Raw genomic sequence first — 72,089 nt, 5'->3', positions numbered from 1 at the left:
AAACAGGCACAACACAATCAATGACAAAATAAGCCTCCTACTGATTTTTCAGATTGTCTTCGCTAGCTGTAAAAAACTAAGTAGACATGGAGCCGAGAATCTCACTGGCCCATCAAGGTCCTCTCCTATCATTTGTGACAGTAGTGTCAATTTTGTTTCCAGGTTGAAAAAGCTGGAGAAAACTTTTCTTGCATATTGGCATATAAACACCTACTATGAACACCCAGCAATGACCCATCTGCCAAAACCATAATGAGAGCCTGGTCATGCCTGGCGTGTTCAATAAGCATATATTGTTTTTCTAGTGAAGATTTTTGTCAAGGATGATGACAGATCCCAGATAAAATATAGAACTGGAAAGATCCCATTCCAAATATTTTGGTATTTGCTACAAAGCAATTGGCATTCTTCTTTGGTCTCCAGTAGCAGCTAGCATCAATGTCTCCACTGAAAATTACAGCACGTACAAAAATAGATAATTACACAAACTAATGTCTTTGAGAGACGCTTATTTCTAAACCAGGCAAGCAGGAAGTTGCTTCAGGGCCTAAATCAGGAACACTATTATTCTTTAGAAAGTCATCCCCTGAGTAATACAACAGTGGGTATTTTTATTATTCTGAGATATGACTAATTCCTTTCTGTATTCTTCTTTGCCTCAGTCTTGTTGAGGTCAGCAAATATACAAATTTTGCCTTTTATCAGTCTGACATTTATTACTTTTTTTATTTCCTCGGGTATCTCCTTGTTCTTCTATTACAAGTTGATAGAGCAGAAAAAGGAGCTCATGACCTGTATGGAATCATTCAAAACTTTGAAGGCTCCTATCTTCATGGCGGCAAGGACAAATAAATACCTATTTAAAAATATTTATTTTTCATTGTTATGAAGGTAAAAATCACCCAGACTTAATATAGATATTACACAGAACAGTGATTCTGGTGAAAAGTGGGTATCAGCTAGAAACAGCTCAGTGGGTTTCTTGCTCAGTTAGTTTACATGAATACTTCCTGCAAGACCCTTATGTCACTTCTCTGAACAAGGCCTGTTTTGCTTGCGCTTCATTTTAGAGAAGTAGGAATGCGATCTCCTTTGGTTCCTGTCCAGCCATGCATTTCACACATTGTCAGATGCTTTCTTCTGGAAGTACTTTTTCAAAAGACACACCTCAGCCATTCCATTTGCCCCTTTCTCTGAAGTATGACACCCTTAGAAGAAATCTAAGATAGCTTCAGGAATGTTTGGGGATTCTTTTTTGAAAAAGTTAGTAAAGGCATATTCTGCAGAGATAATATATCCCTTCATGGGGGCACAGATTGATCCTTGTAAAGCTACCTATTTTCTGTCTAAGTTTGGATTTAGAATTTCTCTCAGCTTTGTTGAGAACCATTTACTCATCTGTCTCACACACACACACAAAGAAAAACCCATACATTTGGTGCCTAACAATGCAAATGACTTTTAGAAGCAGACGTCTTGTGAGTGCAATGAAATATTCACTAGATATCTCAAGCTCCTCTCCAAATATAAATATCTGTCTGTAAATCGTTTCCAGAGGCAGATGAGGCACAAATCAAAATTTATCTTATTTAAAAGAAAAAAAAAAAAAAATCTCTTCGTAGGCCTATAACAAAAGGCATTTGAATGACTTACGTAATAGATCAGGGGAGTTATTTCTTCTCAGAAAGTACCCTGTACTGTGACATCTCAGTTTTACTGGGGGGAGCTGAAATGAGAAGATTGGACAAGGAGAAAAGGGTGGGACCAGGGTGCTTTGCAGTGGGAAATGAGCTTTGTGGTGGTGGACTGGGAAGATAGGAGAGCTCATGTTATCAAGTTTAAGATGGTGAAAATTTTTTTCAAAATTTTGGTGAAAAATGCATTTGTTTTTCTAAGGAAATCAAAGCTGTGTATATGGGTTTATACATTGCATTTAGGGGAACATTCTGCCTTGTCCCATCACTATCTACCTGTGTAAAAAGTTGATTTGATAGTTAAAATGTTTACCCATGTAAAAAGTTGATTATAGTAGGTGCTATCCAGTGTGTAAGGAAAAAAATCTATCCGGCATTTTCTTGCTTTAATTTTGAGAGAGAATTCTAAGAATGTGTCCTCAGTTAATTATACTCTTCACTTTCTCAAAGAATCATGGAATCACCAAGGTTGGAAAAGACGTCCAAGATCATCTAGTCCAACTGTCTGCCTTCTACCAGTATTCCCTCTCTAATCCGTGCTCATTAGTACAATATCTAAACATTTCCCGAACACCTCCAGGGACTGTGACTCCACCACTTCCCTGGGCACTCTGTTTCAATGTATCACTCATTCATAGAAGAAATTTTTCCTAATATCCAACTTGAACCTCCCCTTGTGCAATTCAACACCATTCTCTTTCATGCTCTTGCTAGTTGCGCTGGAGAAGAGGACAACCTCCACTTCACCACAACTTCTTGCAGAGAGCTCTAAGGTCTCCTCTGAGCCTCCTCCACAGTAAACAATCCCAGTACTCTTAGCTGCTGGTCCCCACAAGACTCGTGCTCCAGATCCCTCACCTGCTTCATTGCCCTTCTTGGCATGCTCCAGAGCCTCGTTGTCTTTCTTGTAGTGAGGGACCCAAAACTGAGCACAGTACTCAAGGTGTTGCCTCACCAGAGATGAGTACAGGGGGACAATCACCTCCCTGCTCCTGCTGGCAACACAATTACTTACACAAGCCAGGATGCCAATGGCCTTCTTGGCCACCTGGATACACTTCTGGCTCATGTTCAGCTAACTGTTGGCCAATAACCCCAGATTGATTTATTCCATACAGTCTTCTAGCCACTCTGCCTATAGTGTTGCATGGGGTGGTTGTGGCCAAAGCGTAGGACTTGATGCATAGTCTTAGAATCATAGAATTGCTCAGTTTGGAAAAGTCCTTAAAGATCATCAAGTCCAATTGCAACAACTGCAACCGTCTTGAACTTCATCCCACTGGCCTCAGTCCCACAGTCCACCATGTCCAGATCTCTCTGAAGGGCCTTTCTACCGTCAAGCAGATTGATGCTTCCTCTCAGCTTGGTGCACTCTTCTGCAGGTGCACTCAATCCACTCATCAATGTCACTAGTAAAGACATTAAAGTGGACAGGCCTCAGTACTGACATGGGAAATACCATTCATGAGCAGTCGCCAGTTCTTTACCCAGCAAAGAGTGTACTTGTCCAAGCCATGAGCTGCCAGCTTCTCTAGAATACTGTGGGAGACAGGCTTTGCTTAAGTCTAAGTAGATTACACCAGCAGCCTTTCCATCGTCCACAAGTTGGGTCACTTGATCATAGAAGGAGAACAGGTTGGTCAAGCAGGATCTGCCTTTCATAAACTCATGATGGCTGAGTCTGATCCCCTGGTTGTCCCGCACATCATGCGTGATCTCACTGAAGATAATCTGTTCCATAACCTTTACTGGCACTAAGGTCAGTTCCCCAGATCCTCCTAACTGTGCTTCTTGTAAATGAGAGTTAAATTGACAGCTCTTCAATCCTCTGGGACCTCTCTGATTACCAGAACCACTGATAAAAGGTGGAGAATGGTTTGGCAGTCACTTCCACCAGCACTCTTAGCACCCTCGGGTTTCTATCTGGCCCCATGGACTTGTGGCAGTCCAGGTGGAGTAATAACTATTTCCACCTAAATAGTGGGGGTTTATTCTGCTCCCTATCCCGGAATCAAGAGGCAGACTACCCAGAGGAAAACTGGTCTAACTTTTAATGATGATGTAAAGAGGGCACTGCAAGAACTTCTCCAGTAAAGACTGAAGATTCTCCTTAGCCCTCCCTCCTCTTACTGTTAATATATTTGTAAAAATGTTTTTTGTTCATTTTTACCACTGTGGACAAGTGTAGTTCAAGCTTGGCTTTTCCCTTTCTAATTTCCTCCCCTCATATCCTAACAGCTTCTTTGAACTCTCCCTATGTTGTCTGTCCCTTCTTTCACAGGAGGTAGATTCTTTTTCACCTGGAGCCTCAGAAAAAATTCCCTCTTCACCCATGCCAGACTTCTTCCCTGCCAGCTCATCTTACGGCACAAGGAACAGCCTGCTACTGTGCCTTTAAGACTTCCTTCTTGAAAAGTGTCCAGCCTTCTGGGACCCCTTTGCCCTTCAGAAATGAATCCCAAGGGATCTCTGTTTCCTTCCTTTTGTAATGCAGACACGTTCAGTGCATATCTTTGAAGGCAGAATTATCTGGGCAGTGCTATAAGCGTGGTTCTTTCTGGTTCAAAACAAGAAAGCATCCTTACTTCTGAGTATCACAGTTGATGGATTTTTGCTGCAGTATGAGATAACTACTTTCTTGCCTTGGCCATTGAAATTGTTTGCACTGTTAAACTCTACTCAACTGTATAGCGTACAAAACAGAAGGTTCTTTACTCATATTGAAATAATCAGAAGCAAAGTTAAACTTCCTCAGCCTTGATGGTCCAGGTCTGACTCAATGGATGTGTCAAAGCTGAGAGACATGAAAGATCCCCTCAGCTCTTACCTACACTGTGCATCCTGGCTCCATCCTGCCAGTGTTTGTGTCAGCCGAGCGCACAACATGCATCTCTAATGTTCTGGTTTACTCTGGAGGGGAGCTTTGGTGTGTGGATGGTCAGAGAGCTGTGGTGCAGATATCTCACTGTCAGGTTGTCCAAAGAAGCCAGACTGCCATAGTGCTGTCAAACTAACTTGTCCTGTATACTCTCCTGTAGATACAGGGGCTGCACGTATAAATTTCAGTTCCTATTCACTGCTCCTCTGCCGATCTATCACAGAAAATGCATCCACAGGGATCAAGTGGGAAAAGATCATTGACATTTTGAATCAATTATGATGCCTCAGTCAGTATCAGCATCCATTACGCTAGGCATCTGTACATAAGGAAACCTTTCCATGTAGATTCTGAGTACACAGCAGGACTTTTCTTGTGGCACAGGAAGGTAGTTAAGGTTTCTGACTGCAGAGATAGGACAATTTTAAGCTCTAGCCTCTAGCCTCATCAAAAGACATCCTCCCACAGCTGACACATCTCTAGGTGGATGCCTGATTGCTTTAGAGGGTGAGTCAAAAGCAACTGGTTTTGATGACAAATTCTTTCTTTCTCAGCAGGCTAGAAAAGTTGAGTCAACCTATTCCAAAGGTTAAAACCAGTTCAGGTCAATGTTAAATAATTAGGAATCCAAATTCCACTGAAAAATCTCTAGAAGACAAAGATCTGCTTACTTTCCTCCTGGTCTTTACATTGATTACACTGGCCTTTGATTAAAGTTCCAAGTAAATTTTATGCGAACACTAAGTGAGTAAATACTTGCACAGCAGAAAGTTAAAAAGTTATGGTGAAGATTTTGTTTTTCTTTGTATGAAAAAGAAACACTAGCTTTTCCAAACAACACCTCTGACTTGAGCTCTGGTCTGGAGAGTCTGGCTGCAGAAGACGCAAACCCTCACAGGTTAAATTACTGTATCTCCTACCTACCCACAAGAAGCTGGTGGATTTTTTGTGTGTTCTTTTTCTTAGCCAGGTTAGTTTTAGCTATATCTCTGCATACAGGTGCTCACTGCAGCAGCAAATGCCAAGTAGCTTTCAACCTGTCTATTTTTGCTGCCAGTAATAGTAGCCTTGCTGATGGATACATCAGCTGGTGTGAATATCTTATCACCCTGGCTAGGCTTTTGCAGCCCATGTTAAACTCATTGTGCGAAACCTTCATTATTCTCAGTCAGCTCAGGCTAAATGTACACAAAAGTCAATATTACTGCCAGATGCAGTGTAGGTATATCCCAAGGTTTCTAAACATATGCCAACCTTTATTCTTTGTGCTTGTTCCTTGGCAGTATTTCACTGTAAAAGTGTAATGGTTCCATCCTCACCCCTCCCTTTTTATACAATCTTTTCTTCGGTCATACTAATCTCCAAAGATTTCTAAAGAGCAGCCGCATTGATTTACTACCTAGATCAAGATAGAGGGAAAAAAAAAAAAAAAAAAAGGATGGAAACAAATGTAGATTAGATTGAACAGCTATATGAAGGATTCATAAACAGTTAACATTAAAATGTGAAGAGCAAGTTAATGACATAATGTCAGAGTCAACTGGTGGTAGAGCTAGAAAGGTTAAAAATGAATACTCATTAGTATAGCCTGTTTCATGTTGGTCTTGCATGAGCCATGAAGATTACTTTTTGCAGAGATCTGAAAACCTCAACCATGCTCACAACCATTGCAAAGCACAACAGTAATATCTGAGCTGCAGAAGGGATCAGGTATCCCCAAAAGCTTTTCCTGCTCCTCTGATTATTTAGTACCTGCCAGCCACTTGCTTAAGCACTGGTGACTTTAGGATGGATAACCAGATATGGGCTGTTTATCTAGGGAGACAGAGAGAAAGCAGGAGGGATTTGCCTGCATACATTGCTCCTTGTTTTTCCACCATCTCAGCATTTGGGTTATATGGTATTTATAGACACTGCTTCAACCAAAGGGAATGATAAAAGGAAAATAAAAACATAATTCAAGAATCAGAGCTAGTGTACAACCAGCCAGCACAAACATTCATCAAGAGCTGTGTCTGAGGGAGAGAAGACCAACTCCTCAAGCAAAATGGGTCCTGTACCTTACACTAGTGATAGAAAGTAAAGGACAGACCAGGGATCCCCTAAATAGAAATGGTGCATGATTTATTATGCTTCAAAACAAGGTTTATTCAGGTTGATATTCACCTAGCCCTCAGTCTTTTCCAGCAGAAAGGTGCCCACAAATGCACACACACATACACATTTTGCTCCAAAAGTAATGCTCCTGTTTATTTCCACAGAAACCACAACAGACATAAAGAGCACAAAAACATTATTTGATAGAGAAAATTCTTGTCTTTCACACTGTTGTCACAACTTCTGAAACACACTACCTACCGCCTCTCAGTACTCACATCCACTGTTTGGTCTCCATAATCACTCAGCAAGTGTTGATGAATATCAACAGGTACCCTTTTTTCTGCATGAAAGCATTCAGTTCCACACCATTGCTTCTTATGCACTCCCATGTCAGATACCATTGTGTCAGATTGCCCCTCTTCTGCCATCTGTCACATGGCACCAAAATGAAAGAGAATATTGGTGGGAAGGTTCCACCTCTACTGCCATCCTACTAACATCTGCCACTGGGTGGACATAGTAATGTAAGAGGCATTAATTTTGGAGCAGACCTCATGTGTGTTTATATACATTTATAGACATATGTATATATAGATATGTATATACACACATATTTTCTTGGCTTTGAAAGGAATGATCGCAGCAGATTTCATCACAGTCCTTTTGAGGCTTTATTTGAAGCTGAGCAGATAAATACTGTTATCAAGGTCTTTGGGGGCTCTGTCTAAACTCTATAAACATATTTGTTCAAAATAAAAATGCGAGCTGGAAGCAAGCCAGGTTTTCCTCATCCTCCTCCACTTGCTTTCTGTCCTCCAAGAGATGCCATGGATATATACATGCTGCCACATGGGCTTGTCATCCCTGAATTTTGATCACCTCAGGAGCTGGACTGCTGATAGGGAGAGAGACTGGAACTTGAGCTAATGTCACAGTGGTTTTACTTTTTACAGCTACTTTATTTATTCAAACTTTTCCATCTCTTTCCTAATTGCATGGCAACATAAGCCCATATGTACCAGGAGGTGTGCGTACATTGCCTTCAGAGGCAATTTGCACAGCCTCTGTTTCCTGTCATTTGCCTTACCTGTACACTAGGTAGAAATTCCTGCTGCAGGTCTGCTCAATTACTGTTAAAGGGTCACTGAGAAGGTAGAGGGAGGAAAAGTAGGCCATCAATAAAAATAATAATAATACAGAAGAACTTTTGATGCTCTCCGCAAATCAGCGATATTGTTCTTTTGGATGTCAAATGAGTACATGTGACTGATTACAAGATAAGCTTAGAAAGCAGCTGAAAATCAAATAGAAATGTCTTAACTACCTCCTTGTCAGCGGAAAGCATCACCAAGCCTATTGTTACCAGCATAGCTAGTAAGCTTGCTGCATGCAAATAACACATGATTTATTTCACAGACTTTGAGATAAACCCAGTAATCATTTGAATTACTGTTAGTCTAAAGTATACCGTAGAACTAACAAGGGGAGTACTAAGGGGAAAAAAAAGGAAGGAAATATGTGTAAAATATAATCCTGTTACCATTTGCTGCACAGTGAATAGCATCGTCAGTACAGGAAATGAATAAGCTGTGGATCTGGATATCCTTTGGACCTAGGAGATGAGTTGTAGATGGTTTTTCATTGAGCTGACCTTGTAATATAGACATGTGTTCAAAATGTGTAGACACTGCTCTCTTTACTGTGGCAATACCGCTCACATTTTTTTTCCTTGCTTCATGTTTGTTATTATGTTTAATTGGCCAAAATGATTGACATATTTCTGCTTCAATACAAATTCTCCTGAGTCAAGGGTTGGGGCTTAGCAAGGGGATTAGAAATAGACTTGAGTTGATGTTAATGAATTCCTGTCTAGCACAAAGCAAGCAAGGTAGAGAACAATAATACTACATTTCTTCAATGGATTTGTTCATGTTTCCTCTCCCCAGCCCCTGAAATTAGTATGTTCTTTACGCTTCCATTTTCCATTTGGCATTAAATCATGAGTATTTAATGTTTGAAATGTGCAGTTTATAATCAGTCAGTTCATTATTTAATGGAGGACCTATTTCTTCTCATACCTGGGAAACCATTTTTACATTAAATGTTACTTTCTGAAGATGCAACTACCACAAGCACATGGGATATAAAACACAAAGCAGATGGGGTTGTTACCTGCAGAGAGATTGAGAACAAGTTTTATTTCCTTCAAGAAAGTCTCTGTCTGTGTGCCACTATCATGAAAACGTCCATTTTCTGACTCAAGCTTAAGCCAGAGGAGTCTGCTGCCAAGTGATTACCTGCCTGTTTTGGCATTCATTGCTTGCTTTTTGTCTCAGAGCCATACATTCCTGGAGATGGGACAGAAAGTTCACAGACTGGGATTATTTAGGTGTGGCTGACAAAATCAACATAGTAGTGGTTCCTCATATTTCCATTATTTCTTCCTAGCAATTAAAGGTGCACCGTGATCTGAACTCCTAAAGAAAAATGATGCCACTGGCACTACAGGATGTAATTGTAGCACTAAATGTAGAGATGGTAAAAGTCACCATTGAGCTCAGGGCAGATTAACTACCTAATTCTGTGGGGCCTGAAGTGTAGAAGTGAAAGAAATCAAAAGTACTATACCTGGTGCAATTATTAATAAAACCATTTACATAAAGTCACAGAATGATTTGAGTTGGAAGGGACCCTTAAAGTCACAGAATCATACAATCATAGAATCCTTAGACTTGGAAGGAACCCTTAAAGGTAATATATTGCAACTCTTCTGCAACGAACAGGGACATCCACAGCTCGATCACGTTGTCCGGAGCCTGATTCAGCCTCACACTCCATTGCCTCTCTGGGCAACCTGTTTCAATGCCTCACCACCAACAGTGTAAAAGACTTTTTCCTTATATCCAACCTAAATCTACCCTCTCTAAGCTTGAAAACATTTCCCCTTGTTCTGTCACAACAGACCCTGCTAAAGAATCTGTCCCCTTTTTTCTTTCAGACCCCCTTTAGATAGTGAAAGGCTGCTGTCAGGTCACCTCAGAGCCTTCTGTTCTCCAGGCTGAACAGCCCCAGCTCTTTCAGACTGTCCTTGTAGGAAAGGTGTTCCATCCCTTGGATCATTTTTGTGGCCCTCCTCTGGATGCACTCCAACAGGTTCATGTCTCTCCTGTACTGAGGACTCCACATCTGGATGCAGTACCCAGGTAAGGCCTTACCAGTGCAAAGAAGAGGGGAAGAATCACCTCCCTTGACCTGCTGGCTGTGCTTCTTTTGATGAAGCCCAGGATACGATTGTCTTTCTGAGCACATTGCTACCTTATGTCCTTCTGAGCACATTGCTAGTTTATGTCCAGCCTTCCATTCTCCAGTATCACCAGGTTTTTTTCAGAAGGACATTTAGCCACGGCAAGTCCATCTAGCCTAGTTCCCCTGCAATGAACAGGGACAGCTACAGCTACATCAGGTTGCTCAGAGCCCCCTCCAGCGTGACCTTGAATGCCTCCAGGGACAAGGCTTACATCACCTCTCTGGGCAACCTGTTCCAGTGCCTCACCACCGTCACTGTGAAAAACTTTTTCATTTTTCCAGGCATGTATAGGTGTAAGTGTATGGAATTGAAGATTTGCTATATTAAACGTGCCACAGATCTTCTGAAATCTTCTCACAATGTCTTCAAGCTATGCATTTTTCTTCAGCTTTGTGAATTCTCTCCTTGAGTCTCAACTTCAAGTGAAAATTCTTCTTGTTCATGTTGAGTCTGCACACATAATGTGCCAAGCAGTGAGGTGCTCAGGAAAGCTTGTACATGCACCACTAGTGCAGAGTCTTCAAATTACATAGAAAGGAGTCTGAGGACGCTAGCCCTCTTTTTCTGAGGTCTACAGAGATGAAGTCACCTATGTGCAAGGGCTCTTCCTATTGCCCTTTTCCCTTGGCCCATCTACCTCTGGCTGTCAGAGCTCTCAGGCAATAATCAGTCTCCAGCTACTTCACTCTGCAACCCAAACACCCAGCTATGGATAAGACCTTTAACCTTTGGATTCAGAGCCTGAGGTGGTTATGCACTAATAGTAGGTCTTTAAAGAAGGTAAACTATAGGTAGGCTAATCCCCGTTCACACTTGATGGGTGAGCTGCAGCCTGAGAGCTCTGTTATATCAACATCACCCCTGCACGTTACCTAAAGGAGGAATATCTGGCCAAAGAAATCCAGAGCATGCTCCCCTCTCGCTATAGATTTGTTCTGTGCTCATTTTTTTTTTTCTGTGTCATCATGAAAATCAATCATGCAGGCTGTCTTACAGAGACAGAACACTAGGGCAGCTGGACATTTAATCTGACGCAGGATGGCATATATTTGCTCTTTCTTCTTGTTTAAACTGCACTGCATTGCTTGTGATGAATAGCTCTAATGGCCCATTTTCAAATCTGCAGATCAACTATACTGCTGGCTTTTGGTGTTCTAGGAAGGTAGGATATGGATTACTAAAGCTTTAGAAAGTTAAAGAGGAGATTAAGTGTAGCCCACATTGAAGGTATAATAGAGAAAGAAGAAATAGCAACAACAAAAAGGTAATTTATTGAAAAAAAAAGTTTATGTTTAGGTTTTTTTTTTTTTTTTTTTTCACTTTGTGATGGGGGAGGGCTTTAAAAGAATGCACCTTAAGATTATAACTTTTACTTCTTACTGGCAGCAAGTCTAGAAACTCTCATGAAAGCTCTGTGACCTGAACTGTGCAAAATAACTGTTACTAAAAGTCCTCTCAGTTCTCAATCATTTTAAAATCTTTTTCTTGTGACTGAACCTTTGTGTTACTCGATACGTCACACCTGACTTGCATTTCCTTTTGCTGTGGTCTGTATATTAATGCTGAAACTGCAAGCAGAGGGAATATAGGGAGAGATGAATGTGAACCGCCAGGATTTTATGCTTTGAAATGACCCTCCCAAGAGTTTTAAGTGAAAACACATGTAGATCTTTCAAAAATGTAAATAAATCCTTCACAATTGTTCTAGAATTCTTACCCTTTTTGTTCAGCTTTGTTTCTAGCCAAGAAACTGTCTACATTCTTAGTCTAAACATATTCCTCTTGTCTTTACTTTTTCATAATTAAACACACTTTCCATAGTGTGTAATCCAACTGGGGCAGGCCTACATGATTGCCTTTCCATATTGTTATAAATCAGAGCCTCTCTGCAGAAAGAGGGACAAAATCTGTGAGTCTACCCAAGCAAAACATGAAATGAAACAATACCCAAAACAGATTTAAATATCTCCACAGTTTGCCTAGTCCTTCTTAGGCTCCACAGCACCTGGCAGTAACAATAAACAAGGATAGGCACTGTGGTTCTGCATGTGTCTGGAGAAGTGCATTTGAAGATCCTGAGTGGCCCCATGGTTTTCATACACAGCTCTCTATACTTAGACACAGGTGGTAATGCTTAAATATCTCCCCAAAGAGGAAAGTGATCTTCATATATAAATTCAGCACTTTCTATTGATATCAGCAATGATTTGGCTTTCTTTTACCTTTTATTGGCAGCCTGCACATGTCAGAATTTCATAGTAGTCTGTGACAGAGACATCCAAATTACCAAGACATTTCCTGTAATTCAGAAACAGAAGAAAAATGATCCTCCCAGGCTGAGGTTAAGGGGCAGTAGGATGAGATGTGTCCATTTGTCTACTGGAAAGAACTGGCTATGCTCATTGACCGCTGCTGTATTTGAATCTGAATAGAGTGCTGGATAAGGTTTGAAAAAATTGTACAGCAGAGATTCTTAAAATTTGCCAGTTGCCAAAGATAACTGGGCTTTGCAGTTAGATAACTTCAGTATTTGTAATATTTGAAGCACTTCCTGTAGTAAGCACAGAAAAGTACAGATGAATTCTAAAAATGCTGAGATAGCTGTATCTGCTTATCTTAGGTAAAAAGGAGAAACATTTAAAGGCCACTCATTGCTCTTTGTGCTTCTCTACTTCTGTTCAACTAAAGACAGAAGTATGAAAATAGAGATTGGCATTGAAAACAGAAAGGGAGGTTTGTGGCATTTCAGGTTTAGTTGAAAGTAGGATCACTTCTTTCGTAAAATTTCTCAGAGAAATTTCAGAGGTGAGTATTCATATTCATTTCAGAAGTCTCACTGGTTCAAAGAGGACTCTTATCTTGGATTTATTTATCTTCAGTTGAACAGAAGTTTAGTTTTGTATTTAGACTGTTTGGTAGTTAGCTCACTTTCTTTTAAACTTAATTTCTTTGCTAACATAAAGAAATGGTCTTGTGAGACAATGTGCAGGAAGAGATTTGGGACTCATTCCCTGTAGATACTCATTTCAGATGACCCTTCTTCGCTATCACTAGATGTTTCCCCAGGAAAAGTAAGGCCATTAAATGCTTAGACCAGAGGCTGCTAAGAAAACAATGGGTATGCTTTCAGGAGCACAGTACAAGAGGCTTTCTCAGGAACTGGGGTGATTTAGGAGGGGCAGATTCAGACCTATCCGAAGAATGTTACTTCATCTCTTTTACTTCCTCAGCAGAACCACAACAGCAGATCTTCATATACATGGGTTGCTCAAAAAGTAATGTCTCCTATTTATTTCCATGGAGGCTACAATAGACAAAGAGCACAAAAATACTCTTTGATAGAGCAAATTCTCAGCTACAAAACATTATTTTTCAACATATTCACCACCATTAGCTGTACATTTTCACCAGCAATGAACAAGAGCCTGCATGCCACACTCAAAATCTCCATGGCTGTCTGGAATGTGGCTTGTCTTCCGCATTGCTGTCACCACTGATGAAATGTATCACCATTGCTCATATCCACCGTTGGGTCTCCAATAGTGTTCAGCAAGTGTCGATGAATGTCAGTGGGTGACTTTTTTCTCACATGGAGGAATTCAGTTCCATTTTAGCTTCATCAGCTATCAGATGTCATTCTGTCAGACTGCCCCTCTGCTGCCATCTCTTGCATGGCAAAAATATGTAAGGGAATAGTGGTGGAAAGGTTCAGTCTCTACTGCCATTCCAATAGCATCTGCTTCTGATGTTGTGAGCCAAGATAATAAAATGAGAGGCATTACTTTTGGAGCAGCCTTCTTATATATGCTGCACGCTTCATAAGAGACTGCTGATCCCTGCTACATCTCTGAAGTACCCTGTGACCCCAGTTACAATCACTGAAGCATGTAAAACTTACACCACTGGCCTATTGAGATTGTTTTATTATTCATTTCTTTTATCGCTTTAACAGCTTGCACTGTCTTATCATATTTCCTTGCTTTGATTCTTGCGTTTACACCTGCAGTTTTACAGAGATGAATTTTTCTGCTGCCATTTCTGAGCTGTCTGTCCTATCTCACTGTAACCTTTCTGTGATTTAGGCTTTTTGTTTCTCTGCTTCCATGCAAGTCACAAGGCATACTGTTAAACAGCATATTTCTAATATTTACCGGGCATTTCTTCAAAGTGAAGGAATTTACCTTCTAAACTTCGGATTACTTGCTTTTGTTTCATATATTTTTTATTGTTTCCTCAGGGAAAGAAAAAGGCATGACATTCGTAATATATAGTTGAGTACACTGTGGATAAGTATCCAGTAAATGTAGAGATTAAATAATTCAACAGTTTAAGTTTAATTAAAAAGTACTTTCAACCTGAAAATTTGACGAGTCTTGATATCCCCACACAACTGAAGACGCTATGTTAGTTCTGTTAGCAACACTAACATCCAACAAGGTAGAGGTCATCACTCTCACACACTTTTCAGACAAAAGACCATATTTGAGATATAGCTTATATTTGATGTCCCTGTTTGCCTTGTGCTTTTAAAATTTTCAGTGCAAACAGAAGTTACAATAAGAGCCTTTCTCTGCACGCAGCTCCCCTTTTCACCCGAACAAGCTGCTAAGAAACCAAACAGCCACTCCTTGCTTCATGAAAGGCGAAAAGGCTGTTCAAGTAGCCAGTGGTTGTTTGAGAGCAAACAGAAATGACTCACCAGTTGGTGTGAGTGTACTGTAGGCGAGGGGATGTAATCCCATTTTGACATCATGTGGTAGATGTGAGACAGAAGACCTTTTGAGATCCCCAGGTCATCTTACAAACAAGCAGAGCAGTTTCCACCCCTGACTGTGCGAGCTAGGTGAGCACATAGGGGGCTTTTGCTTAGATCACAGTGCTGATTTAGTTTCCTTCCAACAGCAACAATTAAACTGAGCACAGTCTCCAACATGGGAAGTCCCCAGAATGCTAAATGACAGGAAGGGTACGCTAATGCCAAAGTAAGGAATGCTCTGTCTTGCTCTGCTTCCTGTGGTGTTAGATTAGGTGGGCCTATCATCAACAGGGATGTAGGGCAGGAGCCAGTATGCCATTCCTATAATCACTAATCAAAACTACATGGCCCAAGTGATTTGCTCTACCAGAATAGTACTTTTGGCCTCTGCAACTCTAGTCTTACCAGTATAAGAAGAAAGAGAGTGAAAAATCAGGACCCATGATCAATATTTAACTTGGTTTTCTGAGTGAAAATAGCAGTAAGGAAAAACACAGCTAATGAGAGGGTGGAGAACAAACAGAAATTGAGAACCAAGGGACATGAATAGAATATTGTCTAGTCCATCTTTCTCTTGGCTGGTGTTGGGTTTTCCTGGTTTCATTCTGATATACAATCAGAAAATTTACCACCTCCAGTTCCATGGTTTTCCATACTGTGCCCTGATCCCACAGAGGCTGAGCTGCTTCAGGACAGATCATGGCTCTCAGTGTACTGTTGGTGGGGACTACAGGTGGCTCCTCAGAGGAAAGCAGTGTCACAAAACCATTCTTATGAACATAGTGTTTAAGCTAGTACTATAGAGCCTTTAAAGAAAGACATGTGAAGTTGACATTCCAGAAACTGGTTGATGATGTTGATGGGCATTACTTGCCTTCCAGACCAGGAGGAAATGTAGAAAGGATTTAAAAAAACTGAAAGAAAAAAAAAAATCAGAGAAATATAGCAGAAGAATATGAGGAGAAAACCAAAGAGAAAAACAAACAAAAAGAATAGACAGGTTCTGAGATCTATGGAGGTCCATAAAAAAGAGAATAAGCTTCTAGATGTGATCTTGTTGAAAATGTAAACTATAATTCTATTTTATTGATAAGGGAAACTAATCCATCTCAAAGATTTTTTTTAAAACTCTTTCGTATTGGAAAAATGGCCTATAAATTCCAAAGGAATGACACAAGTTTTCCCTCCTTTTTGCTTCACTCACTAACCATAGCTTTCTTTATGCTTTCATTTACCTAAAACTTGGCTTTTCAAACCTAATTCACTGGATTAACCTTGTCATTCAGCTAGCAAGGTTTAACTCAAAGATAAGCTTCAGAAAGAGATTTCAGTGAAAAATAAGTCTTCTACCTCCTGAGCCTCCCCCAGCTTGGACTTAGCCATGGAGGCTCTATATCAGCTGACCTGAAGGACATACTGGCTTGGTGCCTGGATATATCTCAAGTATTTCTGAGCACTGGCCAAAGGAGGCTGACAGCAAGTAGAACATGTGGAAGACTTTTGCCTGTTCACTGGTGAGTCCTAAAACAAGAGTTATAGAATCATCATTGAATCATAGAATTGTTTGAGTTAGAAGGAACCCTTAAAGATCATCTAGACCAAATCCCCTGAAATGATTAGGGACACCTACAGGTAGATCAGGTTTCTCAGAGACCCATCAAGCCTCACCTTGAATGTCACTAGGGGCTATATTCATGTCACTATGACTAGGGTCATCCACCACCTCTCTGGGCAACCCAGTCCAGTGCCTCAGCATCCTCATTGTAAAAGACTTTTTCCTTATATTCAACCAAATCTACCCTCTTTAAGCTTGAAACCATTTCGCCTTATCCAATCACAACAGACTCTGCTAAAGTGTCTGTCCTCTTCTTTTTTACGTCTCTCTCCTTTAGACAGTGAAAGGCTGCTATCAAGTCTCCCCAGAGCCTTCTCTTCCCCAGGCTGAACAGCCCCAGCTTTTCATCCTGTCCTTGTGAGGGAGGTGTTCCATCCCTTGGATCATTTTTGTGACCCTCCTCTGGATGCACTTCAACAGGTCCATGTCTTTCCTGTACTGAGGACTCCACATGTGGACACCACTACTCAAGGTCCAGCAAACATCAGTACTGAGCATCTTCAGATCAAAGAGGAAGGTAAATAGATTTTTGTTATGTCTGAGAACTGCCAAGGTAGCAATAACAGAGATTAAACATCAGAAATTTTCTGCCCTGTAAAATCTTACTGGTATCAGGCTTGTTTGCCCAATCAAAAGGCCTTTCTGTGGAAACTCTTGTGTTTATTAGTGACTGTGAGCTAATTTGTGCTTTACTTGTTTAGAAACATGGAAGAGTTTTCACATGGTGAACTGCAGGGCTTTTGCCTCTATCTGTTGTAAATTTTGAGTGCCTGACAACCCAAAGCCATGGTACAAACCAAAGGAAAATAGAATGACCACTAAAGAAGTAGCTCTCACAAAGATCAGCAACAGGAACATATCATTATAGTGCAAATGAAATGCTTTTTTCAGCATGGAAATTTTATCTGGGCATCCTTGAGTAACAATATTGTATAGTCATGACACAGTATTTTACAGATGCTCGTCTCAGAGAACTGGTTCTATTGGTCTCTACTCCGGGTGCAGATGGTCTGATTAAGATGGTGCCGGTTTGAAATCACTAAATTTTGGAATGGGGAGGAGCAGCAAGGACCTGCAGTTCCATCCAAGTTTGGAATTCAGAAATACTGAATGACACTTTTCCTTCCTCACACTCTCTCCTTTCCTCAATCGATCACAGGATTGACTTAACACCATGAAAGCAGACAATTTAATTTTATAGTCTTTTTTATATGTCTTCTGGTTCTGGAGCATTTAGGACTTTCATTTCCAGGCACTGTGGGCTAGAAATGTACTCCTTTAAAAATAAAGTGCGTTTTTCAGGCAGTAATCTCTATGCAGCTGCCATTGCTTTAAAAAAATAAAAAAAAGTTCAGACTAAAACTGCAGTGCCTGTGACTGCCCATAAACCCTCTGTCTCCACTGGGCCTTATACAAAAGTGGTCCAGTCTGGCTGAATCCCAAGACATTCCTGAATTTTAAGTGATAATATGACAAAGATATAATGTAATGGACTTCTGCCTGGTTCAAAAAAATCTTGCATGAGCAGATATCTAGATAAAGAAGTCTGTGTCTAAAAACAACAGGAAAAGGCAGTGACTCCTGTATGTTAGCTGCTGACTGGCTCCTTTCTAGGCTCACTAACTTCACTGGTGAAGAACAGAACAATAAATGGGAAATATTTAATATTTTAATTTCTGCCAAAACCTGACCATGTGGGAGATATTCCATTTTCTTTCCGTGATATATTCCTTTTATGTGTGAGAGAAAGCTCTAGTTAGTGTTGGAATCTTTGCAAGATGAGTGTTCACTGGTGAGCAATTCATATTTGCAATATCTTCATAACATAAAAATACCATTAAAAATATACCTCCTTAAAAAGAGCAATCGCCAAATGCTATCTTCCACATTGCCTTTGGGCCCAGCAGCTTTATTTAGTTTTTGTAAATGTTATTTAGCATTTGGCCTGTGCTGCTGCTGCAATTCTATTTGGCTGTCACGGTCACTTTAGGTGATGCTAGCTCGAGTTGCCCCACTGCAGTTACTCTCTTGAAGATATAAGTCAGCCCACATTGCAAGGGAGAACAGAGCAGATAGACAGCTTATTGCAAATTAAGAATTAGCCCCAATACAGAAGCCAAGAAAAAGCTCCTAAAGGAAACATTTCCTAATGCCATCTGCAAAATAGTAGTAGCGCAAAGGCATTCTTGCCTTCCACAGTGGGGGAGAACCAAATCTTTGTTGCGTATAGAACCACTCTAGCCTATACAGCACTTTCTTTTAACTCTGAGCAGGTAAAACAGCATTTCAGGCTACATATGGATGCAAGAGTCTACTTCTAGTAAGGGTGTTAATAGCAGCAGCATCTAGCTGTAGGAAACAGAAAGTCAGTGGGCAGCAAAATGCTGACTGATTGATTGTTCTGCTTTTAGGCTATCATTTGTAAAATGATCAGCCTTGGTAAAAATTTTTCATCATCAAGATCTTGCTAACAAGGCCCAGAACCTAGTGGCCAACTAGCTTTCATTGGTACTTCCCAAGGGTACTTTGCAGTGCCTCCCAGTGACAATCAGTGAAAGAGTGGTGGGGAAAGAATAGAAAGAGACTTTTTTGGGATTGATGTAAAATTGATGTGCACTAGACATCAATATTGTTTCTCTTGATGATATGTCTAGAGTGTGTGTGCGTGTATCTGTATGTGTGTGTAGGAGGAATGGGACAATGATGTTACTCTGTCACTCTGTCATGTACGTTTGGATTGCATGAGATGCAAAGCACTAGTGGAAATGTTCAGCATCTTTTTTCTTGATTTGTAAGAAAAAGGCACAGTAGGGAAAGAGTGGAAACAAGTTCAGATAGGAAAATCCCTTTAACATCTTCATGCTTAATTTTGCTTTTGCATGTTGTTTTATTCCAAATGGGAGTGAAATCAAGCTGGCTGGAGAAAAGGGCAAACTGCAGCAGGAAAAAAAAATAAAAATAAAAATCACAGAATCACAGAATGGTTAAGACAGGAAAGGATTTCTGGGTCCTTCTGCTCCAACGCCAGCTCACACCAGGTCACCCAGAGAATAGTGCCCAGGTCTATGTCCACGGTCTTTTAAAGTCCCCTCAGGAGGAGACTCCACAACCTTTTTGGGCTGTCTGTGTTAGTGCTCAGTCACCCACAGAAGTGTACAGTACAGAAGTGCTTCCTGATGTTCAAAGGGAGCTGCCCATGTTCCTATTTGTGCCCACTGCCTCTTGTTCTGGCACTGGGCACCACTGAAAAGAGTGTCCCCATGCTCTTTGCACCCTCCCTGACATACATCAATAAGATGAGATTACCTCTGATCTTCCACTTCTCCAGGCTAAGCAGAACCAGTTTTCTCATAATAACCTCACAGGAAAGATGCTCCAAGCCCTTCATTATCTTTATTGCCCTTTGCTGTACTTTTTCTAGCAACCTCTCATCTCGGGAGCCCAGAACTTGACCCAGTGCTGCAGTTGAGGCCTTACCAGTGCTGAGTAGAGAGGAAGGATCACCTCTTTCCACCTGCTGGCAGCAGTCCTAGCGCAGCCCAGGACACTGTCAGCCTCCTTTGTTGCTATGGCTCATCGCTGTCTCATGTCCAACTTAGTGTCCACCGCCAGGTCCTTTTCTGCAATGCTAGAAACAGTTTGTCATTGTAGAAACGTCAGCCTGTGCTTAAAAGTGGGATTTCTGTGAGCAATAAATCTTTGAAATGTAAAGACAGAACCAACATTCTTTGCAGAGGGGTATTTAACCATAAGCTCTTCTCAGTTCTGTCTTTGTTTTGGTTTTCCAGTATAACCACTGGGATGAAATACATAGTGCAACTGCTACACAGGCTCTCAGAGGCTGGCGTTTAGCTGTTGATGCTGAGTCTTGCCTGGTTTTCTTCAGAACTACTGAACTGATAAAGAGAGTCTGAAAGGTCTTGCTGCCTATTCCAAGAGCGCACACATGTGCGAGTGTGAGCATGTATTTTATGGCCAGCAATTTTCTGCAGCATCTCTTGTTTACTTTTGTGATGGGCAGTAGGCCAGGAAGACTGTCTGCCTCCAGTCTAAATGAGCTTATAACTTTGTGGAACATTTTTCACTGACATTTTGGGGATGGGGGAAGTAGACCGACTATCTGCACAACTCTAGAGATGTCCAGAGAAGTGAAGACTCTGGCAGCTCTGAGTGCCTGAATTTTACTGTGTCATGTACCATATATGCAGGATTGACTATTCTTGACTATTCTCATTTTACTGCATTAAAGCAGTGTGACCAAGTTACCAGAATAGTTTCAGAACATTTGTGTGTTCCTTTGAAAAGAACCTGAAGCTATCCTATGGCCTATTGCACCAATTCCCTAAATGTATGTTTTAATTTATGATGTTGGTCACAGGCCCTTACAACAGGACTAGTAGACTGCATCACTAAATTAAAGTTATCCACCAGACAAACTGATGAGAAAAGGGCACAGAAAAGTACATATGAATCCAGCTGTCTACCTCTGCTATTTCTTCCATCACAGGTAGGTCTCCTCTACAGCAATTTTATTTCAACAAGGAATGCACTTCATCTTGAGTCTACACCTACCTCATTCACAATTATTTAAGCCTATCCAGAATGAATTCCTTTATCTTCTCATCTAATAAAGATGTATTTTTAAAAATGCTTTTAAAGTGATGTTAAAGGCCTGATTGAAGTAAAAAAAAAAAAAAAAAAAAAAGTGGAATCTGAAGGCGGTGAGATAAGTTTGTCCTTATTTTACCCAGAAAGTTGTACAGATCATTTATGGTATCAACTACTGCTGGGTAATGTCCTGCAATAAAAGAGAACGCAAGATTCATTGGGTAGTGGCAATAGATTGATTTAATCAAAAAGTCTGAGCATTTACTTGGAATTTCATTCCCTTTTGCAATTTATACGGGGAACACAGGGCCTCAAGCCAGCTTCCCTCTCTATGCGGTGTGTATGTAGTGATGGCTGTCTCTTGTGAATCACATCTTTTAAATCGCAGATGTCTGCCTACTTGCTCAGGACTGCCAAATGCAAGCAATACCAAATTGTTTGTGAGGTCTTGCTGCTCAGCCACATCCAGACATCAGGTTCACCAAGAAGTCAGGTAAAAATTCATAAAGGTTCTGAAATCATATACTCTTGTAACCTGCCTTCTGTCTCCAGCCAAGAGGGATAACCCTGTGCTGTACATATAGGCAGTTCAGAGAGACCCAAAGTACTTGTAATTTACTCGAAGGAAAAGGCAAAGAAATCTGAATTTCCCACACAGGTTGCCTGTTGCCCAAAGCCGGAGCCTAAGGAGAATTCCAAACATCACAGGAAGTCTGATAAGTTGTGCTGTGTGCCTTCGGATCTGCACTGCTGAAGGCAGCTCTGAGACTGGATTTCACGGCAGAAGCAAGAGGCATATATCTGTACAGACAGGTTCTTCTCTCTTTGCCCCCTGTTGAGCTCTCAGTTTTGTTCTTTCATCTGAAAAAAAAACAACAACAAACCACCCAGCAACATCAACAACAAAAACAATGAACAGGCAGATAAAGAGTATCTCCTGCTTTTTTGTATATTGAAAGTTTATCAGCAGGCAGAATTATTAGTGCCTGCAAAAAAATAATTTGACCAGATAAAAATCTCTCACGTGTTTGATGTGAAAAAGAACTTTGTTTGAAGAGAATTGTGTTTGAATGAGAAGTGAAGTGAGAGGAATAGGACGCTCCAGGTGCAAATGACTACCATGCTATTATGTTTGCAGCCTATTAAAAACAGTACACTTCCCATTTGCTCTACAAATCCAGAAGAAAGTGTGTTAATATAATGGCATTTTTTAACTTAGGGAGTGAAAAAATAGAGTCACATTTGATAAAAAGTTACATTTTCTAATTCTTAGCATATTTCTGTTAAATTGGAAGCGAGAAGGAGAAACTAACGTTTGACTTTGGTTGACAGATTTGCAGTCAGTACTATTTCCCTTCCTGCTACTGTTTTCTAACGTATATTTTCCCTGACAGACTTTCCATAGCACTATGCTAGCAATCACAGAACCCTAAAGAAGCAACCTGGGGGTTTGCAGGTGTATGGGAACTGCTAAGTCATGGCCTGAACCTCTGATTGATCACCTGAGGCGAGCCATGAGTCAGCCAGAGGAGCACAGGTGAAGGCAATTCTCCTGTGCTGCCGGAAGGGGTGGAAGCTGGCTCCACCTCTCCTAGACCTAATGAAGAGCTGGCTACCAGTGAGGAAGGATCTCTTCTGGAGATCACCTCTTTTGGTGTTTTGTGAGTGAGCCCAGGATAGGGGTAAGCCTTCTATTTATTCTCTTTTGTTATCGTAGTCTGCTTTGTCAAACTCTCTTGTTTGTTTCATAGTTATAACATCTTAATATTTATTGATTATACAGCAGGAAAGGCTCATTCTTGTTAGATGATGCTAGTTGCAGCCTGGCTGTTTAGATTTACAGGAGCTGTTTCCAAAACTCACATGCTGTCTGTTTGCACCTCAGGGAACATCCACTAGACAACATCCTCTTTCATAATGGAAGTCATTCAAGTAATTACATGTGAGGACTGTTTGTGGGGTCGCATCCTACAACACTTTCATGTGCACTTGAGGTCTTGTGGACTGTACGAATACGGTGTTTTAACCAGGACTACTCATTCTAAGAAGTGGCTTTCTAGGCTAACTGAAATAACAGGGTATAGATCACTGCATTAAATGATAACAAATAAATCTCCCCGGTATGATACAGAACCAGAACCTCAACATAACACTTTGGATTCATTTTCAAAACATCTGCCATTTTTCCTTTCCTGCTCCCTGAATCTGATTTTTTTTTTTTTTTTTTTTTTTTTTTTTTTTTTTTTTTTTTTTTTTAGTATCAGATCTGAATGGCTAAGTGCCACTGGTGCTGCTTTTAAGATGTATGCGTTGCAGCGTGTCTGTTAGGCTTTCAGTAAGACTGCAGCTCTCTGTCTGGGAATGAGCCACACTGATGCCCTTTGGGGTTTGCTTGGCTCGGAGATGCACATAATGCATCCTGGGGCTATTTCTAAAATTATTATGTATAATTTCCCTATCCATCTGGATACTATGATTGGACTGATGGTAGTAAGGTGCTTGACTTTTCAGGGAGGTACTTTAGAAGAAAAAGTCTATCAAGGTTTTTAGAATATGTTTTTAAATATTTTCTGTTTTGTTGCCCAGTTGCACAACACCAGTAAGGCAGAGGTTGACTGTATGACAGGAGGATTTTATCCTCATTTGGGAATGGAATTATTACTATTATTATTATAATACTTGCCAGGTACAACTAACAGACTGAATTTTATACAGATCTTTCCATATTCCTCAACACACACGTAAGGTCATTTTTTTTTTCTGCACATACAATAAGTTTGTGTAAGATTGACATTTGGCTTGATCTTCCTCCACATCTACCTGACATATCAAATCTAATTCAGGCACTGAGTGCGAAGATATACAGCTTCCCTTTCTGCTCCCCTTCCAGATGATTTCTGTTAACTTCTGAAAATGCACAAAATCACAGATATATAATTTTTCATCTCTTTATTTGAGTGAGAAAAGTATAAATCCATCCAGCAGTTGGGGGACCATCTAGCTTGGGCTCCCGGACATTGTACTGTGGTATGGTTTTTGTGTGATTATCCTTCTGAGATGCAAGAGCTATTTTCACTCAGAATCTTAGAGCTACCTCATCAGGCAGGACTGCCATGCTTCCTAACAGCTGTTGATGATCCCCTTGGTCACTGGGTTACTGTGGTGGTGAAGATCTAAATGCTGGAGATCTCATTTCACTGGGGTTCTTAATGAAGCTAGATCCCAGTGACAGGGCTTAAGTTAAGCCCTGAGGCAGTGCTGCTCTCCTCTCTTGTGCCAGTGCATGCTGGATGTGGAAGGGAAGTCTAATTCCATGGGTATTGGTAGAGAATGGCTACTTTGTACAAGAATCTAAAGCACGGCCAGAAATGCTCATCTGGAAGCCTCTGGTTCACCAGCTTGATTCCAGATCTCCTGGACAAGGAAAATGGCTGAGAAGCCATGATTTGCTACCTCTTAAAACTGTACATGTAATTTCAACAGCAAGGTGGCACAATGCACACACAGCATACTGCAACAAACCAAGGAGATGCTCCAGAAGTATACCAAAGGTGCTATATCTTCTGAAATCCACCTTTCTAGCATAGGATGGGAGTTGTTCAAGCCCACATAGCCCTGGGTACCAAGGCAATGTAGTGAAGACACCCCTGAGAGCCTCTACTAAATCTCTTATTATATATAGATTAGGCAGATTAGGTGTTTTGATTAGGCAACGTCTACTATCGGGATTCCTTATGATTTTGTAATTTAATGAGGTCAGGCTTAGGAGTGCATCTGAACTGCTGAAGCACTTAAAATCTGTAACCTTTCCTCCTCCTTCTCTGTGCCTCACCTTGTCTGTCTCTGACCAGCATACAACACAATAATTTGCCTTTGCAAATTTTGGCTCCAATTGCCCAGCATATGATAGGAGACAATAGTCTTTTGTCTCACAGTGTGGCTCTAAGGACTCAAAAGATTGTGAGGCATTCAGATAAGAGCATAATAGTAAGATAAATAACTGGAAATAAACATAAGCACTGCCAAATCTTCTTGATACACTGGAAACACACAGTTCCCTAGGTTCCTATTTTTCTGTGTGCAGGTTTGAGAAGCATCAAATGATAATTCTGCCACTAACTCAATACCAAATACTGTCTTCACTGAGCATCAATCAAAATTCTTCAGAGAGGAGGGAATCTGTGTTTTGGGAAAGAAAGGAAACCCTTCTCCACTGGATTTCTTGAAAAATGACAGTTGTATAACACTACCAATATTTCTGGAATGTTTGAGTCAATACAGTGAAGATGGATTATTGGTTGAGTTTGAGCTAGCCAAGAGCATATGTATGATTTCTGAAATACGTGACACTGTTTCCACAACGTGTATGACTGCTCTCTATAAAAACATAAACATAATATTAGCTGTGCTGTGGGTGAGCTTTTGAGAACTACTATAGAAATTTATCTGTAATAATTAACTATCTATCAGTCTAGTCAAGACCACTGTCACGTGAAATTTCCACTACGCAACACTGCAGCAATTGGATTGAACTTAATTAGAGATGTACAGCAAAATCTTTCATGCTGCTTATCTATCATTGTGGAAATGCAGATCTCTGTAACACAGATGCTAATAATTACAATATATAAATAAGTATACAGCTGAGTCTCTCTACATTTGCAGCAGTGTTTATCCTTTAAAGGGTGTCACAATGGATGTGCCTCCAAAACCTGATCTATTATAGCGCAGGGAATCTGTAGTTTTTAGCACAGCTTCTTTTTATATCTGCGGTTTTTAAAGTTATCACCAGTTGTGTGTAATACCTTGGAGTTGCTGTAAAACCAGTCCCTGGGAAAGGAATCGATTATTATGACTGTATTTTTTTTTTTTTTTTTTTACAAGATATGGAAGCAAAATTATGCTTATAAGTTTCTGTCTTTGATTAACCTGAAGGCTGACCTGTAAACAAAAATGTTAAATTTAACAGTAATGGTTTGATCCTGTTTGCTCGAGGCAGGGCCTCAAATACTAGATTTGAGACTTGCATGGTGCCAATATGATTGAAGTTATGGTTTGCTTCTTCACACTCAGCTTGCTGGCAACACTCAGTGATTAAGCTGTAGTTTTTTGTCCCAAAAAGTTAACAAAATGAATTCTTTCATAGTGAGGTTTGCAAAGAGGTTGTGTATGTATAGTCCTCCATAAAAGTTTTGTGATTAAAACACTAGGTCTTAATAGCATGAGACTGGGAAGTCTGTATTTGAACTTCTTTATTATCTTGCTTTGGATAATATGTGAAGGTTCTATATGAATAGCTCTGCTCCAAAACATTTTCCTGGAGTACTTGGAGGGTTTTCAAAGACACTTTGAGTGGAAGGGGATAAGATATTACCAAGAGCTATTAAAAATAACCAGACTTCATTATCTACAGAGCTTCGCTTGCACCAAAACGATTCTCAATATGTCTGTGCTTAAAGAACAGTCATTCACACACAAGATAAACACTGCAGTACATATGTTTTCCCACTTTCCCTAGAAAAACTCAGCATAAAGGCATGACAAATTCTTAAATGCTCCATAGTGTGATTGCTAAGGCTGTATGAAGCAACAAAATATCAGCAAAACACAAATGGCAAAACTTTTGCATTTAGCTTCCACTTCACAACAGTGGCCTCCAATCACAAAAGACCTGCAGGTTGTCACGTCTCACTAATCACAAGTACTGCTTCCAGTCTCATTTTTAATTTCTTCTACTTTGCTGTGAAGTTCTCATGAATTTGCATTTCGTTGAAGCATCTCTAAGAGCCTGGCATTAAAATACACAAACTTATGAATTGTTGTGCTACACATAAATCATTAGTGTAGATTTGAAGAATGTAAGCAACATATTTTACATAGTAAAGATCACTTCCCCACTCATACATTTTACCTTTCTATTTAACATTCCACAGTTTAATATATGATATAAAGGCAAAAAGCATTGCTGTCCTTCTCAGATCAGAAAAGATAACACAAAACTTATAAAGAATGCATGAAGCTCTAAATATAGATCTGACTTCAGCATAACTCTACTTCCTCTGCAACCGGAATTCATTTTATTCTACTATGGAAAAGCAGTATATACCCAGTATCAAGATACAGCATTCAACAGCCAATGACTAAATGCTAGGCACTGGGAAAGCATGGAAGCACTTCTCAAAGATGTTAGCCTGGCTGCTAATGGCAGCTCTACTGTTGGCTTTGACCAGGGCGAAGCATCATAGATCTCCTAGGAGTATTGCAGCCAAATGTTCAGAATCTGGTGCACTCGGGGACTATTTTAGTAAAACGATGGCAATAATGAACTGTAGTTTGATATGGCATTGGCAGTAAACTCACTGAAGTCTGAAACAAGTTTCCAGAAATGGGACATCCTGAGCAAAATACGCTGACATGGCTAAGGCAAAAGAAGTTGCATAGGCAGTAGGCTCTCTTCCACTTAGAAATGGAAGTAATCCTAATTTCTCTCATTCATTCAAATGACAGAGAACAGACTGTCAGTCAAACAAAACAGAAGCAAATATAAACTCAGGAATGATAAGGACACAGAAACAATGCAGAGAATGGAAAGTCAAATGGGAACAGCTGGGTAGTCTGCAGAAAAAAAATCCAAGCCCAGACTTTCAAAGAGACTGTTTTTCCTTGGGTTTCCCAGACCCGTAGTTACCTCATCACAAGATGGAGTGCAAGTTCAGCATCATCTCCCTGACAAATCTTGCCATTTTGCTACAATGACCAAAAACATAAATTAGGGGTAATAGGCTCTGCATATGGTATCCTGGTAGCTAAAAGGATCCATTGTGCTTGAGAAGCCTCAGACTAGGATTCCTTTTTGTATCACTCTGTGGGGACAGAGCAGTGGCTGGATCTTTGCAAAACAAGAACAAAATTATACTTTTCAATGAATTGAATGGAATCTCACTCTACATAGGGAATTCTGGCACACAATTAAGCTGAAGAGATACAAAAATGAATCTGCCAAACATGATTATTAACAAGCTTTTGGTTTAGTTCTTTTCTCCCTATCAAGGTCCAGCCCTGCTCTTTTGAGTTACAGCAGTGTTCCTTTCTTGCTTTTTTCTGCTCCTTTCAGGAATTCTCTCGTATTTGAGAAGTCTCTCCCTATAAATTGTCATGGCTATCTGGTGGCAACAGACTCTGAAAACACTTCTGTATTTGAGAAATTTTGCTCAATGGCAATACACCCAAAGCCAACATGGCCAAGCCTGTGAATGAGTTAGCAAAACAATGCGCAAGGGCAAACACATGCAAACTATAAAAAAAACCAAACCAAACAAAAAATCCCAAACTTCTGAGATATTCTGAGCACAATGAAAAAAAATTACTTCTGGTACCGGAGAGTATTTTCATCTTATTTGCCTCCATATGTTCCTCCTGGGGATGTAGCTATTTGGGACGTTCAGTGAGCAAATGTGTGGAAGCATTATCTCTGTTGTTCAAAACTAGGTAGGACAAAGTTTTTCTTCCTCCTCACTCCCATTTTTCAGCAAAGAAGGAAATGTAGTCATGAGCTAACATGTTGGACTTTAGTAAGGCAAGTCTGACAACAGAAGAAATGCCAACAGCTGAGTTCAAAGAAAACAAATTCAAAGACCCATCAGCCTACGTTCTGCCATACATAATGCAGCATCTTTCTAGAACTTGTGACGCATAAGCAGACCTGCTAGAAAAGAGGTGTGAACTGGGCAGTGTAATGGCTATCTGTGAGGGCTTTCATTGACACTTGTTGAATGTTTATGGACACCAATCAGTGGATGTGAGCACAGTGAGGCGATGGGTGGTGTCGTTCAGAAGTGGTGACAGCGACTGTGGGTCACCTCCACTGGTGCAGATTTTGATAAGCATGTCTTGCAGGCTTTTGTCCATCACTGGCCAGAAGAGCATAGTTAATGGTGGTGACTGTTTTGAAAAATTGCATTTTGTAAGTAAGAATTTGCTCTATCAAATAGTATTATTGTGCTCCTGTCTATTGTCGTTTCAATGGAAATAAATAGGAGGCATTACTTTCTGGGTGACCTACATTGTATGGCAGCAGCTGTTACTTTGTGTTTGAGTGAGAAACAATACAGTGAGCTTCTTTATACTGAGTCCTGATATTTTTAGACAATCATTGGGAAATTAAGGTGCTATTCTAGAGGGGAAAAAAAAGTGTAGAAATGTCACATTAGTAAGCACATCTTAAAGCACAGTGCAGCATGGAAGAGCCGTCTCCTGCTGACCCACTCTCACCCCTCAGTCTCCTGCCCCTCCATGTGCCTCAAAACACGTGCTCCTATATCACATGCCTATGACCCAGCAGAGAGGAGGTCAAATATCAGATAAGGGCAGCCACACATCCAGTAACAGAAATATCCCAAGTTAGTAAGTTACTGTGGATGAGTGATGATGATGAACTTAATTGGCAGCAGGAATCTGAGTTCCTGGAAGCAAGGAATATAAGTGAGCAACAGGGAAGGTATTTGAATCTTGGAGTCGTGAGTTGCTTTTCTGGACCAAGTGATAGCTATTCTTGGTTTAGACTTCAGGATAAGACAGAAATTGTATCCTACTTTCATCCATGTCCCCAGTTTTTAAATTACATTCATCTGTTAGAAAGAATCAAAAGTGACTTGAGATACGGAGATTCAAATATTGTATTGCTTGTTTAAGGAGAAATAATGGAAGCTGGTATTTATTGCCTGCATTCTTTTCCAAATCTTAAAACAAGTGGTTTGGTCTTTATCTCTACCCAATGATAGTAACTAAGGATTTCATGATTTATGCTTTTTTTTATCCTCAAATATTTTCAAAATGTCACACAGGTATTTTAACATGAATTTTCCCAAAGCTGGGCCATAACAGGGAGATCTTTACTATTTTTGCATATTTTGTCAACATTATTTATTGTTTTAATGATAAATGCATGTTTTGGCAGTGCTGGCTACAAAGCTTTGTTTAAAATAGATTTCATTGGCTTGTGGTCCATTTCTGTACTAAGTCACGGAGGTGATAGGGAAAATTTTGGCAGCTCTCTACAAGTGAGACAACACTAAGAAAAATCAAGAAATGTTTGCAGCCTTTTTGGTCGCAAGGAAAATTTTATCTTCTTCCAAATGTCTTTGTAAATATATGACACATTTTAATATATATGAGCCCTTTTCCTGAACATATAAACTAGCTGAAATGCTTTTCTGTCATGAAATGAAAGCAGATCTGAGGTTCTAAAGTGTATCTTGGAGTTTCCTCATACTCTATACCTACACAGAATCACCGAATCACAGGGGTTGGAAGGGACCTCTGGGGATTACCAAGTACAACTCTCCAGATAAAGCAGGATCCCCACTGTACTTATCGGCCTCCTCTGCTTTCAGGAAAGTGCATGTGTTTGTGCAACAACTTAATTTACTATGATAGAGTGATTTCTCTTTTCATGAATTTTGGTTGAAAATATGATGAGTCCTCTGTGCCTGCACACAAGGTGTCATGTGAACCACAGCAGCAGAGCTACCTGCCCGAGACCCCATGACCCAAGCAAATGGTGACACAAAGCTCAACAAAAAGCACATTGCCACTGTCATCTCTTCTGGACAACCTACTTTTCATTTCTTCATTCCTCCTTTGTTGCATCCTCTTTCCTTAGGTTATATGCAAAACAACTAAGCCTCTTCACCTCTCTCTGTATTGTTTTTCAGAAATAGATGCGTGCAATGTTCTCAACTCCATTCACTCCTGTCACGGCCATCGCATTCCTGTCAAGCGGCTCCTTTGAATACCTGCTCACTAGTCTTTCATCAGCAGTGACCTCTGCTCCGCTTTAGTCAGCTAACACCTCATTTGCTTTCATGTGAAGTGCCTCCTGGGTGGAGGGTACTGCAAGTGGCAGTTGAGTGAACCACTGCTGCTCGACTGGTGTGCTCTGACTGTCAAATGCCATCCATGTCTCCTCCCCACATCCCCTCTTACTCATTTTGCCAGGCTCTACTTTGTGCTTGTAGAAAAATGCATTGTAGATTTGTGGGTGATATTACCTCAAATGGTTAGAAAGTGGTTTTCTCACGCTATCTTTGAAGAACTCCTTCAGCATTGTGTATCTGGGTCTTGTCATTGTGTCTTTTGAGATTCTCAGACTAAGCCATTCATTTTTTGCCCCTTCGGTCTTTTCTCCCCCGGTGACTTTTTCCTTGTGTTCCCTTCCATTTAAAAATGGATGTTTTAGTATATAAATGCACAGTACACAAAATGCAGTATTTTCAACTTCATTGAGCACTTCAACATTTGGAGATCCTTCTTTTTTTATCTCTTACTTCTGACTTCTATGAGGTCTGAATTTAATTACTCCTTTATAATTTTTTGCTAGATGGAACGGCTTGGTGGCTTGTAGCCTTAGGACAGACATTGTGGAATACCCACCATATTAATGTGGCCTCTGATATGTATAATTTTAAACAACCTCTTAGACCTCATTGAAAGTCTAAAGATATCTTTGAGACAAGGATTTCAATAAGGCTGTGTCTCCAACAAATTAGAGCAGTGCTTTTAGAATGATCTGGGGTAGTTCATGAATATATTGTTTGTCTGAGATCACAACTTGCTTTCTGGAATTAAATGAACTTTCCACTGCAGTAGTCTAGGAAAGTGCATGTAGGCAGCTCTGCTGAGGGATCACTGGATTTCCAGCTAGTGGGGGGCAATGCACTGACTTGATTGCTAGCAGCCAGGTCAGAACACATTTGATATTCTTTGCTACTGCTTCTGGCTTTGCATTTTCTTTGTGCATTTTAATCAGTGTTGTCCCTGAAACTGAGTGGGGGGTCCTCTGGAGGGGTGTTTCTTGTGGAATTCAGAATATGCAGAATTTTCTTGACCTCTGTCTTCTGTTGTATGCAGTCATGCCTTGTATTTCTAGTAAGGCTCTCTTGATGGCTAGATTGCTCAAATATAATAGAAAATAATCCTTTCATTCTGCCAGCTGGTCTTGCTTTATTAATAGATTCATGTGATGCCCTGAGGATTGTGTTTGTATGGTTAATCTTAAAGTGTTTTTACTGATATTTATTCTAAGTATTTTCTAATCTATAGGCAACTGGTCTGCAGTCTAACATCCGCTTGTACAAGCACACACACCTACCAGAGCTCCATTTGCTGAGCATTACTGCTATTTAAAACGTTTTCAGTTTCTACTGGTGCTAGGTCAGATGAGCGTCCTGTTCAGTATCACTCGTACTAATATCTCAGCTCTCTTGCTGCTGCATCCATAATTGTGTGACTGTAAGACATAACAAAACAAGTTCTTTTTATTCTCTCAGCATCCATTTCCTCCTATTATCCACCATGTGTGCATGTAAGAATCTCCTTGTTGTATGTCCATTAGACAGTCCTGAGACACTTGGCCTGATCTCTTCGATGTTGTTGTTGTTTTTGATGGCTTATCTCCAACATCACAAATTTATCTGACATATTCTTGCCATATAATATCACTGACAATAGCCTAATATTGTACAACATTTGAGGCAAAGAAAATGCAGTGCTTGAGTTCAGTAGAAAATGGATCAGGCCATTTCTTCCTTGGCTGCTTGGATCCCTACACAAGTCTGCACCATAGCACTTTTTCAAATCTTTTAAATATGAAATAATAATAGCAAATTGGAATTAGATTGTTAATGTATAGGCTGCTGTGAATGTGACAGTTTTTTTGCATATAATGCTGCTGAGTTTGTTTATTGAATTTAATAGGTCAAATATTATGGGAAAATGAGTCACTTTATTAGCAGGATAAAGAATAAAACCTGCCTTCCTCTGACTTTTTTTTAGAACAAAACTGCACTGGTACAGATTCACTCAAGCATGATGTAGTTTGTGCTCATAATGTAACAAGATGGTACTAGTAGGGGTCTGTCTTCTCTGTCAAATCATTCATATGCGCTAACTGTGCAGGAAGTGAAGGTATCTCAGATCCCTATCCCTTTGTCCAAATGACTAATTAATTGAAGAGTTATTAAGACACCAAAAAATAGATCCTAATGCCTAGACCACATTTTCTTAGGAAATACACTTTAAAAACAAGTCCAGGAAAAAATCCACCACTGCTATGTGAAATACTTTAGCTGGGATTAAAAATATGCTTAAAAACAGAATCTTTGCTAGAGATTTTCACACATCTAGGCTGACTTGTTCACTGAACTCCCCAGTACTATTAACTTCTCTTTTGCTTGTCCAACTCATATTTGACGAATTGCGCAGTCCTTTAGGTAATTGACAATCTGTCTATTTTGTGTTTCTGCAAGCATCAAAATGGTCAACTTCCATCTGGTGTGCTTTTAAGAAAAGTCTCCCACTTCAAAATCCACGGGCAGCATTCTCCCCATATTAACAACAAATTGCTATCTCATTTCATTTCTGACCCTTCCTGTCACCCTCCAATGATGCTACAAAATAATTTTTCCTCCAAGAAAATCTCTGGAAAGTGCTTTTTCTCTGACTGCCAGCTGAAAAGAAGTCCTGTGCCCGGTCTTCCACTTGGCTTCCTAACATTAGTGCTGGCAGCTGGGTCTCAAACAGACTGATACATGCAGTTTCTTGGAGGTAGGCTGCATTAACCTGAGGTGCCATGAGCTGGCAGGACGTAAAGGAATGCAGTATTGCCATCTTATCTCCAGCTTGGCTGAGTGTTGGTTGCAAGGAAATCTCAGAAACACAAAAGCAGTAAAAAATTTCCTTCCCACCTCATATCTCGGCATAGAGTTAATACCAATGCTCAGGGTTGTTAAATGCTAGCTTTATCAGTAAAGCATAGCCACATTTATTACTTATTTTAGCCCCTTTAAATACAGGGAATTTATTTTTTAAAGCGTATTAGTGCAATGAATTTAAATCAAGGATTGCCACAAAATAGAAATAATATCCCTTGATCTTCCCTGTTGTAGTTTATATTCTGAGTAAAGCTAATTACATTTGTAAGAGTCTCACTAGGAAAAAAAATATAGACTGGGAACCTGAAGCCTTCTGGCACTTACATTTGTAAATTCAGTGGAAAGTAATGTTTGTTTTTTTTTTTTTTTTTAAATTATTTTTTCTTTCTTAACAGAAAAAAAAAAATCTAACCACCCCTAGAAGTACTGAATCCCACACTGGCAATATATTTCTGTCTCAGGACAAAGCATGCAGAAAGAGAGAGGTTGTGTTAGGTGCCTAACTCTTACCAACATTCATTAGAATGTGGACATCTCTGAAAATTCTCCCTGTGTGCATGGTCTGATTCCTCTTTTATTGCAAATGCTCTGCTGCCCGTTACTAGTTAAATCTGGTCAATCAAAGGGTCTCAGCATTGCAGTCAGAAGCTTATAGATTTACACTTAGGACACTGTTAATAACTGTTTTCAAAGGACAGTTTGTACTCTACAATTCTGGGGACCACAGGCAGAAAGCAGTTGACTGACTAAGGGGCATGCAAGTGAAAGGATGTGCCTGCTTTCTTCTGGTCACCCCAGATCATAGCGATTTCTTTGAGCAAGCGCTGTAGGTGAAAGGAAGAGAAGAAACCTATGAAGAACACTGAGAGAACCATGGTCACATTCATCCCAGAAAAGATGTGATGCATTAAAATGTTGCTTCACAATGTATTTCCTTTCTTCTCAACCTCAAATTGGTGACTTTGCCAATCAATTTAGTTGGCTAGAGAACCTAGGTATAACTCTTGTTTTTGAAACAGAAGAGGACCAACCACCTAATGCAGCTCAAGAATATGAATTCCTCTCCAGTTGCTGCTAGAGGACACATGACTCATTCTTGCTGCTCTCCTGGGTCCACTGTTGTTGCAGCGCTGTCAAAATCCAGAACACTTTTAACCTTACCTGAAAGCAAAATGGATAGTCAAAAATCTGCAATGGTACTATCTGCAAATGAGAGAACTGAGAGTATAAATCAAAGGCTTTTGACTCATTTTGGTGAAGCAGAAAATAGAATTGTCCAACTTGAAAACAGAGAAAATGAAGAGCAGAGTATTCGTTATAAAGGAGCTGGAGAACAGATTAGCTTAAGGACTTAAAGAATCACCACAGGAGCTCACACCTGAGGCTTTTGGAATACCTGAGTGTGCTTGGAGGTATATCCAGTGCCTGTGTTCCCCTGCCCCAAGATTTCAATAGAGCAAATCTGAAAATAATAAAGGGGTTTTGATTTGAAGACAAAAAGATCATGCTGAGAGAAGCAAATAATGTTCTTTTCCAGTGCTAATTTCTTCCTCTGCCTTTCTGTGAGCCAAGAAACAGACACCTTGTGCAGCCTTTAACCTCATTAAAAAACAGACTTGTATGAGGAAAATCAAACATGCACTTCACATTTTAGAAAGCATAAGAACAAAATCTTACTTTCATATTACATCAAGACTGATATTAACTTTTAAAACTTACTGAAAAATGTGAGAAGTTTTGTAAAATCTACTGCAATACAGTCATGCTGTAATGCATACATTTTTGCTTACATTGAAGGAACGTATATCTTGACACGACGCTTGAGATCACAATAAGGAAGTATTTTTCTTTGGTCCAGCAGTAGAACTCAGATGGTCTGGTGGTAAAGCGTAACTAAAATACGGTAAGTCCTTTCTCTACATATGCACATTCATGACAAAACTTTGGTTGTGTTTTGTTGGGTTTTTGTTTTTGGGTTTTTTTTTTTTTTTTTTTTTTTTTTTGAATTGTTATATTTCTGAACCTCCCAAAGAATAAAAGACAAAGCAGGAAGTCTCTCAGTCTCTCTGTCCCTCTGTTAGCTTCTGAGCTCAGGTCTTTAAACAGGTATTTTGAGAGTTATAAATCTGCCTGCCAACTGTTGTTTTCATAACCCCTCAGGATTGAGTGAGAATATTTATTATTGTTTATTTGTGCCTGGGTGATTTCCTTAATCTGTTTTTGCACATCAACAGAAATAGTGTCTGTACTGAAGTAAAAAAAACAAAACAAAACAAAACAGCAAAGGGGTATGGAATAAAACTTCTATGCATATGAACATGCATGTATTACACTTCTTAGAAATTAACTTCAGCAGTCCCCAAAGCCTACAAATTGATTCCCTATAAACGCTGAGGTAAAGGGACCCAAGAAGAAATACAGAAGTGTCTGAACGAACTCAGGCAGCATTTCTTTCGCTTCAAGATTTGTCTTTTTCAAGCATCACTTATCACTATTGAAATATTACTCGTGACTATTAAATCTGTAGAGTACTTTGAATTTCCATTGTCAGCATGAGTCATGTTTCATCAGGAAAATAGCTTCGTTCTTAATAACTATTCAATTTGTTCCCTCATTTTTTCTTCCATTTAGAAGTCCTAGTAATTCTTCTCACAAAATCTACGCATTGAGGCTGCAGAAGGTGGAAAAGTTCCAGCACCGTGATGTGAAAATTAGTTTCAGAGTTCGTAACACCTGTCATTGCAGCCAGAGCACTCTATGCCCCACTTGATCTGAAGCCTCCCTTAAAAATCTTGTGGCTATCAATATTGATGAGAAACTTAGAAGAATGATCTAAGTCTACCCTAAATTCTCACAAGTTTAAAAAAAAAGGAAAAAGAAAAAAGAAATAATTAAAGGAACTGAAAACGAGAACACAAAATTGCTTGTCTTTAGAGATCTTTGTTACATTTTGAAAAATTGAGCATTACAGGTTAGAGAGGGCAAGTTTTTAGCTCTATCTGATACAAAGCAAAGGAGACTGAAAATATCGGGCAGTCCTTTATTAGACTGAACCAGTTTTGGATCTAGTCCATAATGACATAGTGGGATATGGCAGAGGATTTTTAACTGGACATACAAGAACATAACAAAGAGCAGACTATAATTATTTCAGATTGCTTACATACATCATATTTTCTCTTGTTGAATATCAATGAACCTAACTAGAAACTTTCTCTCTTGTTAAAGCAATTTTTAAGGTGTTCATTGTAGGATTTTAGTAGCTCTTCTGAAATTAGAAAATATCCTCAGAACTTTCAGACTGATAAACAAGGATACTGGATGCTTCTGAAATACATTTGTCAATATAGACTTGGGGAAAATAATGCTTCCAGCAAGTAACGCAGTTGTTATACTGCCTAACATCATTGAACTTCTGGGATGGCTTTTTTAATCAGTCTCCAAGGAACTGAGCTAGAAAGGTTTTTCTGGCTTGGTTGTCAATATAATGGTGCTCAACCATGCTATAATGCATCTAGGGATTAATTTATTGCTATTAACAGAGCCACCAGGGAAACACAGGTGGCTAGAAAAAAAATGTACCTATAAGAAAAGAAGGGCTATCAAAGCCTTTACAAGTAATGGAAAAAGAAAATAGATTGTAAGTGAAAATGACAATACCATGAGAGAAAACTGTGTATTATGGGTGACTGCTGATGAGCAGAAGCATGATCCAGTGATGAAGTAGAACCACAGAGAAATATATCTGATTTAAGATATGAAATCATATCACTGTAACACAAGAAACTTCTATCTAAAATGTGAGCATGTCTATACTGGAGTAATTCAAATTGTGTAACCTACACAAGCTAAATTTAAGCTATATAGGGCAGGTATTTCTAGTAACGTAACCATGTCAGCACAAAACCTATCTCAGACTAAAAAAAGCCCCACCTGCTCAAGGAGTTGCATAAATACTTGCCATCAGACCCCACGGAGCCCTGTCCTAGCATAGCTGCGCTTCAAATAATATCCAACTTAGATAGGCTGCACTAATAATTGCAGTATAGATGCTTCTTAAGACTAAAACTCCCTTGAAAGGATCGAAAGCTCTTTGGTGTCAGTAGCAGACTTTCCACTGATTTCAGTGAACTTTGGCTCAGGCCTTCTAATGTTAAAGATGAATGTAACATATTAAATTATAGAACAGAGTACTTGGTCTTAATAAGAGCAAATTATTTCTTCAGGGTAATAAAACTGATGCAGTTGTAGCAAGACAACTGAGAAAACAGACTCAGGGAAAACTAATTAAAGCATCTTGAGTACAAGAACTAAGTTTTGCCCTCCCTGACATAAGAAATTACCTTCAGAACTTTTATAAAACACTTAATCTCATACAAAGTAGGTAATAAAAGTGATATACTGTAGCCTTCTCTCGAACCAAGATCAAACTACCTACCTTCTATGAAAGGGAGCAATTTGCCCAGGATGTGCCTCTTGAACACAGGAAAAAAAAATGTTTGCCGTTGAAATGTGAAAGCCTATTAAGTGCTGGGCTGTGATTGCTTTTCAATTAGCTTTTACAAAGTTCTAAGGAAAAAGTGAAAAGGTGGTTCCTTAGCTTGTGAGGCAGCTATTAAGTTTCTACTCAGATAATGTCACCAGAAGACTGTACTTTGTTTCATCATGTAGACATTTCTCTATCAAGGAGAAAAGAGGAAATAGAAGAGCAAAACTAGAGAAGGCGAGTTGTTCTTTAATAAGTATTAATAAGCCTTGCTGGCTTTTCAGAGAGTCAGCCATCCCCAGCAGAGGACTTTAGCACTTGACCTGTTTGCAGTAAATCTCTTTGGGTACAGAGAAAATGTTTGATTGGATTGAGTGGGCCTGTTCAGACCCAGGATTGAAAGAGAAGAGTTTGGGCTGGAGGAGCTCTTGAGCTTGAACTGGAGCATAATGCAGCAAGCCAAATGGCAGGATGTTTGTCTGAAGAGAAAAATAACTTGGAAAAGTGATCCTCAGAAATATAAAACAAGGCACTCCCTCGTGGTGACCACTGTGGGTAGTTCAAGCCTTGATGGAGAGAGGTTAGAGATAGATAATCACTTGTGCAAGTATTTAACTGCAGATACATGAAAAGCTCTGTTGACATCACCAAGCCAATTTCAAAGCAAAGAACAAATGTAAGTGCTTTGCTGGATGTAGGCCAGAAGCAGATGAAGTTAGCAATAAGATCATTTTGGAGGCTTCTTTTTATTTCTGAATTCTCAGAGCACCCAGACCTGTTCCTGGATAGTCTCAAGAAGGATAAAACTACCTGGAACGGAATCTAAGACACTAACTGAATCCTTTTTCATATGGAATAGGGATTTTTCCTTTAGCCCATAAACAGAAATTTTGTATTAGCCTTTCAAACAGAGGCTGTTTGTTGAGTTAGAGGCTATTTGTTGATTGAAAGTTTTAAAACAAAACATCTGGGTCAATTTTTATTGCCCTCATTGGAATTACTTTATAATTTTCCAGCTCTTATTTTGCTAGCCAGAAAAAAAAAAACGATTGTGTCCAAAAGCATTTGCACGGAAACTGGGTAGTAATAATAAATGTCAGCCAGGTATACCAGATCCCTCTCTTTCTGGATGCCATCCTACAGTATTTTCAGATGGTATTTGAAATCAATTAACATACTGGGAAGGACTATAAAGTATGTCAGAAGGTGGGCTCCAATTCAATAGAATTGGCTTCAGTGTTTTCTAATCCCCGGAAGAGAATTTTTCTCTTTAGTTTTATAGAACTTTCTATCTATCATGCTTCTACTATTTGCTTCTAGTTATTTTCGACAGACAGGGAAATCCCACTTCAGCTCTGGTTGATTACAAAAGTCCTACGGGATTTATAGGAGGCAGGATTTTTTCCAGTATGATCATTTCCAGTGTGGTTATCTCTGGGTCAAATCAATAGGAAAGGAAGTTCTGAAGTGGTCAGAATCATCATGAATAAATGCATGACAAGCAAAGGCCCTGTTGTCTGTAACTGCAGTCATTGTGGCTATGACAGAACAAGCACATGTGTATGGATCTGGAACACTACACATTTCCAGTCTACTAATTGCTGCAATTTCAGAATATAATGAAGTGCTAGAACACTGTTACTATTCGTGGTAATTTGGAAGAGTGTCAGGTCTTATTCAGTTGGAAGTGAGGATTATTGCTATTTTTTCCTCTGTTTCTCAAAAAAAAAAAAAAAAAAAAAAAAAAAAAAAAGGCTTTCTCATGTTCCTACTGAAAATAAAGCATTCAATACCGATTTACAGATCAATTTTTCTTCATGGCTTAAAGGTGAGCACAGTTTTTTGGAACATTTTTGCGGTTCTGTAGTGGAACACCCTTTGGAGCACTTACGGAGAATCCAGAACGTGGACAGTATGTGTGCTCAAAACAAACTCTTGCACAGAAAAAAAAACAGTATTCCTGTTCATGGTTCCGTAGCTAATTTATAGTGAAGATTAGAAAGTGTAATATTACTTCATATTCCAGGGAGCTGCAAAAATCCAGGCATTATGCATTGGTGTTCAGGTGACATTTGTTTGAGTAAGCAAGATCTACAGTGGAAGTGTGGCTCTGGGGACCTGCACTGAATATGTTTATTGAGGGAAAAAGTTTTGCCTTGGGCTTACCTTTGTGTAAGTAGGAAAAGCTGAATGATTAGCGTGATATTCTTACTGGGGAACTACTTCTCTTTGCTTTTTGCTGCAGTAAGCATTCCAGTCCCCAGTAGTGGACACAAGGGAGACAGGCACAAAGGGCTGGACCCTCCTTACACTGTGTTGGACATCCTACAACTATGGTAAGGCAGCAAGTGAATAATTCTGGATAGTTGTTTCTTTAGATCAAGTGAGTTCCTGCCAGAGAGGAAAACAAAAGCTGCACCCCAGAAACAGCAAATAGCTGTTAAGTACTAGGAAGCAGGCAAGAATACTAATGCTCATTTTGTAAGCCTTAAAATGCTTCATAGATAAAGCTTTATCATTAACTCAGCTTTGTCAGTTTAATTCCCATGCTAGGAAAGGCTAAAGACATCAAAAGAAGCAGCGTTGAGGGGAGTGTCTGCTGGCAGGAAGGTGTGGAAGCAACGAATTTGTTACAGCTGATGGCTGGAACTAGCCACAGAATTCAAGATCATACAAGTTCGTCTAGGAACAGGTGTTGAGAAAGGCTGTCTACAAGAAGCACTATCTACTTTGCCCAGAGACAGAGTTATAAATTAAGATAAAACTGCTTGCCGTATTTGTATTAATGTGGTTTTACATTAGCAATTACGCTATAAAAAAAAGACTTTGTTCTGAGCAGGTGTCCCTGTGGCATACCACCAAGATACAAAAGCTTTGCATTCTGATAAAGTTCTCAGTTGCAGATAAAATAAAATCTATGCGCCTTCCTGATTAAATGTCTGAAGTTTGGGCATGATTTATCCCTAACAAACTCAACATCTGCCAGAGTTTCTTATTGCCTTGCAATTTATAAATATTTCTGACAAATGTTCCTTCCTTCTTCTGAATTATATAGACTTTATAATAAATGGGCACATATTTTAATTGGTATTTTTAATGCAATATTTTAAAATAATTTCTTGTGTTCCTTGCTTAATATTTTTAGTGAATTTACTTTGAGAGTGTTCATTTGGACCACTTTGTTTCTCTGAAGTGGGTTATTCCCTTCACTCTTGCAGTTTCCAGCAAACGTCTATGGGCAACACTAGTTCACATACTTCTCAACTCCCTGGGAGGCAGGCTTACACAATTGCCTTTCATTACTCAGATCAGTGCTCCAATTGATGTTTCTACATCATTCTATCTCCAAGATTTTCCTTCATCACAGACCTTCTCTAGGCCTGGACGTCCTCAGTATTTATGCTCTTAAAAAATTATGCTCTTAAAAAATTTATGCTCTTAAAAAAAATTAAAGAATAACATTTTTTTAAAGATTAAAGTTTTGATTGAAAGTGAGTAGTGTGGTAAACACAGAGTTTGATATGTTGCAACAACTTTTGTCTGAGGTGTTATGACCCTCAGTGAGCCATCATCCTTAAGATCATAAAAAATCTGCTTAAATTTCAGAAGTTCAGGGCACTTCTGAATTCTATCGGCTTTGATGGGAACACTGGGTCAGCTCTGGCCTTCACTGGAGTTGTGGAAGACTTTTATCAGAGCGTGAGTTTTGGCCTATACATCAAGCAGTGCTGATCAAATCACTTTTTCTTTTGGAGCCTGAATAAGGATTTCTGTTCCTCCGTTTAATGCGCTCAAGTCTGAAACATTTGTTCTTTGCAACTGTGGAAAAAAAAAAAGGAGATGTTCAGGAGAAAGTTGTACTTTATGCTGAAGTTGAACTTGAAGTGATCTCCTGAGATGTCTTTTATTTGTCTGTTAAGCAGAATGCACATTTATGATGCTGTATAAATAATAATAATAATGTTATCACCTCGCTGTATTCTGTTTATTGTAATCTGTTTATTCTGCAAAACTCAGCAATGAAAGTAAAAGTAGCCTCAGTGTGTGTTTTCAGTACAGATCCTTGCCATTTTTATTTCATAGAAACTTGTTCTCTCTTCCCCAGCTATAAGGCACATTGTATTTAAAGCTATCAAAGGAAAACAAAACCAAATAAGTGCAAGTCTCAAAAAAATAAATATATATGATCTGATAACACTAAGTAACTCAACTCCATAAAAGTATGAGGCCATATCATCCAATCTTTTTAAGTACTCCACAATCAAATCAGTGAAGGGTTCTACCTAAAAATCAGTGGTGTTTGATGGCCCAAGGAATTTCCAACATGAAGTGGAACCATACAACTCAAGTATTTAGTCATAAGACAGTGAATCTTCTACCTATAAATTTTGGTTTGAAACTATCTCAGCTTCAATAAGAAGCAATACTAGTTAGGGATTGATGGCCTGTAGGGATCAACATTAAAAGGCAATAGCTACCACAATGTGGTATCTGAGATATTAAAGCTATTTCCCGTACCTAAAAGAGGATATCAAGAAAGTATTCAGATATTAATGCTGGCCAGCATTTGTGAAATGAATAGGCTTGACCTCTTTTCTAGCAAATAGATCTCAACATTACGGAAACGCTGCAAAAAGTGTCTCCTTATTTGTGACCTTGAAATCAGCAGTCCTGTGGATGATTAACTTAATGCAGAGAGAGAAGGAAGGCACATACATTGTAAGAGGAGGAAACAAGAGTTTTGCAAAATCTGCTGCCCTGACCACACCCTTTTCATGGATAAATAGTTTGTCAAGCTCCTGGGCTGTCAATCCTGCTCTTAGATCACATCTAAATATACTTATGGCGCATTAAAAAAGTCCTGAAATAATTAAGGCAGAAAATATGAACTGACAGTCTAGGCATTAATCATGGTGCCCTATATTAATCTAGTATGAAAGTCACCACCTTTAGAAACTTTCATTTATCATACTTCCCTGTGTAAGCGGTTCACAAGGGATTTGCAAGAGTTTTGTCATTCCAAGGCTAGGATTCTACTACAAATACAATAATTATCATTTCAAATCAAACCTCGGACAGCCTGATTTTAAAAGCAAAAGCAATATACTACTGCTTGAGATTTCAGTGTGCTTTGATACAGAGATGTTCCTCTTACAGCATACAGCTTAACTCTGTCCAATAGGCTCTGCTGCACCTCTCAGGTTACTTCAGCTGCATGCCAATCACTTGAGCCCAAGCATGCATCACCTATGGATGGTGGTGGGATGAGGCACTGGCCTGTGCTAGGCCACAGTTTTGCATCCCCCCTGGATAACCTGGCCTCAGCACAGCACCCCCAGCTCCAAACGCTTTATTATCCTGCATAAATACTTCTGCAGATGCTGCTCAGATGCCAAAACAAGTTTGTCTGGCATGAAGGCTGTTTGAGCATCAGAGAGCAGTACATGTGTGGAGCCTCATGTCTCTTGAGCCAATTCCAAGCCCTCATGCCTAACTGGTGCCTAATGAATGGACTTAAAAATAAATTGCATCTCCCTGGGGCTGCTGCTCTTCTGCTTTCTACCCAGCTGCCTCTTGAGAGACTCAATGAGAGTCAGTCTCACAAGGTGCTGTCACTCATTACGTACCACACATTCTGGGGGGTGACAGGCTGTCTGCACGAAGGCTGGCATCTGGCAAGCATTGCCTGTATGCAATGCAGTTGCTCACCTGCAGACTCTCTTCCTTATTTTCCCTCTGTAAGCTAAACATAGCAGGACCACAACCATCCACATGACCAGGGCTGGATGCAGCATCTTCTTTCATCTATACAAACCCAATACCTGCATCACTTCTGACAGTTTTTGCTACAAAGCCTTTTGAAGCCTTTCTATCCTATTTAAGTCCCACCAGCCCTTTTCTTCAGTCCAGCCACTCATGGCCTTGGGTTGAAGAAGCTTATTAAAAATTCCATACAAACCTACATTAGTATAAATTAAGAGGTAGAGGACATTATCCTGAATAGAGTGTGAATTTTTATTCAAATAATTCTATTAGCATAATTATCTTTTTGAGAAATTAAATGTACATTATTACACTTGATGTGCTACAAATTATAAAAGCAAAATTTCACTTGTAAGGTTGCACAGTTCTCAAGCAATTAGCCATATTGCACCCAGAAAACCCAAATTAAACACATAAATTAAAACAGCAGGAGGGATAATAATGTTAGAAAGGGGGCGTAGATTTTATGTGGTTTGTTGCTTTCGAATCTCAAACTAAAGATAGTTCTGACAGGAACAGGTCGAACAAGTGGGGTTAACAGATTTCCCCACATTTTTCTAACCAGTGATGTAAAAAAATTATTTGACAGAACAATTATGTGAGCTACTCTCACCAGTGATAACATAATCTAAGCAAGTCATTTACTCGTGCGCTTTGTGTATTATCTTGCAACATACCCCTGATTTTTTACAACACATAGCTGTTATTGGTGTTTTACTCAATAGGTACATTGGTTCTGAATTCAACATTCATACTCTTTTCACGGTTATTGAATGCCTGTGGCTGCATCTACATGCAGCTACCTACACAAAGACATATAGCATTTTATAGTACTTTATATAGACAGCATTTATCCAGCAGGCATTAATAATCACAATCACAAAAAAAATTATCACCACACAGAAGTAATTTCAGAATGACTAAAACATTTAGATAACAGCAGTCAATTAAGCAGCATGGAGAAACACATGAATGCCATTGAATGAACTCCAAAGGTGTCCTGCACTCTCTGAGCTTGCTAAAATCCAAGCTTCAGCACAGGAAATGGCTCATATCTGGAAAATTTGCATTTGCCTTGCCATGCAAAACTGAATTAAATCTGAGGAAATGCTGGAAACTGGGAAAGAAATAGCATCAGTTTTCCAAATCTCTGGACTATGCAAGTGTAAAGACATGGAGGAGCACTACTGCAATCCACAGGTCACAGCCAGCAATCAGGAACACTTGCAGCATGTCTTTGTGTCTGTCAGAAGAAAATTTTCTTTCTGACTTACCCTGTGCATTGATTATCTTAAGCATTTTATACAGTTCTTCCCTGTGCTAAAATTTCCTTCCATTTGCTTCTGATTCCCTTGTGCTTCTAAGAGGAGGCAGATTACATGTGCATACCGTGAAATGTTCTGAGGTTTGGATAGTCTTCTAACATAATTTGCTGCAATTCTAGGTTATTCACTCTGGCCTGAAATACACGGAACTACTTGGGTACTGACTGTTTAAGGGAGCATCTGTCTCCTTTTGGTATTTTACTGCCATGGTGATACAGAAGAGATTTGCCACTTAGAGGAGATTTCAGGAGAGGGGACTTTGACTTGCTTTTTTCTCACTCCTCCATCTTTCAGCACACCAGTTTTATTTATGTATTCCATTTCTGGGCTCATGTCCTGCACTTTCCTTATTTCCTTTTTGCTCTAATGTTCAGGAAGGATCTCTACAGGACTCTACAGAGAGTCTTTTACTAAGGATGATTACATTGCCACTAACTGTCTAGTCCACACTAACTGTGTGGAGTTCTGCATGTAATTGTATATGCATCTACAGAAGAGAAGAGGCAATCCTGACAAAACTCAAGCAATGCATTTAAAATAACTTATTTTGCTATAGCTGTTGGGGAAAGGGGGCAATATTAATGCTTTTCACTGTGTGTGATGATGAAACTGAACACAAGAAAAAATAAAAAAGTCAGAATGTCTCTCCAAATTCTTGTAAATTAGGTTAAATTCAAGAATACATGAAGTAATTGAATCAGACTGATCCAATATCATGTGCATTACTACTGTTTTCCAGCATAAAAAGCCACATGCCCCTTCCAAGAAATAGAACCAATACATTTATTCAATTGTGCAGGTGTGAAATTTTAAATGACAGACAAGGAACAGTAGGATTAGACAGTAGGACCATTCTGTATGAGGACATAGTGCCTATTAAAGAACAATCTCAGAGAGCTCGAAGTATAATGCAACTTCTAAACCCTCTGATTCATGAGCACTGTGAAATTGTGAAGATTTCTTCACTCAAATGCTCTGTTTCCTTCCCTCCTCGCACTTTGATACTCAGTACTGGCAATCTTCTGTCACAGTGTATTTCCTTTGGAATTCCCTTTATCACAAAGCTGGACGTGTTCTTCCAGAACGGATCTCAACTTTCAGACACTGTGAGATTCAACAGCTCAGACATTTTTAAGAGTATACAGTTGACAACTGATATAAACAATGGTGTCCAAATGAGAGAGTTCAAAGCTGATTGAGTTGGTTACTTAAAGTATCTGTAGGCTTCTGTTATCCTGCTGAGCCTTAGTACCTCCCCACCTGCACTCTGTAATGGTAAAATGGGCTATGTTCACACTTCCCAGGGCTGCAGGGATATGAAAGCATTCCCAAGACACACGACTTGCTCTTCAAGATTCACTTCAAAATCCATGTACCTTATCACAAATAACACTGACCTCTGAGGAGGGGTCTCAGAGTGCTCTGCCCAGGTGCCTGAAGTCCATCTTGCAGTGCAGCCCAAAGGGCAGGTGAAGAAAGTGGACAAATATGGCCATGCATGAGCACAGTCTGGCCATGTGGTTAGGAAATGCACTCAGAAATGAGTGTAGAGGCTGAAGCCATGAAGAAGCCATTGTGTTTCATCACTGTAGGTCCAGCAAGGACCTACAGCAAGAATCTCTTTATTCCTGGAGTGTTGTTAAAAGGGACTAGAAACATGAGTGCATTTGGCTGTGTCTTTCCCTATATGTCTATATCCTAGTATCTATAAGAATTAATTTAGTACTTTTCCCTACTGTTGCTGTAGGTTTTTCCATACCTGTTGTGGCTGCCACCATTTTTTATCATTTATCTCCTCCATGTGCCAAATCCCAGCAATGGTGAGGCACCCACTCATGCCATCTATCTATCTCTCTTTTCAGCTCTGACACTGATTTTACCTTCTTCCTTTGGCAGCAGTAATGATGCCCTTGAGTAATACCTCCTTCCCTGCCTCCTTCCATGCCTGCAGCTTGAGGTGGAGCATTGAGAAATAGAGGAAAGAAGAAAAATTTTCATAACAGGAAGAGGGAAAGGCCTGAGGGATGAGCTGGAAGCAGTCCAGGTTAAACTAGATGGAAGGCAGCAGGAGCAGGGAAAAGACAAAATAGCTATCAGTTTATCAAGTGAAGTTGCATTGGGGAGAATGGGACCTTTTCACTACTGGGTAGAAGAAAGGGCTCTGCAGCTGTCTTGCAAAGAAACAACAGCAATAATGGGAATTCAGAGGTGGTGTGATTTATCTAGGGAGTGTCACATATGTCTCGGCAAAATCATCCAAGAGCTCAGATAAATCAGTCCTAAAATATTCACCTTTCTGCAGTGTCATATGCAAATGAAACTTGCAGACCTTTACACATTTTTGTAAAGAAACTGGTGCAGTGTCATGGTTTGATCTATGTGTTGAAGAACAGCAGCGTGAATGTTCAAGGGCTCTTACTCCTCTCATTATTTGGAAAAGAGCTCTTTAAAATCAATCCAAAGTCTACATGTAAGCTATGCTTTTGATGATTAAAGCATTAATGGAACTAGGTACCAAAAGTTCAATACAACAGGATTGCTTCATTCTTCCAGGTTTTTTTATTTATTCAGTATAACAAAGTAAAACATTATGAAGGGTGCTTGAGTTTGGAAAGCATGCAAGGGAGCTTACTGAGAGTCCAAGTCATTTGGGAGCTGTAATAAGGAGACAGAGGACTAAAAAATACTACATCCTATAAATAGATGTCACACAACACCCTGTCAGTTATAAATCCTATAGTACCTATAGGGAAGTTGTGATACAAAGCTGACACAATTGTCTCAGGGAATTTTAGTCAGATGCACATTTTCCTGATTTCAATTTTAATCCTTTGACCACTACACTACACAAAGTTAAAGATGACTATTATCCTCTGTGGTCTCAATGGGCTTTTTCCATCTTTTGTTTTCAATTTTAAATAATTAAATTAGGTATATTAGTGATATGTTAATGCAATCGTTGCCCTGGGCAGTTAGAATTGGAGCAGGAATCAAGAGAGATTTTCAGGGTAAAGATAGAAAAAAATGAAAATGATTAAAACCAAGACCCTGGGATAAAAATTATATGGTTTTTAAAATGTCAGCACAGCTGGGGAGAAGGGGGAGTCTTCTAAAAGCCCATCTCCAGCATATGATAAAAACACTTGGGGCATTCACTCAGTAGAGGGGTTGGGAAAATTCCATGACCGGATACAAAGACAACCTCCCAAGGTCATTTTTGATTGCAAGATAGTAGTAAGCAATAGAAGGAGAATTAAAAACTAAGATTCCTGTCTTACAAGGAGGGTTGAAGAGTTTTCAGCCACATTATCAGTGGAGAAATAGCCTGTGCTTACAATAAAGTTGAATGAAATGGGCAAGCGGAAACATCAGCTTGCAGCAAGTGAAAGCAATGATCCCACTACCCAATTCCCTGTGTCCCTGGAGGACACTCCTCTCATCCTGCATGGTTTTGCAAGGTCAACTTTTTGGTGATTTAGACAAAGCTAGTGCTGAAGGTGCAAAGAGGGAAGTGCCAATAGAAGGAGGAAACAGTCAGAGTCTTCTTTAAACAAAATTCCTGCATCATGTATGTTCCTTCCAGTGCTGATTTTAGGGAGGCGAAGTGTGAAAACCTATGGTTTTGCATCTGAAATTTCAGAGAAGATTCTGTCTTTATAGGAACAGGACATAATGTCTTTTACACATCCATCTTTCCTTGGCAGCATTTGCATCAGTTTATATTTGTCCAGGGGCAAGGTAATTAAATGCAGCAAGTTGTCTAATCATCTGTATGACACTCAGCCTTCTGAAGGCAACTCACTAATAAGGCTTCATTTGAAGATACATTCATTAATTTTCAACAGAAGCTAGTGCTGAGAAGATGGTAGAAGCATAAGGTTGGCCAGAAAAGTAAGAAGTAAAGCACTTCCAGCAACTTGATAAATTTATAAGTAATCTAGGGTGCTTTCTCAATACGCAGATTCAAGGGACTTTTAAAATTATTGTCTGTAAAACAATTAAAATCAGTATTATATGAATGATGGGATTCCCATATTAGCTAATTATTGTTCCTATAATTAACTGAGAGCAACTAATCACACTGATACATCCCTTGAATAATTGACTGATTGAGGTAATGACTAGCTTTCAAACATATTTGTCATTAATTTGTAACTCACGTAGGTGAAAATATGCAATAAAGTCAATGGCAGCTTGGAATTTGAAGTAAGAGAATGATCTTCTATTCATGTCCATGTCACACTGTTGCAATGAAGTAGCTTTCTAAAGCATCCTTGAGGGAGTTTGCACATTTGCCTTTTTGTCATTAGTATACTCAATTCTCTTCCCTCAGAGGAGATCAGCAGAAGGAGATGGAGAAAGGTGGAGCCAGCATCCTAAAAGGGGAAGACACTCCTCTGCTTATTTGAAATGTTACTTATATTCTCTCTGAATTACAAAAGAATGCCAGGTTAACAGACTGAAATCTGTGTTTATCCAAAGACTACAGAAGAAAAAGAAGTGATTTAATATATATCCAGCTTTGACCTTCAATATTTTTCTAGCACAATGGCTACTTTGCTAGAAAACACTGTTCCAAGATAACAAAAGCCCTTCAAAAACTTGGATCAAACACAGCAAATAATTTTGGCCAGAAAAATAGATGAAAATGCAGAAAAAATGAATATTGAATGTCAGTGTTCCTGAACTATCACAGTTTGCTTTTCCGTTTGACAAAAAAGTTAGATAAGTTTGATATTTAAAAAGTCGTATAACTGGAATAAAAGACTTAGCAGAAGCATGTGTTTGAACTAGCAATGTTGGAGTACTTCAGCGCTCACCAAAAGAGGCCATCAGGCTCATCAGAGCTAACCCAAAAAGACAGCACCTTCACTAGGTGACCCAAAGTTCATGTGCTCATCCTGTAAAAGTTTCTCTGCCTTCATTGATTGTTCAGAAGCCTTTTGTAGACAGGCCAACTAAATTAGACATCTCTCTCAGCTACCTGAAATTCAGTGGCATGACCTTTCAAAACATGTCATTCTGCTTGAATTAAACGTTGCAGGTAGAGCTGAGAAGGAATCTGAGATGCAGTTATATCTCACTGCAATGCTGACTTGAATGGCATACTCATGAGTGATACCAGCAATGAACATTTGGCCATGAAACAATTTCCATGTTTGCACAGAGTTACTCTGAATTGAGACTGCAGATTCACAACTTGCAAAGAAGTTGGGCTTGATTTCCACGTACCTTTTTTGCAATCACCAGGATGGCTTCCATACATGATGTCAGGGCAATATAAATAAAGTGACTGGACAGAGGGACCAGAGGGAAATTTCCATGTATAAATTCTTGCTTCTATGAGAGATAACCTGAAGAAGGAAAAATTATTTGAAAGTTCTTTTTCAGTCTCTGTGATCTAGGCTTTGTACACAGTTTCCTATTTCTTCCTGCTCTTCTTCATTTTTCCTCCCTTTGTGGCACTGGAACTGTACAAAGTCTCTCAAGCCTTTAGGGCCTGTACAGTTCTTCCTGATCTCAAATGAATTTTCAAAATATAAGATCCAACTGTGTAAAGGATCAGAGAAAAATATTCTAAATCTATCAATTTAACCAGGCACCAATCACTGTGTTATCTAAGCTCCTCACAAATAAAACATGTCTTACAGAACATTTATTGCATTTTATCTCAGGGATATTGTTTGCGTATCAGCCTTTATCTCGGGATTTTGCAAAGTACCTAAAAGCATTTTAATCAAAGGACAGAGAACAAGGTGAGCAGTAATTACAGCTATTCAAACATCATGACACTTTTTTACAATTGTGAAATAACAAAGTTAACTCACAAGATAGTCCACACCTGTGAAAAGATTCATGAAGAAAAAGGACTCTATCTTTTCTTCTTGCAGAAAGGTTTCAGTTAATTGCTGAGAGCTGACTGTCACAGAGTCATTTCTGTGCTTGCAAATACACCTAAAGCCTTTTTGACATTAAAAAGTAAAAAGCCCAACCTGATATTAAAGCAACAGGAAAACTTGCAAGAGAAGTCTAATCCACCACAGTAGGGTGGTGGAATACCAGACCATCTTCAGTTCTGTTCAAACCCTACACAAAGGAGCCTAACTCCACTTCTGCCTCTGTACCACACCTTGAAAACTGAGATAATCACACTCATTTGACTCATGTGGATACTGTGAAAATGCTTTGTAAATCACTTTCTGAAACACGACAGAAGGCCCTTCTGAGTTTTAATTGATCAGAAGAATTTTTTTTCAGATAGCAAGACAACAATGATGCAAAAGCAGCCGAAAATGTTATGTCTGGGTTAAAACTACATAGGATGTAGACCATTCGAATAAGCCCTCCCATGGGAGGTGTTGCAGAAATATTTCCGCTTCCAGGGAACATGCTGTACTAGTGAACAAAATTTCACACCATAGTCAAACAGTGACCCTTTTTGTCTCACTCAAAGTGGCACCCCAAGGGGCCAGAAGTCTACTTTTTTTTCCAAGTAATTATACATAATTACACAGTGATGCAAAGTGCCATAAAATGAAAGAGAGAAGACATTTACAAAGAAGCGCTTCTGTAATCCTTGCCATGATGTACATGGAATGTACTCCATCTTCTTCTAATTTTACATTATATACTGCAGTCGTATCGTAGGTGAAATACTCTATTGAAGTATGCATTAATTAGCCTATCTTTATTTCCAAACAGAGGTCATATAGTTAATTATTAAACAGTTGAAGGAGTCAGAGAGGTCCTTTCTTGCCATGTTCTGCTCCATAAGCTTCACAGTGCAATCTCTTCCAGGGAAGGCACAAGGACTAGTTTTAATGGAATTAAATAGAAATATCCCTTGTTCTCCAAATGTTATGATCTCCATTTTGTAGCTATGATCCAGATACATAGAGCAAGGTCTGGTTTTGTAGGGTGCCTGAAACTGCCCAGCTATTTAAATGGGGGCAACTCCTATTGATTTGATGATACTTTATACAGAAATGTTGCTGAACTCTGCAAAGCAATCACAAAGGAATAAAAGTATCACCATGCAAAAGAGCTGCATTATTATTCTGAAGGCTTGGCTACTCATGGAAGTAGGAAGGATAAACAAGGAGATTAATTTATGTATCCTGAACTACCTCACATTAGCTGCACTGCCGCATTTTTTTATTCATGGTAAATGCAAAGTAATCTTTCCCTGCTTATAAATCTATAAATGCACACTGCATGATGATGTATGGCATCTTGCTTGTAATGATTCCCCACATGTCTGCTCCTTAAAGGAATCCTTTCACCCTACATGGTAAGCTGCTGAAGGCCTTGACTCGTTCAGGGGATTCTGCCATATCCTAAAGATGCACAGATTCCACTGTTTTAGAAAAACACAACCCACTACAGGCAGAAAATTTATGTCTCGTGCCAAAAATAAAAGAAACAAAAAAGGACAGATCAACAACTGATTCACAATTTATGACTTGTTAAGCATTTTGCTTCATAACCACAATCTGTTTACATGAACTGCTTTAGTGTAAGAGTCAAAAAGTTAATTGCTCAGTTGCAGGAATCTTAGATAAAAGTTTGTTCAGTAACTATAATTCACTACAGCCTACCAGAAGCCTGCAAGTAAATAACTGTACACCAAAGTCCTTCTACTGCCCTCTGATGATTCACAAGTAACTGAAGGTTTTTGAAGCAAAAGAGATTGTCTTATTATGAGAGGGTGTGATTTATTCCAATCAAAGCTCCTGACTAGCGTCATTTCTGTTCTCTTTCATATCTGAGTCCATTTTGAGAACATCCTATAAGCTTGGACCAAAGTTTCAAAAAACAATGCTTTGCCTCTTGGTTTCCTGCTCCTTTTCACCAGTGAAATGCCCTAAATGTCACAGCCATATTGCTAGCAGTGTACATTTTTCTGTACATAGCAGAAGATCAGGTGCCTTTAAGATAATGTCCAGAAGAGATTGCATTATATCCTTCCTTATGTGTCCCATAAACTGAAATGTCATCTCCATAAACTTCCACTCCCCTTAAGCCCTCTGGGCAGCATCATTTCCTTTCTGTCTGGGGGCCTGCAGAAGCAGTAACTCCCAACCAGCCCTATGCAATTTTTCACCCATTATCACCAAGATGGGCAAGAACTTTGGGCAAGCTGTCGGCTGCACCCCATCAGGGCAATATTGACATATCAGATGGAGCCCAAGAACCAAGCAAACAGTCTTGAGACTCAGTTTATGTCCTTCCCTGTTGCATAGCTAAGCACATTTTTCTTCTTACCCAAGAACAGGATTTTGTGGGGATCTATGGGCGTGTGCACAGGGTGAGTTTCCATTTTCCACAGCAGCCCCTTTGAATCATGTGCTTCTTACAAAGCCAAGACCCAAGGATTTCCCTGTGCACTGACAGAGCTGGCCTTGGATTACCGGGTTGCAAAGACATCACTCATATCCTCTTTGCTTTTGTAGCATGTATGGGCTCTGAATGGATCTAGACAACTGATTTGTCACCTTGAGCAGGTGCACTTTTGTGCCTTTACAAATCCCAGTCACCTCTGCCCTGGAATCAATGTGAAATTTAACAACTGTATTGCAGACCTTAAAAATAACAGTCTAGACTTGTTCATGAATGCCTGCTTTGGACATTGAACTCAGAAAATAGGTAACTCTCACTTGTATTTGCCCTTTCTCCCTGGATCCTTTGCTTTGACAGACACATTCCCAATATCCTATTATCTTACATGTTTGTACTACAGTAAGTGGGCATAACTGATTTACCTTTTGTCCTGCATTCATTGCTTTCTATACTTCTGTCCTGCCCCTTCTTATTCATCTTTTCTTCTGAACTGAACAAAGAAGTTTGTTGGAAAAAGAAGAACAAGATTAACACTGAAAACTACCGTGAATCTTTCTTCCCTTTACTACGCAGCCTCTGCCTAAAGCCTCTGTCTTCTATCTCACATTTAAAGAAACAGCAACTTCCCAAGCAGGGCTTTTTCCTTTTTCTTCCCCAGCACAAGCTTTGTCTGAGCACAGACCCAGATGCCTTTCCAGCACTATCATCTTCAGTAAAATCCCATACCAGCCCTGTACTGGGGTAACAGGCTTGGGCTGAGTGGAATAGCAAAGTTGTACCAGAGAAGGAGTGAGTATATGCCTTCATCTTTTTAGCATACCTGAGCAACAGAAATTTAGGAAATACATCAGGACCAAGTCACCAGCAGGGTTTGGCATCCGTGAATGTGTCTCACTCAAATCATAAGCTGATTATGAGATCACAACTTTAGCAGCCATATGTCATTGAAGGATTCTCACTATGCACACCGTTTCCTTCTTGTAATAAAAAGATATATTTTCTTTTGACTTCTCCAAAGAAGCAAAATTACCTAGCAGGAAGCAAGGAGGGTGAAGAGATAAAGATGGTTATAATCACAGACTGAGGAATGGTAGAGAAGTCTCCAGGAGGATCTGCACTTAGGAAAAAATTACCAGTAAACATCTGGACCTCTGTTAAGACAATAAAGGACTCATTAGGTACAAACTGACCATCACTGACTATTGTTTGTTTGTTTGTTGTCCAATTTTATTTATTTCTTCTAACTCAGAGAAATAAATCTAATTTCTGCCCTAATGCATGAGTCACTCTTCTCAAAAAAGCAGGTTATTAGCAGCAGCTTCCCCAGCTGAGAAGTATCAAGCTTCTTTCTCTATCTCTCACCTCTTTTGTGGCAGTAACTACTTGGTGTGGTGATGATAAGAGAAGTTCCATTCAAGAGTTCAAATGCTCCCAGTGAAACTAAAAATTAGTGCCAAGAACAGCCCCAACAAATTGAAGAGCAGATGTCAAAAAGTCCCCCTCGAATTGTGTAAAGGGGTAGGAAAGAGGCAGAGGAAATGAGAGATAGGAGGAAGACATGCTTTTTCTGTGCTATTTCACAGAATGACTCCAATAAACCTAAAGCTTTCTTTTTTTCGATAGTAAATAGAAAGTTACTTCAATGAAGCCCATCCTCTGCAGCCCCAGGATTCATTCCCTTTTTCAAAAAAAGAAAAAAAGAAGAAAAAAAAAGTTACCTCTTCCTTTTGCCAGCCTGTAAAGGTGAAGGAAATTAAAGTTCTAGGGATTAAGCCTGCTGTGCCATCTACACAGTCATTCACTTCCTGATTGAACTTCAGTTATGCTGCAGGGCATGGCTCAGCAGGGAGTGGGGACCAGGCGGAGCAGGGAGTAAAGAGGTTTCCCAGCTCATGACCCATGGGCAGTATGGGGCTAGGAGAGGAACCAGCACTGCTCAAGGTGGCCAGATACAACTATGTGAAAACCTGAGGTTATTGGTGAATACTGCGTGGCCTACAACATGACTGTTCCTGTTGCAGTAAGGCTTAGTAGCCCCACCTAGATCCCAACACTCTCATTTGACTGACATATATTTACACTGTGAGATGATTACGCACCATTTGCTCACTCTAAGAATTTGTATCAAGAAGAATGTTTTCTGCTAGGAAGGGGATGCAAAAAAGGTGTTTCCTGTCACTGTGGCAGAAACTCAGCCTTCCAGCATCGACACTGCTTCTGCTCAACCTTCAACTTTCAAAGTGAGGGGCAGCCTAATAAGAATTTCAGTTCCAATAAGAGTGCAACTAAGGAAATCTTTATTCCCCTGAATCCAGTGAAGGACACAAAGCCTTTCAGGCTTTAAAACTGACTTAGTGATGCTAATCTGTGTGCGTACTCCTTCATTCCTATGTATTCCTTTCCTCAAGTTACATATGGCTTCTTTTAGTTTAGTTTGAAACTCTTGTTTGTGTGTGTGTATACATATATATATACATATATATGTATCTGAATTAAATTGCTCTTAAACAAAAATAATGTGTCCTTTGCCTTCAAAGAAGCTGAAAACCATTGTTTGAAAGAAAATTAACAACAATGTAAGAGAGTACAACTCTCCACATACAGAGCGTTATTGCATTTTGCAGTCCCAAAACTAGATTTTCATTGGCATAATCACCTTTGAAAATTCTGAAATCCATTTATAGACAGAAAATCTCACGAGAAATTTTTGAATTTTCATATGATTCACAATATTGCACATTACAGAAAACAAGCAGAAATGTACGGAGAAGAAGCAGACACTTCAGGCTTTGCACTCAAAAGAACCATATTTGAGCACAATGTAGTCTTTTCTTTCTTTCCTGTTTGTTCATTTCCTACTTTCTCTGCCTTTATCAAGAGAGGGTGACACATAGAAACATTTGTAGATAGATCCTTGTTTTAGGAGATTTGGAAAGCGTTAGCTATTATAAGGCTCTTCTGTGTACCAGGCCATACTTGCATTGCTTACAGCTATATGTGATTTCCACTATTTGGGTGGAAGTGCTCATGTCAAAAATGTGCATCTTTCTCTCCTCATGAACAGAACACCACATTTCATGTCATTGTAGTCCTTTGGATGAGAAGACGTGAATCTCTCAGTTCGCGTGTACAGGGAAAACCTAAGTAAATGCCTAGGGTTCAGCACTTCATTTCTCAGATTCTCACCCTCCTGGGCATGAGCCAGCCCTGAGCTGAGTGCATTTCTTGCAATTACATTTCTGTGAAGGAGTGTAGTTCAAATGTCAGAAAGACCACAGCCAAATCTTAGATTAGTTGTTGGTTAGGAAAAAGTGCTTGCAAAAAAAAAAAAAAAAAAAAAAAAAAAAAAAATGGAAAGCTGAAACTGCAAGACCAGAGGATAATTAAGGAGGAAAGGGACCCTGGGAGTTCTCTAGTCCAACCTCCTGCTGAAGGCAGGGTCAGTCAAGAAGCCAGACCAAACTTCTCAGAACTGTACACAGTTAAATCTTTACAACCTCCAAGGATGGAGCCTTCTCAGCACTGTTTGGCACTCAGCTCCACTGCCTGGCCATACTTACCAGGAGAAGGTCTTTCCTTACTTACAGGCCAAACCTTCTCTTTTTCAACCTGTGCCCATAGCTCACTATTTTACTATTTTATTTTGCATACCGCTGAGAAGATCTTGGCTCTGTTTTCTTGATGACCTCTTCAGCCTGTGTGTGTTGAGCCCTTGCAAGCCATCTCTGACTCCCTCCTCATCTACTGCAGGCCATTGGTTGGACTAGATAGCCTTCAGGTGTCTCTTTCAACTCTAAGGATGCTATGATTCTATGATTATTCATCTTGAACCCTTTCTTTAAGCAAGAGGTGTGGCAGAACTTCTTGGGACAGACTGAAGCATAAACAGCATTAAGCATGCCAGACTTTTCTGTGTTTTATTACTAAATCACCTGCTCCATTCAGCAGTGGTCCAATATATTGCTTAACCTTTAACTGTTAACACAGCAGCAGAAGCTCCTCTTATTTTCTTTTACATCCATTGGAAGTATCAATTACATCTACACTTTGGTTCCTCTAACACTACTCCCACCTGCCCAAGCAGTATCTCTAAATTCCTCCTTTGAACATCTTCCAGCTTTTTGCTCTCTATTCACTGACCTTTCCGCAATGCCTGTCCACCCCAGGGCTCTACCAGACCCTGGCTCCTCTCACCAGGCTGCCCTTGATGGTGTAACAGATGCTCCAGCCCAGCCTTTTCCCCTCCCTGTCCCAAATAAGTGTGCTTTTCTGGGTGCTGGGTCTTCACCGCATGCCCTTCAGCCTGCTGTAGTCCTGAATGGGTAAGAACATAGGTCCTAGTGGGTGGTCCCTGCCCCATCATCCCCAGGGAGCCCAGGGCAAATGAGGTGTGACATGGGGACAGGATGAATTAGGAGGAATGGACTGGCCAAAAAAAAAAAGGCAGAAGCCCCAAAAAAACAAACTTCCTCTAAGCAGAAAGTAATTCAGCACATTTTATTTCCTGGGTATCTGACTTCATACCCTAGGGCATGATTTGCTGAAAAGCTGAGTATCACAGCTGTAACCAAGCTCAATAGGACCTGAACTCTGCTTTAAACTGATAAAGCTGAAGCACACCGCAAAAATCTGGTCGTAGGTGCCTCAGAGTGGAAACCCAAAATTTTGTCAGTGAATCTGTGAAATAGGGCTAATAATATCCCTTATTCTCACAAGGGTCTTGTATAAATAAGTGCATTCGTTGCAAAGTGCTCAGATACCGCAGGGATGAGCTCAATAGAAAAGCCCAGGAGGCAACTGAAAATTCTGTCTTTAGAGAAGGATTTGAATAGTGTGCAGTAAATATGGCTTGGGGCCCTGCATTTTGTAATGAGGAGTAAACAGGAGACTGAATAACTGCTGATTAAGTGAGCAGCATCTGTCCGGTGTGCTAAATGAGGTACAGTCCTTTAGGAAAAGAATCCATATGTGACTATCTCATTGATGACTATTTCATAATACATAGAGAGAATGGAGGGGATAGTTTTGTCTTCTCCATGATTTGAATTCTGAGATTTCCTGGCTTTTTGTAAAGTGACTATGCAATCATAAAATAGTTCTGTTTACATCATTTGTGCACGTGCTTGTATACATATGTGTTTAAAAGAGAGTGTTTTGGTACATCTCCAAAACCAATCTATTGTTTGCACACAGTCTTATTCCCATAACATTGATAAAGCAAGAAAGATGGTCACAGTTTACATTTCTTATTTGCTGTGTTAGTTCCTCCCAGAGTACATGAATCCTTCTGGCATTTTTGGTGGCTGGGAATTCATTTCTTGTACTGTTTTGTGGTTCTCATACTTAATCCATTGCATCAATAATTGCATTACAAATGTATGTGTGAAACGTGTATCTCACATAAAACAAGCAATCCCATTAGTTAAGGAAGGCGTATTCATGTCTGCATACACAAAAAATTCCTGGATGATGTGTTTGTCATAAGCACTTGTAATGAGATAGGAAAATTGGGTTGTGGGTTGCTAGAAGGAGTTTAAATAAATTGTTTTATTGCTATTGAAAATTGCAGAAATAAGAAGATGCTTTCTAAAGCAAGGTGCAGCATTCATTTCAGGGTGTAATTTTTTTCCCTTCAAACCAAAATGATAAAACCCAGGCCAAGTTCTGGTGCCTCCTCCGATATGTTAGTTATAACATCAGTATAGCAAATGGGTGAAAGGAAAAGCAAATTTACATGGAGGTAAAATGTCTGAGGACACAAACAAGCGTTACCTACAAGAAGGGTCTTAAAGTTCACATGCGGTCACATCTAGCATGAAAAAGAGCAGATGGTATGTCAGAGCCAGAAACAGCATCAATATTTTGAGATTAACCTGGCTTTTCTGTGTCCAGTGAAGTGCAGGGATTATCAGCTTTCAAGATTTTGTTTTCCTGTGCTTTAATGTCACCCAATTTCAGAGCAGCTAAATATGACAGACAATGCTTCTATCCCTGCTGTGGATTTCATACCACAGAAAGTTATTGGAAAATTCAAGAAACAGATGAAAATGGCTTAAGCTTTCAACACCATTCTTGTCATCATATATAGAATCTCGGTGGGCACGAGGGAAAAGGAATCATTACATTTAGAGGGGAGCAAATATACAAATTTTCACTGTTCTTTGGGAGGCTTTAAGGATCTTCCCACACATTCACTGTCAGATTAAAATCCTGCTGCAGAAGTGATCTCTGCTCCCTTGCTGTCTACTCTGCCATCTCCCAGAAGCTGCTGCCCTTGTAGCTGCAGTGGCCGAACAGCTTTTGAGTTGCCTCTTGACCATCACATTTTGCACAGTGGATGTTGTCATGAATCAAAATGGTTTAAGTTTCACTTTAATAAGCCTGGCTGTAAATTGCAGTGCTTTAGGAAGGGACCACAGTCCATGCCATGGGTTCAGAAGTTTCCAAGAGGGGTACAAGACACAAAGCTACAAATACAAAGCTGCTTTGTATGCTACAGTTCAGTCTGCTGCTGAATGCATGTCAAAGTCTTCAGTGGAATATGATGAAAGCATTAAAAAAAAAAGATGAGGAACCTACCCATAACAATAAGGTTCATATTGTACCTTGAGACTCACAAAAATTAACCTACAGGGTCCTTTCCTTCACAAGAATTACATCACTTTTCCCAGCGCCATGGATCACATAAAGATTACTGCTTTTGTGATCTGAGAAATTGTCTCTTAAATTTAACTGTTTAACTCTTTGAGGTGATCTTCCCAGGAAGTGGTTGAAATTAGGAGGAGGATAATAGTTAAATGATTTTATTTCATTGAAACTATGCGTAATTTTGGATAGTCTGCATATTAATTGCCAGTTAAACAAATAAATACAAATAAAACAACAAAACACAAAGGAAAATGAAAAGCACACCAACTCAAAAGAATATCTTCCTACTCCCCCCCTTGCCTTAGACTGGATCAAGAGCAGAAAAGAGAGAGAAATGTTTAAGCTAATAGGAGACAATTATAGCAGTTAAGCTCTTTCACACCCGCCTTTCATTTTCCCCCCTTAAATGTATTTGCAATCCAGACAATAGCCCACAAGATATGGCATCATTTCAGTAATGATACAGGTGGGGCAAAAGGGCTGCTTGCATGATCCCATGGCAGAGAAAAAATCTCTGTCACTAAACTGGGCTTGACATTCATTTGACAGCCCTGTCTCATCCCAACCCTTCCTGCTTCAGCCTATGAGGCACAGCACATGAAGCCATCTCTTCTGCATGGCCTCTCCAGCTGCAGTGATGGTAGTGGAGGTCTGGGGACACCCAATGCAGAGCACATCACAGTGACACAGCGATACTTGACATTTGTGGAAGCGTCGTGCTGACCAAGCCGCACTGTCATACGTGAGATAAACCATGGGGAACTTGTTTGTGTCATAAGGAAAGGCAGTGAAAATCAGAAGAATAACGGGCAGAGTGTTTCAACTTTGTTTTCTCAAGCAATATATTGCCCTGCTGTGGAAAGTAAGTGGTGACCACCAGAGAACTGTTTCTAAAAAATGCTAATACACTTACTTTAGGGTAGTCGAAGTACATCAATAAGTTGACAGCTTATTTTGAAAAATAGCACCCTTTTTGCCTTGCATTACAGAGGATCTGAACTAGCAGTTCCCTTATCAGATATATTACTCTTAAAATGAGGAAGATATAGAGCCAAAGAATTACATAGGGATGTTGGAATGGAAACTGCCTGCGTCTTTCAAAAAATACATATCTTCCTCGTTGCTTGTCTGTAACCAAAAATCACATCTGGAACCCCTGCTGTTGTGGCAGAGTCTAAAGAGAAGTTTTCCAACTGTTTCAAATTTGGCATGCCCTTTTCGGGGGCTGCTTATAGAAGACACTTCACCTGTACCAAACATTGCTACAGGCAACATGGTAATGGAAATGTCAAGTCCTATGCTCCTCTCAGAACCTTTCTGGCTGCCCAGCACAGCATTCGGTAATCGAAGGTTCAAGCCAATAACGAAAGGGATAATGCTTTCATTTATTTTCCCCTGTTCTTTTGGGTTTCAGTGACACTCCGAACATAGCTCCCAAGTGAATAATTAAAGTCTTTATGAACCATTCAATTTCAGTTCACACTCTATATTTTGTCCAGTGGGTATAATGCAAGAGATATCCACTCTGATATGGAGTTACTGTTCTCCATATATGTAACACTGGCCCGTATTCAAGCCTGGAGACATAACAGAGGCTTTTGTGCAGATATTTTTGGCTGATATTGGGAACTGCTATGATAAAGAGGGATGGAAGTCATCTGCAGAACACACACACACACATATATAAAAGCAGTTTTACTGGTCAAGGGATCCAGGATCAATGCTCTACTTGAGCTCTGAATATTTTCAGGGCTATGCAGCAGCCAGAATTTCTTACTCAGAGACAGCTCAGGATTTTGAATCTTTCCATATTAGATCAGGACAGAACAGAAGGTTTATTTTCAAAATTTGCCTCACAAATGATTTTAATTAAAATATTATTTTCTGTTTTGACATTTGCCATTTATAATTGTTCATCTAAAATAAAATTTGAAGTAGATCCTCCCCAAGATGGAATGGAAGAGTTCCAGACTGATCTGATACAGACATTTTAAAACATTAAATTATAGAAAATGAGAAGGTTACTTCATGACTTTTTCATTTAGAACAAAATGAAATATCATGATCATCAACATGTCCTACAAAATACCCGGATTATAGCAAGTTGATATTATCTACTAGAAAGCTCCTTCCACCAAACATTTTTGATCTGTCTACTAAGAGGTATTTATTTACACAGGGACAACTCAGACACCTGATGTCCCTTCTATGCAATCACTCTTACTTCTGCCTCTCTCAATTTCATTTCTTATTAAAGCCACAAGAGGAAGCAAGCTGGAAAAGCTGTAGGGAGGGGAGAAAGACCTAGTGGGAGAAACAACTGCTGTACAACAGAAGGAAATGCCTTATTCAGGGGCACAATAATAGCTAGCAAGCACTCTGTTGCATGCGTATTCCTCACTCCCAAAGGGCTGGGGTAGCAAGCGATGGTTTGGTGGGAGCTGAGCAGAGAGCTGAGCTGAGTCTGCTGTCTCAGTCATGCAGACTGTGTTTGGAGCTCTGGAATCAGCCTGATTGAGCCTCTGAGCTGAGGCTCAGACGAAATATTTAGCAGAGCCACGAGGTTCATCTCTGCACCAGAGCTTCACTCATTCTGCCTTGCCAGAAGAGGAGGCAGAGGCACCACGTTGGTGATGCATCCTACAGGACACATTCATTTGTTTCAAAGACAATAAGAATATTATTTATTTCCTCCTGAAGCAAAAGATGTAGCTCAAATACTCCAGGAGGAGGTAAACACAGTTTTCCTCCTGTATGTTGCCCCAAATATTTGCCCTGCACCCCTCTCCTCTGCCTTGGTCTCCACCCTGCCAGGCTACCCTGAGGAGTCAGGAAGCCCTGGCAGCAGCAGGATGAAGCCCTTTAATCCTCCCCCTGCTTTGATGCTCTGCCCAGCCACCTTCACACAGATAGAGGTTTGAGGCAGGGCTGGATCACGGTGAATTTTTCACTGTTTTCATCCTCCCTCTTTCCCTTTCCCCTCCTCTTTTTCACCCCCTCCATGAGCGCTACAGAGGTAGCACTGCACAGCGGTTCATACATGCAGTGATGGATACTTCAGCATCAGCTGCAGTGAGGAGGATGCCAGCTCCGCATTGCCTCTGGCTGCATCACTGCTTCTGTTGACAGCAACACAGCAGTAACAGTTTGATTCAGACCCTCGTGGTGTAATTGCTGTTCCCTTATTGCATCTCTCTGAGCTCATTCTGCTCTGTGGAGGTCTCCACAAAATTCAGGGAAGACTTGCAATCTTTCCTACCAAAGATTTGGGTTTCCAGCTCTGGCACTGCACTGCAGAGGAGCAATCTGACGTTACCTCCCAATCCATTCCACCACTGTGCACTCCTTTGAAATTAAGACAACTCCAACATTTATTCAGGGCATGCTGAGTGCTTTGTGGTGGAGTAAGAAGACTAAGCATAATAGAGATTCTGGTGCAATATGGTCATCATCTTTGCTTTTACATGGAGTATTTCTCCTTATTTTTAAAACAAAACATTAATACTATTTGAAGTTTGTTTTGCAGAGTTCCAGCACAGATGGGGACTTGTACGGTGTACTATTAATAAAAGATATTAATAGGAATTAATAATGGAAGCAAAGACGTTTTAGGGAATGAGATCATTACAATTAAGAATAAGAGGAGTCTACAAGATAAAATGAAACCTTACATTGCTTAAACAGCTTTAATAATAAACAGTGAGTTTCCACTCATTAAGATTACTTCAAGCATCTGCATCAGAGAGATGGTCAAAGAAAATGTATTCAGAGATAAATGGAAGAATAAAGCAGGGCAGTGAATGGAGAATGAGATCACACTTCTTTCCAAATATGCAAATAGATAAACATCAGAACAATAGATTTTCTTCTATCCCTTTCACAAAGGTGCAGTTTGCTTATCTGAGATCATTGTGAGGCTGGTAAGAATACAAAGCTTAATACAAAATCTCCCAAAGGCTGACAAACAGTTTGGTCAGGCTGGCTTCAACACAGTAGGACTTCCTGCATACACATATGTACACACATGAAAATACTTTTTCGTGTATCTGTATTTAAAAAAAAACAAACAAAAAAAACAAACAACAACAAAAAAAAAAACCACAAACCCACAATAAAACAAACAAAAAAGCAGCAATCATATATTTTTCCTTTGTACAGAAATATAATTACATAGTTAGAATAATTAGTGCTGAAAGACAGTTATTCCTTCATTTTAATTTAAAGGGGTCTACTCAGCCGTTTAAGGATGCCCTCCATTTTAGGTGCATAACTACAAGATGTTTGCAGGCCTTTGAAGAATTTATGTATCTTCCATTCTTTCATGTGTCATTTTATTCTGTGATGATAAGAACAAATCACCTTGGACAACTAATGCATCAAGACCCCTTTTTTTTCTTTTCTTTTTCTTTTTTTTTTTTTTCCCCCAGCTTTAATACTACTTAGTAAGTCACTAGATAAATGCTAATAGAAATGGCATCCATCTGCTACAGGCTTAACACACTCATTTTTCCTCCTATTGAATTTCCTTCTCACCTAACCCACACCAAGCAAGGCTACAGAGAAAAAAAACTGTATCCCACCAAATGCTCAACATGTTTAGTGTGCTATGACAAGGAAACTTTGAAACTTTTATCATATCCAGGCTGTGGGTTTTTTTTTTGCTGGTAAGGCTCCAAAACATGAATTAGGATCTGGTGGGGACTCTGGTCTGCTCTCTTTCCTTCCTCCCATCTACTCTCCATACCCATGATCCTTTTTTTCCAGTCAGAAAGTTTTCTGGCTCCAATCACACTTTGCAAGCCTATCCAACTTTTCACTGCACTCAGGGACTCTTGGTTTGTTGGCCTCTAGCCCTAGTATTGAGTTTATCTGGAGGAAAACTGGAGCAACATAAACTAAAAAAACCTTGTTTGATGGCTGGCAATGACAAGGGCCCTCACAGCTAAGCTTTTCCTGTGGAAGATCCTAGGCTACCCTGCCCAATAAGTAACATCTTCTGCCCTGGGTGAAGGCCATGGAACCAGAATAAGCTCAGAATTTTTCACAGCTAGACTCTGAGGTTATTTTTATTAAAAGGTGCTGAAAGTTGGGTGCCCAGTTTCTTACACATCTTTGAAAAATCCATGTCATGGCTGTTTTTTTTTTTCCCCACTGTGCATGGCACATAGTTTGTGTTTGTGCCATTTCACTGCCTCTGAGCTGAGAGAAAACATGCACTGCAAATGTCCAGGTCACTCAGACACCTGCCTTGAATCTATGACAAGTTACCTCTTCTTCCCTATGAGTAGTCATCTACAGGACATACAGTGAAGATAAGGTGACGTGAGCTTCACTGTGGACAGTTTCTGGTACCAATCCAGAGCTGAGGTCTGGGCCACCACGTCTTCATGGTTGTTTGCTCCAATTTGTTTAAGTGTATGCATCTATTCTGGGAATCCCTTCAACTGCGATACTAAAAGCTCACATAGTTATGATCCCAGGTTTAATATTTGGCTAGTGAGATCAGACGAATGTTCCCTTCGATATCCCAGTATTGTACACCTTCCATAAAAGTTTACTTGAGGAATCATATCACATGCATCATTCAGAGCCTGCAGTTTCCTTTTAAAACTGCACTTTGCTGAGTGTTGCAATGCAGATGCTGAAGGCAGAATGATTATCCACCTGCCTGCCTCCCTTGTTGCATTAGCTTCCCTAACAAGAATGGGAAAGTGGAAGAAGCTACAATACAAACAGTGTGTCAAGGCTTTTGAAATAGCAAACAGTGTTACCAGGGCTTTCCATTATATTTTACCACCATTAAGTAAATCTGTTTCTGAGACAGGTACTTCCTACAGTCCTATTTATTTAATGAAAAGTCCAAATCCAAAGCCTGCGCTGATGTCAGGGACTGCAAAGGGAGCCGATGACTCCGTCTGTCTGACAAAAGCTAATTCATAGGAGTCATCTGTGTGAAAAATAAACTGTGAGAGTACTCATAAAACATATTGTCCGTGAACAAACTCGTGGCAAATATAATCTGAGTAAGTTTTCACTCTCATTGTTTCCTTCGAAAGATATGCCATTCCCTGAAAGGTATGCATGGTAAGCGGTGCTGAGAGCTGCAGAGCAAATACGCAGTGACTGGGTGCCAAGTTCTACAAAAAATATTCCCCAGATAAAAGAGAAGCTGTCATCCAGAAAGCTGCAGTCAGTAAAGATAAAAAGATTGTCTTAACAAGGGAATCAGCGTCAGGAGAAAACAATGCTAAAAAATGAGCAGACAAAAATACAAACACAAAAAAATGTGTATTACATCATTCTGTGTTACAGGAGCAATAATGTATATAATCACAGGGAAAAAAATGTCCAGAATGACCAAGAGGAAAGAACTGTGTTCAACTTTGAAATGTTAATAGTGAAAAAGATGCATAAAAACCTGAGCCTGAAGGGGCCTACACAAATTAATGTCTCTGATATTTCATCCACGTTTTTTTTTTCTTTTCCTGTAGACATCTTTATCCTTTACCCTAATTAAAAACTTCGTTTGCATGTACTTTGTCTCCCTCTTTCTCTTCACTGCTTCACTATGTTCTGTTCTTTTTCTCTCCATCATCTTTTATCTTTCAAGATATCTTTTTAATTATTTTTTTTCCTGAAGGTAATATTTTCTATTCAGTGCAGAAGTGGTAACTCTTTGTTCTTCTTTCTTTCCCTATCTTACCATCTTCTTTTCTTATTTCCTGGGTTTTTCAGCACGTCTCCTTCCTTTTAGTCACATCCTTTTTTTCTTTCACATCTCCCATTTTCTGGATCCTTGTGGTCTCACTCTTCTCTCCATCTTCTCTCCTCCCCTTTCTCCTCTATCACCAAAATTCTCACATATTTCCCTTCCAAAGCCACAAACATGCTGATTCCAGGCTCTGATCAGGCACACTCTCCTCTCTTGGCAGACTTTTCTTCTCTGAACTTCTCCTACACACATTACTACCTCATCCCAAAAACTACTCACAATTGCAAACTCACTTTCCAATAAATTTACTCATGTGAATATACATACTGTTCATATTCACACAGGTATTCTTTCTCCCTCTGTCTACAAACAGAAATAGGGATGAACTGTCCTCTGCTGCTGCAAGACCAGACCCCAGTTAAATCCTTAGAATTGAAGACTTACTTCTGGCCATCTAGATCTCTGGCGCCTGGGCTAAAATCCAGATCTGTTGTCCAAGCAGCACACGTACCTCTGTCTCCTGCTCCTTCTCAGCAGAGCTGCCACAGAAACATGCAGGTATTATCTTTGTTGCTAACTATCTGAGTCTTATCATCAAAGCCCTTTTGAGGCCTCATAATCTTGGATCAATACCTCTTGGCCCAACAACTCCACAAAATTGGCACATCAAAAGCTGAAAAGTAAGGAGAAGACTAAAAAGTATTTTGAAGGCCATAGAAAGAGCCTGTAACAGAGCCAGAAACTCAGGTTAGCTCTATTGTTTTGCTAGGCTAACCTTCCTTAGCCCCTCATCTCAGGCCGTGCAAATCTTCTCAATGTTGCACTAATCTTCAGACACATATAAGTCTTTCGGGTTTTTTGGGGGTCACTCAAGTTGAATACAAAGGAAGAAATGGGAGAAGCTCTGACCTGGGTGAAGTTGAAGAGGGGCATAACTGGGCCACAGACAGAAAATATTGCCCGGGCAGGGGGCATGCTCCAGGGATAGCACTCGCTGCCATCAGCATGCTACCAAGGTGCTTGGATATATATTCTTTTAGCAGGGCTTTCTGTGCCATTTAAATACTCGTTTGTATGTAGCATAATCCTATGTAGTCACTTTTCAACTGCTTGGATTTGTTTGTTTGTTTTTTGTTTTGTTTTTTTTTTTTCAGTCTAGAAAGCAGCCTATTGAATAGTCAGTCAAATATTTTTGCTTCTTTTCATGACACACCTCCTCACTCACACTGCACAGATAGTGGCATGTGCTCAGCAGCTGAAAATCTGTCAGAATACCAAGGAACTGGAAGTCCAAGGGAGTGATTAAGAAAATCTATGACAGTTTCTAACATACCTTTATTACCTCTATAATGAAGTTTGATTGAGTTGATGCAAGCAGGTCATTACAATTGTTTTTAAATCAATTTACAGCTCAGAAAGACTCAAGAAGATGGCACTGTGACAGAGCCTGGGATCATCATGAGAGGCAGCACTGCCTGGCTGTACCAAGTCATATGCTTTGCTCTTGCTTCCTCTGTAGCAATTTTCATCTGCAGCAAAAGAGCTGGAAAGATGAGGGGAAGAAAAAAAAAAGAGCACTAAAATCAGGACACTCACACATCAGCCAAGCTTTGTTTGTTCTTTCTCATTTGCATTCTTTCCCCCAGTGGTTCAACACTGAAATTTAGCTGACTGTTCCCTTAGAGATGAGGCTCCCAAAGGCTTCTCACCTGCCAGCGTCATCTTACAGCCCCAGCCCGTACCTCTACTTGTCTGAGATGCTTTTATAATGGTTTTGAAGGGATCAGCAGCAGCCCCTCAAGCCACACCTTTCACAAACACTGTATTCCTCTCCATTCACACCTCAAATTCATCCCTGGGGAGAAGAAATATTTGTTAGCTCAAGAAATACACATAAACATACATGTGTGCAAGCAGTCAAGAGCTAAATGGAAACTGATCTTGGGGAAAGTGGAGGAATGGAGGCACACTGCTGCCTGCCCTAAAGCTGACTAGTGCCTTCCTGCCTTTCCTTTTTTCTGTTTTCACTTATAATTGTTACTGTTCTGTATTTGCACTGTGGAAGTATTGAAAACTCAAAAGGATAGGGGCAGCAGCTGAGCAAGACCCTTGCAGTCAAACAACTGAAAATATCCTGAGAATCTCCTGATCCCCTCAGCTTGACAGGTTCTGCAGAACAGCTTTCATTTTAGAAAAAAACACCCATTTTTTGGAACAGCAAAAGCAGAATTTTCCAGAAACAAATGTATTGAGGACAAAACCTGTTTGTATTTCAGAATATACTACATGTTATATATGTTACAAAAGTGGAGAACCAAACAAAAAAGGTTGAAATTCCTGTACAGTGTTTCAGTTTTCACAAAAAGAAGAGCGCCATGTTGAACAACACTCAGCTCTGTGCAAAAATCCCTTTTTGGGGGAATTTTGAATATTTGGCATTTCACTGAAAATCAGAAAAGAGTTATGAAAGTTCAGGCTCTGAGTCTAAGGATGTAAAATTTCTTCATTTCAGGAAGTGAAAAATACTGTGTGTTCCTGAGTGTCATTTATGGGTCAGGTAAAGAACCTGCAAAGCTGTAAAGGAGCCAATTACTAACTGATGTGCTATATTGACTCGTGTTTGCTGAACTAATATTTTGCTGTGATGCATATGTCTGATTTGAAGAGTTCTTGGCTCTGGAGATTTCATAATTACTTGGATATGAAGATCCAGATTGACATTGTTGTGGCTCAGCTGCATTCAGGCAGAGCTTGTCACCAGGCACAGGGAACACAGGCTGTAGAAAAAATGCCATTATTCAGTAGATAAGGACGACGGCTCACAATTATTATACTTCCTCTCAGTGTTTTAATTTTCACGCTGTGTTTCAGTGACATTGAGAGTAGCAGGCAGAGCAAACAAAGCCTAAGGAACAGCTCCTTGCCACTGCTCCTTAATAAAAGGAAATGTATCAATCTCTACCGCCTGACCTTTGCAACGAGATGTAATGAAGTGACAAAAAGAGAAGGGGTGATGCAGCTACCAAGTTTACACTTGAAAGAGTTTATCGCAATGCTCAACTGATATCTGAAACTTCCTCCTAAACAACATGTTTCCAAGGTCAGTGAAGGATGTTCTTGTGACTTTCAGTAAGTTCTGGTGAGGCTCTCCAAGTGCCCGCTTCATCTAACACTGAACAAACACAGAGAGCTGATGAATGCAATAGGTATGTGAAAAGAGAGTGTGGCACCTGAAGAGAATTTGAAATAGAAAGGACCAAAGGTGAAAAGATTTAAAAAAAAAGAGCAGAGTTCCAATTCTTTGACACTTTTCTTCTTAGATAAAGATTCCTGTTTAATCCCTCAAGATACTATTGTTTTTTAGCTGAATTAAACCAGCAATGTGATCAAAATACTTGTTAATCCTGTGTTGTTCATTTTCTCCGCTGCTAACACCACCCAGAGTCTAGGTCTGTTTAGCAGCAGACAGAATTATTGATTGCTTCTGTTTTGCATTTAAGAATAGCAAAACACCCATTTGGAGTTCTTTAACAAAATATCTAACTATTAATGAGTATATAAAAGGTATTAAAAACTGAGAGAAAGTGAAAAAGTAGTCTAGACATGTTAGGAATAAAGACACTTTCTTGTCTTAAAACAGCTTTTAGCAATAACACTTGCAGAATATTAATGCTTGCTGCTTGTTCTTGCCCATTTTGATGACGATATGTACTGAATCAAGTTTAAAATAAAATTTTTTGCATAGCAAAATGTTTTGTTTTACCAAAATTTTTATGTTAGTTTCTATGTTAATTGCTTTATGAAGCACTTTCATTCCTTCTATGCAAATCAGAAAAAAAATATTTCTAAAACAAAATGTAATGGAAATTAATTTTTTCATTTCTGATGTGCTACTTGGAGCTGAACTCCTCAAACCCTTCTGGAGAAGGATAGACCCTTACTTGGACCACTCATTGCTGCAGTAAGTTTTGCTCAGAGATGTGTCCCAGCACACCTTAGTGCACATGAAGAAGGGAGCTGGAATGAAACTTCATGAAAGTTGAACATTCCTACAATGTCAACAGTATTCACTAAAAAAAAGATTAATCAACATCAGATGTATAATCATAGAATCATCATAGAATCATAGAACAGCTTGGGTTGGAGGGGACTCCAAGGATCATCAAGCTCCAACCCCCTACCACATGCCGGGCCGCCAACCTCCACATTTAATACTAGACCAGGCTGCCCAGGGCCCCATCCAACCTGGCCTTGAGCACCTGAGAGCATCCGCAACCTCTCTGGACAGCCTGTTCTAGCTGTTCCAGATTTATACAATGTTTATACAATACAGTTTATACACTGTGTCTTGCCTAGGGGTTGTCCTTGGAATCTATTAATTTAGAAGAAAAAAAAAATGCATTTAGTATTCTCTAAAGTCACTGAATCATTTTGGCCACCTGTGTGCTTTGTTAAAGGAAGACTGCTCCTGCCTACTGCAACAACAAGCAGTGCATCACATCGACACAGCGTTCAGAAAATCAGAAAAATGAATAAACAGAGGGGAAAATGCCATGTGGAAGTGGTTAGTTCATAACCATGACTTTCAATATTAGTTGGTTTAATTAATTGAATGCTCAATTATGCAAACACTTTGCCTTCTGTTCTAACAATGATTCACATAGGTAAAAAAAAAAATGTCCAGTTAAGCAGCAAACAGAGAAGAAAACACCTTTCAGGTTAGAAGACAGAAAAAATCAGGCATTTGTTGAGGAAATAGTTCCCCAAGTAACATTCAGTGCCACATATTATTATTCACAGAAGACAGGGGGTGGCAGTTCAAATGTACACAGTGTTTTTAATCACTGATTTAAAGATGGTGTGGTCATTAAATCGTAATGGACTCTGGCTGAGGGCTATCTCTCCATTAAATACTAGCAAATAATTTCTGTGTTTATCCATCCCCGGCTTTAAGAGGAGATTGTTTGTTGACTTTGAACCCTAACACAAGGCATTCCTTTTCAGCATTTTAAAATAACGCCATCTTTATTATTTTATTCTTAATATTTAAACAGGTTGAATAATTTAGCAAAGAGAATAATCCTCTAATTTCACTTTAATGAGGGCTGTGTAAAGTCAAACCCTGCAGAGGCTTCAAAACTGTGTCA

At 39.7% G+C, this 72,089-nt stretch overlaps 1 long non-coding RNA gene across 1 annotated transcript; it reads left to right on the top strand.

Annotated features, from left to right (window-relative positions):
- The first annotated feature begins 16,743 nt into the window (after positions 1-16,743).
- On the top strand, positions 16,744-70,546 carry LOC122177794. The gene is made up of 4 exons (XR_006178151.1): positions 16,744-16,867; positions 35,466-35,571; positions 67,316-67,500; positions 68,353-70,546. It is a non-coding gene; the product is annotated as an uncharacterized LOC122177794 (long non-coding RNA).
- Positions 70,547-72,089: the final 1,543 nt, after the last annotated feature.

This window comes from Lagopus leucura, unplaced genomic scaffold, assembly GCF_019238085.1.
Source record: "Lagopus leucura isolate 7727_CA_CO unplaced genomic scaffold, USGS_WTPT01 Super-Scaffold_100001, whole genome shotgun sequence".
In the NCBI taxonomy this organism is placed as follows: Eukaryota; Metazoa; Chordata; class Aves; order Galliformes; family Phasianidae; genus Lagopus; species Lagopus leucura.
The sequence above is the reverse complement of the archived record's forward strand: the minus strand, read 5'-3'. Positions and strand labels throughout refer to the sequence as shown.